The 72,089-nt window shown below is 34.2% G+C and overlaps 1 protein-coding gene and 1 long non-coding RNA gene across 3 annotated transcripts; one reads left to right on the top strand and one right to left on the bottom strand.

The window, feature by feature from the left end:
* Nucleotides 1-45,520: 45,520 nt before the first annotated feature.
* LOC120210943 (probable pectin methyltransferase QUA2) lies at nucleotides 45,521-50,657 on the bottom strand. Of its 2 annotated transcripts, none has more exons than XM_039209585.1 (9): nucleotides 50,492-50,657; nucleotides 49,071-49,818; nucleotides 48,824-48,956; nucleotides 48,296-48,536; nucleotides 47,673-47,898; nucleotides 47,390-47,565; nucleotides 46,957-47,260; nucleotides 46,517-46,655; nucleotides 45,521-46,067 (listed from the first exon to the last, which is right to left on the bottom strand). In XM_039209585.1, the coding sequence occupies exons 2-9, from the start codon at nucleotides 49,775-49,777 to the stop codon at nucleotides 45,909-45,911; spliced, it is 2,085 nt and encodes a 694-aa protein (XP_039065516.1). In that variant the 5' UTR covers nucleotides 49,778-49,818; nucleotides 50,492-50,657; the 3' UTR covers nucleotides 45,521-45,908. The 2 variants fall into 2 exon arrangements, with proteins under 2 accessions (XP_039065516.1, XP_039065517.1); XM_039209586.1 differs by having other exon boundaries at nucleotides 49,071-49,786.
* Nucleotides 49,740-70,465, top strand: LOC120210944. Its single transcript, XR_005524543.1, has 4 exons — nucleotides 49,740-49,855; nucleotides 51,644-51,650; nucleotides 62,354-62,360; nucleotides 70,453-70,465. It is a non-coding gene; the product is annotated as an uncharacterized LOC120210944 (long non-coding RNA).
* The last annotated feature ends 1,624 nt before the right edge of the window (nucleotides 70,466-72,089 follow it).

The raw sequence follows: 72,089 nt of genomic DNA, 5'->3' as shown, positions 1-72,089 counted from the left end.
TATCATATTTTGTGCTCTTGGACCAGATGAATATGGAAGAGTTTCACCTTGTACAACCGCCAAAGAAATATGGGATAAACTACAAGTCACTCATGAAGGCACCGACGAGGTAAAAGAATATAAAATTAGTCTTCTAACACATAGGTATGAAAATTTCAGGATGAAACAAAATGAAGATATCAAAGCTATGACGGATAGATTCTCAATGATTGTCAATGATCTCAAGTCATATGGAGAGATCATTCCAAATGAAAAGCTTGTGAGGAAGTTAGTTTACTCACTTCCAAAATTGTGGCAATCCAAGAAGACGGCAATCATCGAGGCTAAGAACCTAAAGTCCTTAACTCTTGAAGAGCTAATTGGTTCCCTCCTCACTCACGAAATGATGCTTGAAGATAAGGTGGACCTCGATAAGATTGACGATACACCAAAGGAGAAGAAGAAAAACATTGGAGTTGCTCTCAAATCCACAAAAAATGAGAGTGATTCAGATGAAGATGACGATGATGAGGAAATGGCATTGTTTGCCAAACGGTTCATAAAAATGATGAGACCTTACCGAGAAAGAAAATTCAAACGAAATGAATGCCTCACAAATGAACCAAAAGATAAGGACCCTATCATTTGCTATGAATGCAAAAAGCCAGGGCATGTCAAATATGATTGCCCACAATTAAAGAGAAAGGGTCAATCAAAGAATAATCACAAGGCTCGTGTGGCTATATGGAGCGATGAAGAAGGTTCCGATGAAGAGGAACAAGAAGTAGCAAACTTGTGCTTGATGGCATTCAGGGAAGATTCTAAGGTAACCTCTAACTCATTTGAATTCGATGATTTATCTTATGACGAGTTATTAGAGGAATATAATGGGTTGGCTTCGGATTATGAGAAATTATTTTTAAAATATAAAAATGATGTTTCAAAATTGAAAAATGAAAATAAGCTCATATCCAAAACGAAAAATGATTTTGAAAGTAAAATTAGTGATTTTCAAATCAAACTAAAAGAGTTTGAAAAGAAAATTTTAGATTTTCAAAATTTACTTTCAAAGGTCAATGATGATCATCAAAAGAAAATTGATGATCTTAAAACTTCTTTTGATAGAGTTGGTATAAAACGTTTTGAAAAATGAGAAAATTCAAAAACCAACTTTGTTAGAAAAAGTTTTAAAAACTACAATCATAGAGGTTCCCGAAGAACCTCTAATGGAAACATCATTAGAAGTATATGGGTAAGGATATCCTACACAAATGGATACCTAAGGGGACTAGGATTTTGGAAACTAATGAATATGGACCCAAAATAATTTGGGTACCAAAAATCAAAAATTAATCTATGTTTGTAGAAAAAGGAGCATTGCTACAAGGCACGGGAAACAAATTCAAACTCATGGTACCTTGATAGTGGATGCTCAAGACACATGACCGAAGACTAAATCCGATTCATAGAGCTTAATGCCAAAAATGGAGGAGAAGTGAATTTTGGTGATAATTCAAAAGGTCACATTGAAGGTATAGGTACAATAGGTAATACCTTTTCTATACAAATTAAAAAAAAATTATATGTGAATGAGTTAAAGCATAATCTTTTGAGTATTAGTAAATTATGTGATAAGGAATTCAATGTCATGTTTGAAACTAATGGTTGTAAAGTCATTGACATTGCATCTAATCGGATTATGATTGTTGGTCATAGAATAGGAAACATTTACATGGTGCATTTAGATTCTATTGATATGACTAATTTATGCCTAGTTGCTAAGGATGAGCATGATAGTTGGTTATGGCATAGGAGACTAGGATATGCTAGTATGAGCGTTTTGCAATGGCTAATTCAAGGTGATTTAGTTCGAGTGTTGCCTAAAATAAAATTTGATAATGATAAAATCTGTGATGCTTGTGCTAAAGGAAAATAGAAGCGAGTTTCTTTTAAATCCATTAACGATGTATCAACTAGTAGAGTATTACATTGATCCACTTAGATCTTTTTGGGCCATCTAGAACTACTAGCTTGGGTGGAAAACAATATGCATTTGTCTTGGTAGATGACTATTCTAGATATACTTGGGTTCTATTCTTAAGTACTAAAGATGAAGCGTTAGAAAAATTCATCACGTTTTCAAAAGTAATCCAAAACGAAAAAGGTTACTCTATAACTAGTGTTAGGAGTGATCATGGAACTGAATTTGAAAATCTTGGATTTACTGAATTTTTTAATTCAAATGGTATTAACCATAACTTTTCAGCACCTAGAACCCCTCAACAAAATGGAGTTATTGAGAGGAAAAATCGAACTTTGGAAGAAATGGCTAAAACCATGATTTGTGAAAATAATTTGCCAAAATATTTTTTAGCGGAAGCCACAAATACCGCTTGTTATGTTATTAATCGAGTAATGATTAGGCCTATTTTAAAGAAAACTCCATATAAACTTTTTAAAAATAAAAAGCCTAACATTAGCTATTTTCATCCTTTTGGATGTAAATGTTTTGTTTTAAACAACGGTAAAGACAATCTTGGCAAATTTGATGCTAAAAGTGATGAAGGAATTTTTCTGGGTTATTCCTTAAATTCTAAAGCCTATCGAGTATTTAATAAAAGAACTTTGGTTGTAGAAGAGTCTATACATGTTGTTTTCGATAATAATCTCTTTCCGAGGAAGGATTCATGTTTGAATGATGATGTAGGTGTTATAAATACAAATGACGTTAGACATAACGTTGGATAACCATCATCAAAGGAAGAAATGAAAGATAAGGAAACTCATGACCCTCTCGAGAATCCAACCATTGAAGAAAAGGAAGTATCTTACCCAAGAGAGTACAACTATGTCAAGGATGGTGAAATTATAGTGATCCATCCAAAGGGGTAACAACTCGATCTTCTCTTAGAAATATTTGTAATTATGTTGCATTTATCTTATTCATAGAGCCTAATAATATTAAAGAAGCATTAAAAGATCAATATTGGATTATGGCTATGTAAGAAGAGTTAAATCAATTTGAGATAAGTAAAGTTTGGACATTAGTTGAAAGGGCTAGTAATAAATCTACTGTAGGTACTAGATGGGAATTTAGAAATAAGCTTGATGAGAGTGGTAATATAGTGAGAAACAAGGCTAGACTTGTTGCTCAAGGGTATACTCAAGAAGAAGGCATAGACTATGATGAAACATACGCTCCCGTAGCTAGAATGGAAGCAATTAGAATGTTATTAGCATTTGCATGCTTTCATGAATTTAAATTATATCAAATGGATGTTAAAAGTGCATTTTTAAATGGTTTTATAAAAGAAGTGTATGTGGAACAACCTCCAGTTTTGAAGATTCAAAATTTCCAGATCATTTTCTTAAATTGACAAAAGATCTTTACGGTTTAAAACAAGCTCCTAGAGCTTGGCATAAAAGATTGTCAAACTTTTTAATTGAAAAAGGTTTTTCAAAAGGGAAGGTTGACACTACATTGTTTTTAAAGCATAAAGTTAAAGGTTTATTAGTAGTTCAAATTTATGTTGATGATATAATATTTGGTTCTACTAATGATGTTCTTTGCCAAGAATTTTCTAAGTTAATGCAAAGTGAATTCGAGATGAGTATGATGGGGGAGCTCTCATTTTTCTTGGGACTCCAAATCAAGCAAAGAAAAGATGGCATCTTCATCAATCAAGCTAAGTACGTCAAAGACATGCTCAAGAAGTTTAGACTGGAAAATGGGAAACCGCATGACACTCCAATGAGCTCATCAACAAAGCTTGACATAGATGAAGGAGGTAAATGTGTAGATGTTAAATTATATAGGTCAATGATTGGTTCTTTGCTTAATCTAACTGCAAGTAGACTGGACATTATGTTTAGTGTTTGCTTATGTGCTAGATTTCAATCATGCCCTAAGGAATCACATTTACTAGCTGTTAAGAGAATCTTTAGATACCTTAAGGAAACTCCTAATTTAGGACTTTGGTATCCTAGAGACTCTAGTTTTAGCTTACATGCCTTCTCTGATGCGGATTATGGAGGATGTAAATTAGATAGGAAAAGCACCTCTGGTACTTGCCAATTCCTTGGAAATATGTTGATTTATTGGTTTTCAAAGAAACAAAATTGTGTTGCATTATCTACCACTGAAGTGGAATACATTTCAGTCGGTAGTTGTTGTGCACATGTTTTATGGATGAAACAACAACTTTTTGATTATAGAATTGAAGTAGGTACCATTCCTATCAAGTGTGACAATACTAGTGTTATTTGTCTCACTAAAAATCTCATTCAACACTCTAGAACTAAGCATATTGAAATAAGACATCACTTTATTAGAGACCATGTCGCTAAGGAAGATGTAGTTCTAGAATTTGTTGATACTTTGCATCAATTAGCAGATATCTTTACAAAACCTTTAGACAAGGAAAGATTTTGGACACTTAGGAGAAAATTAGGTTTAACTTACCTATCTTCACTTAGTGTTTAAAATAATTTTAACAATTTTAAGAATAAATGAAAAATGCTTATAATAGTAATTTTTTATTGTATTCATTGCTATTAGTTAGGAAGAGTTTATGTTCTTTGGTGAAAATTAATTTTATGTTCAAATGTTGTTTAAGGATTAATTTGATTGATTGAACATGATTAATTTTCAATATATGAGTTACCAATACCGCTAGAGCTAATTAATATAGCATTTTTGAGTGTTTAAAATGGATTTTTTTCATTTTTGTGCTTCATGCATCGATGCATCCATCGGGTTTTGGGTTTAAAAGGCTTATTTTCTTATTTGTTTCAAACCCTAAAACTAAACCCTCTCTAGTTGTACACCTCTTTTCCTCTCTAAATCCTCAATTTTCTCAAAATCAACGAAAATTTATCGGAATCTTCGAGCTTTTCATCTCTATATCCTGCTACTATTGTTAAATCGTGCAACACAACATCTCATTCTCTTCAATCCGAAATTTTTCAAGGTATTTTTCTAAAAACTTCTAGTTTATCATATTTTGATCTTGGGACTAGTTCTAGGATGAACATTATATCGAACATTGATTGTTTGATTATTTCAAACTAGATTTTACAACCAATTTCATCAAAAACTCATAAATTTTCAAAGAATTTTTGAATTTTCGAAATTAAAAAAATTCAAAAATCTAAATTTGATGTTTTTTATTTAAATTATGTTGTTTTCATGAAAAACTATACATATTATAATTTTCAAACATTGTTTTCTAAATAGTTTTTCAACACTATGCCCATTAGGATTCGATTTAGAGAACCTTGAATTATTACGGACACAATTGAGTTTTGGGATTGATTAAATTGTATACATGTGTTTCAATTTGCAGGTTATATTACTTTTTCTGATTCATAAACCATGTCTAATCATAAACGCCCTAGAACTTCATCGAGTCTTTTTGTTCAAACCAACCTCCTAATCTTGTTCCTCCTCCACCTACATCTCTTATAGGATCCTGTTTTAATATGCCTGAACGTCGTATAGACGACTTGTACTCTAGGCACATAAATTCTTTCCAATCCTATAGAATCTGGGAAGAGCGTATTCCTTCTCTTCAAGCCATGGTAGATATTGACTTCGAATACCTTCTGATTATTAAAACTTGGATGTTTGATAAAATGTTTCATCTCAAACCTATCGTCTATCATCAGTTAGTCCGCATTTTCTACTTCAATGCGGTATGCATTCAAAACAATACTCAATGTGGAACTATAACTATTAGATCCTACCTTTTAGGCCAATATATTACTATTGACCTCGAGACTATAGCTTTCCATTTTGAGTTAGATGACGAAGGTATATTTAATGATAATGAAACTGTGGAGTATCCCTATGTTCCAAACGCTAGTGTTAGTACTCTACGTTCTCATCACGATCGTTTTCTTTATTTGATGATCTCTTGGTGGTTTAGACCATCCGAAGGTAGATACTCCACTCTTCGTGCTAGGGATTTATGGTGGATGCACTGTCTCAAGAATAAAAACAAAATAAATCTACCCCACATTATTTTTAGTCAACTAGTGGATATCATAAACATTGTTCCTTCAAAACATGTAGAAACATTAGTTTATGGATGTCTTCTTAGTAACCTTTTTATCAAACTCGGTCTTAATGTCTCTCTTGACAATCCTATTCCTCTCCAAAACCCAATCAATCTCATTTCATTTAAGAAAGTCGATTGTAAACAAGACGAAGTAACCGATCTTTGGGTCTTTTAACCCGGTAAGCAAACTCAAGGAGCGAGTTCTTCACGAGCTGCTCCTAGATCTTCTCGTGCTCCTCCTCCTCCTCCGGCACCGACTGCTGATGATGATCCAGAATTTCAATAGCTCATGCATGATAACGACGATCACGTACCAGACGATGAGCCTGCACCAGAACCAGCACGGCAAGAAGATCAAACGCCACCATATTTTCGATCTTTCTTAGAGTCGTTTGATCTGAGGTTTGCCTTCATGGAGTCTCAGATTACTAAGTTTCAGCGGGAGATGCGTGAACGTATGGACGCTCCTTCTCTTGAAGTTTGAGCTCATTATCCTCCTCCTCCCGACCCTCCGATGGATTAGACCTTTTTCCATGCTTTCTTGGTTTTCTAAAAATTGAATTGATTTTGATGTTTCTGGAGTGTTTTTTTTGGTTTGTTAAATGTTTGAATTTGTTAAGATTTGGATGATTGGATGTTTGAACTTAATATATATATATATATATATATATATTTGGTTTGGTTGAATTTTCTTATTTTTGCATCATTAGACATATATGACCAATTATGCCATTTCACATTTGATTATGAATATTGTTTATGAAAGCTAATGGTTAATCTCTCTTTTGATCTTTGATCATAGCAGCTTAAGCTATATATATATATATTTAATCAATTGGCTATGTTTTTCAAAACCTTGTTTAAATCAATTTTTAAGTCTTTTTGACTTAACAAAAAGGGGGAGAAGTGTTAAGTGTTAAAATGTTTTAAAGGGGAGAAGTGTTAAAGTAGTAAGGGGGAGTAATTTTAAACTTAATTTTTCAAAATTTATTTTCAAAGAAAATCTTAAAATTACACACATGTTTTGTTATATCAAAAAGGGGGAGATTGTTGAAAACATTTTGATGTTTCGATATAACAAATTAAGTTAAATGAATTTTAAGATTTTACAAATGATTTTATAAGTATATTCGACTCAATTATTCGAATATCAAATCAATTACTCCATGTCTTTTCAAGATCAAATTCAAACCTTACTAAATGTGTAAAATTGTGTTTTATACTTAATATATTTTTGAAACAATTTTCACAAAGTATTTTGAATCAAAATCAAGCCTAAAATCAATTTTTCAAAGTGATGCACCGATGCACCAATCCATGCATCGGTGCACCATGGAATAAATTGAACATCGAATGCATTTCATGCACCAATGCACATACTATAAATTGATGCACTTAGAGTTTTATGAAAACATCGGATGCATTTGATGCATCGATGCACCAGCCATGCATCGATGCAATCAGGCTATTTTGAAACATCAAATGCATTTTATGCATCGATGCACTCTTAGTGCACCGATTCACTAAGGGTCCAACGGTCAAAATATTTGAATTTTACACTTGATGCACCGATGCACCTAGTGTATGCATCGATGCACTGACGCTCCCAACTGATTTTATTAATTATTTTCACACTTACTATATTGACTCCACTAACCATCCCCAACATTCAGAATCATTTGAAGGAGTATTTAAACAAGTTTTGAAGCCATTGATCATCAACAATCAAGAAGAAATCATAGAGAAACAAGAGAGAAAGCATCAAACATCAAGTTTGAGCAATTCAAGCCAAATTTCCTTTCAATATTCATTTTGCTTTCAAGAACACAATTTGTGCTCATTTATAATTATCTTTGAGTGTTCTTATCTTGTTCTAGAATTGTGCAAACATATTGCCTTGTGAAGTTTTCCTTGTAAGTTTGCAAATTTGTGTATATCTCTTTGAAAAAGAGTGTGCTCAAGAATTGGGGTATAATTCTTGAGGGAGTTGTAAGGTTACACTTTGTCCTCAAAAGAAATAACAAATTAGTGAATTAGTTGGAAAATCCTTAGTGCGGATAGATAAGGTAGTGGATGTAGACTTTGGTTGAGAAAGTCGAACCACTCTAAATCGATGTGCAATTACTTTCAATTTTCTGCAAAAGCTTCCACCAACTGTTTAATTGCCAATTCACTTCTTCTTGGTCGATTCTGTCGATCGATTAACTCAACAATACTCAATTCAATAAATTAACATTTAAAAACTTGAAATTTCATCCTAAACTTTCTTAGACTTTTTGAATTCAAACTCCCAGCCACATAAACTTGCAATTTGATCCCAACTTAATATTTAAACTCCAAAAATCAGCATGCTAATAAAAATTTTCCAGCATTGTAATTTTCTTAACGAAACTATATCATCACTATTAAAAACTCACAATTAAGTCCCAACTATTGAGACTATTCGAATTATATCATCATATTTATCCAAATTTGCAGTTTAATCCTTAATCCTTAATCTAATTCAAAATTCTAGCATTTCAATATTAAAATTCAACATTGAACACACTATTTAATACATTCATACAATAATGTCCTCAAAATTCTCAAAACTTGTAAAATAGCCCTTTTATTTCAAGCTTCCAAATTGATCCAAATTAATCTCCAAAGCATGTAGAACACATTTAATAGCAATCCTAGACCATAGGAAATTTTTCAATATTTTCCCCTAATTTTCCCTTTATGGTCGAATGCTCAAAGTAATCTAGGGCTTGATTTCCATTCAATTTCAAACATGAATTAAACTTCCTTACATCAAATTCATGTTATTTCAATCATCACAACATCAAATTAAATCAAAATCCATCTAATTTCCATAAACCCTAATTTGGCCAAACCTAACATAAGGCTTTACACATGATTTTAATCATTACGCATGCTTTAGAATTAATCTCCAACATCAAAAACAAAATTTCATCAAATCCTCAAAATTAATAAACCCTACATAAACCCTAATTTACAATCTCCACATATAAGCATGTTCACCATGTAATATATATACCAAATGATATCAATCATGTAGTTTTAAAAATCAAAACAAAAATCTTACCTTAGTGGATATGAAGCTCATGTCCTAAGGGTTTGAAGATAAGCAAAATCCTAAAAATAGTCATTAATGAAACTTGATAATTAGCAAATGTCATTGCAACATGTTCCATTAAAATATTCCATAGTCAAAAATGAATCAACATGGCTTTGACTTTCTACTTTGGCCACGTACTTGAAAATTGCATTTTAGTCACTAAAATATCATTGTTCGGCCAAAGATAAGAAATACAATTCAATTTCACTAATCCATGCTAAATTTAATTGATATAAATTATAAAAAATAACATTTCCAACCCTTATCTAGAATTCTTTAAGTTTTCATAAAACTTTGGTTCGATTCGATTATCCAATTTTTATACCAAAACTTTATTGTTTTATAGCTTTTAATACAAATCACGCACCAAAGTCTGATTCCCATGAAAATTCTTGTTTTAGGCCAAAATATTCATTTATGGGCAAAAATATATAACTTTTAAAAATTACACTTTTGGTCCTTGAACTTTTACAAAGTATATACTTTAACAAAAAAACTTTCAAAAATTACATTTTAGTCACTAACCAAAATTTTAGGGTATTAAATTTACAATATTTTTTATTCTGGTTACGGCACTAGTCGTCCCTAGATCCATTCATTCCAATATTTGTCATGACTTAGTTCGGGAGAGAGATATCCCAGTGAATGATCTTGAGGTAGGGGTTCGAGTGTCCAGACCTCTAGGATTAGATGTTATTGTGAACAAGGTCCATTGCAAATGCCTAGTTAAGATTCAAGGTGAGAACTTTTCGACCTACCTTATGGAGCTGCCACTTAGAGCATTTGATTTTGTTGGGTATAGATTGGTTGTCGAAGCACGATAGAAGTTTGAGATGTAAACTTCAACGGTTTAAACTTATGAAAGAGGATGGGAGTAAGAACGTGATGTTTGGCAAGAACCCCAAGGGTTCAAGGATTGTGTCAGCCATTAAGGTGCAAAAGATATTGGAACAAGGATGTGAAGCCTTTTTGTCTTACGTAGTCGATACAAGAGTTACAATTCTGATGTTAGAGGATATCCAAACTAATCAGAGACTTCCCATATATGTTTTCGGATGAGATGCCAGGATTATCACCAAACTGAGAGTTAGAGTTCAGTATAGAGGTAATGTCAGGGTCTACTCTAGAGTCCATTGCTCCCTACCGCATGGCACCGACGGAATTAAAATAGTTAAAACCTAAAATCTAATAGTTGTTGGAAAAGGGTTTTATCTGGTAAAGTATTTCTCCTTTGGGAGAGTTGATTCTCTTTGTTAAAAAAAAGACAGGTCGATGAGGTTTTGCATCGATTACTATCAGTTAAATAAGTTGACAATCAAGAACTGTTATCCCCTTAATAAGATCGATGACCATTTAACTAACTTGAGGAAGTTTGTGTTTTCTTCAAAATTGATTTGAGATCTGGATATTACCAATTGAAGGTTAAGGAAGCAGATATATAAAAGAAGTCATTCAGGATAAGATACAATCACTATGAGTTCCTTATAATGTATTTTGGACTCACTAATGCTTTGAAGGCATTCGTGGACCTTATGAATCGAGTATTACACCCGTACTTAGATCAGTTTGTGGTGGTGGTCATAGATGACATTCCGGTATACTCACGGTCAGAGGAAGAGCATGATCGATTGTTAGAGTATACCCAAAGACCAATCATATGATCGATTGTCAGATGACCGTTCTGTGTTTAAGTATGAGGTAGAGTTCCTCTGACTGGGACTGTAACAGCCTCAATACTGGGTTAGTGACTAAATTATAAAACTTCAGAATGTGGTGATTAAAATAGAATGATTGAATAGTGTTGTAATTTGGTATAGGGTTAAATTGTAAGTAAGATGGAATTTAGGGATATAATGGTCATTTGTAATGGAAAATAATTAAGATTTCTTATATTTATTTTAGCTACACGTGGAAGAATGAAGAAAACATAAGCTTCTAGAATTCTCTTCTTGTTTTCTTTCCTCCCAACGTGAAAACTCATAGCGAAGGTGAGATTTCTTATAAGTTGTTTGTTAGTTGAAATTTAAGTTTGGTCTTGCTCCTTAGATGATAATTAAGCTTAAGGAAAGCTTAGGTTGTTGTAAACAACAAGATGAAGGGTGTAGCAAGAATTAAAGATTATGAGTTCTTGAAGGGAATTTTGAAATAGAGTTCATATTTGAAATTGGAGGTTAAATTTGACTTGTCATTGACTTAATCAAGGAATATGAAGTGTTAGAAGTGTATTTAGAACATATTGAAATTTGGGTATGATTCTTGAATTATATATGAATGATATGATTTTGAGGTTAAAGATGATTTTCATGGATATAAGTTGGTTTAAGTAATGATGGTTGGGTTTAATGACATAATAAGGGTTTAAAATAGAGGAATTGAGTGAATAATTGATGATTTTCGGGCTTAAAATATAATTTCTGGGTTGTGTTCATCGATGCACATTCAATGTGTACCGATGCACTCTTAAATAATGAACATCGAATGCCATTAATGCATCGATGCATAAGGAGTGCATCGATGCATAAGGAGTGTATCGATGCACCCGTTTAAAATACAAACATCGAATGGGATTTATGCACCGATGCATATGTAGTGCATCGATGAATCTGTCAAGGGATGCATCGATACATGTTGTAGTGCATCGATGCATACTATCATTAAAAGTTGTTAATAGCTTTCTTTTTAGCCTAAGGAGTGATAGTTTAGAATATATTAATTAATATACTAATTAGTATCAATGTATTACTATGTAGATATAGAACATAATTTCATTTCGGAACAAACAAAGGATTAGGATCAAGTCGAAACAAGCAAGGCCAAGGTGAGTGCATTTTATAGTTAAAGTGTATAGTATGTTGGCATGTAAGTATCGTGTATAGTATGTTGGCATGTAATTAAAGTGTCAGTTATGAATGCTCTGATCGATTTTGGTTGTTTTGGTCAATCCGTGTAAATAAATCACTTTTATTTTAATGAAAGTTTTAAATTTCCATGTTTTCTTTAAGTGTCAAAGTTTGAAAAGTCAATGTGACACCTCATACTCGTATTCGGGTCGGATACGGGTTGGGGGTGTTATAGGGACGGTACACACCAAAGCTATTATCATCAGAATACTATTGTTGTAAAAGGTTCAGAGAGGGCTTCCGCCTTGAACTTCTGACCCATCTCGCCGCCGATCCACCTAGATTTTTTACCGAGTTAGTCTTCCAAGAAAATTTAAAGAGAGTTTTAGGGAGGAAGATACAATTGTGAGTGTTACTCCTGAACAGGTTTGGGTAGTGGCAGAGTCATTTGAACCACCTCCTTCATTTAAGAGGGCAAGAGACTCTCAAAGATCTTGGAAGGCCCCATAATTTCAGTCTAGTCGATCTGCATAGCATGCTAGCAAGAGAGGTAGTAGATATGAATATCGCAGGATACCATTGACTATCGCATTAGTAGCAAGTATTAGAGGGTCGTCGAGGGCACCTTCTCAGCGTAGTTGTTCCAGCTGTGGAAGGGGCATCTGGGAATTTTCCAATAAGTGTCCAGAGGTTATTACCATTGTCGTTCCCTAGTACACTTCATCAAAATTTATCCTGAGGCACGGGATGTAACCCCAACACTGACTCAGATTACAACTCCGTCAGTTTAGAGGGGTAGAAGGCCTTAGAGATGAGGTAGTTTAGGATCCGGTCAGGATAGTGGGGGTGCAGCTCGATCTGGGGCCAGTGTCGATTAAAGTTGCCTCCCGTCAATATGTAGTTCAAGATCAGAAGGATTGTGATGCCTCCAACATAATCTCAAGTACCTTTATTGTAACACCCATAACCCGTATATGTCTTGAAATACGAGTTAAAGATGTTACATCAACTTTTCAGACATTCGTTAAACATAAATGCTAAAAACTTTGTTTTATTTTAAAAAACTCCTATTTCAACATTAAAACTCTTTCACCTATCGCATAAAATCATAAAATAATATTTAGTCATCGAAAACAAATCCAATTTCAGGCAGCAATTAGGCATATAACTAAAAAATAACATGGTTCTAGTTTACTATTACAATCCATTTAAATCAAATCCGAAAGAAAACTAATAACATAAATATACATGCAACTAATAGCCAAAAGTAACATCAAAGATCACTTAATAATACTGATAATATAGATGATCTTCAAAAAGATGCTCAGAGGCTCCTTACTTCACATCATTATCTCTATCAGAACCCACGTATAAAAATCTTCACGCGCTAAGTATAACTTAGTGAGGCATTTAAACTCATGGTGAGATAAAACAGTTAAAATATCATAACTACATTAAAACATATAAAAGTAATTCAATTAAAATTTGAAGATTTTCAAACCAAATATTCAAGTCAATTTCTTCATCATAAACCTAAAATCAACTTTATTTCATGATTTTATAAAAATCATGATAAATAATATTAGATAAAATAATCATATCATATTTCCTATTAATTTAACATATTTCATAACTTTCATATTTCATTTTCATAACGCAATGCATATTTAAGAGAATACACGGTACGTGACTAGAACATAAGGTACACACTAGGCACTTCACAGTGTTAATCATAAATAATCATAAGATGCACTCCAAGTGAAAATCATAACATATGCACCAACGGTGCTATTCATAATGTACACTAATGTGCCATAACCTGAATTTTCTCAACTTAATGACATGTCAAAAGTACTTACAACTCTCAATGCAACATACATTGGACTTTCATATCATATCATGTTCATTTTCTAATCAATGTTTTTAAATCAGGATCATTTAACTTATCATCATAAAAATCATAATTTGGGTAGTTCATACCCGAAAACATTCATAAAACATTTATATAAATAGTATAGAAACATTCCATAATTACCATAAAATCATACTTTAAAATAATATGAGGTTGAATTATAACAAGTCTTCCTCGATTAAAATAATTAAATAACTAAATTGCACTCACCTTTGCCTCACTACCAAACCATTATATAATACTTCTTACTCACATGCTATCTCCTTTCCTTCCAAATCATTTGGATCGCTAGATTTATTGTGGTCTGACAACATCATATAATAACATAAAATATTCAAAATATATGTTAGTATCGTACTAACATAATCTAAACTTAATAATATAAAAGTCTATACAAATAAAATCGATACTTAATTGATACAAAACTAAATCATATTTCCATCATAATTTCAACCTTCCTAAAATACTCGTTCGATTCTATAAATATATTTATTTTCATTATCCTCCTTTCAACTTTTGCCAATTTCACAATCAAGCCGCTAATTATGAATTCTTTTTAGAATTCATATCAACCTTTCCACTTAGTTTATAATTGCCCCTTTACCATTACGATCATTTCACATTAATTACCAGAATTTCCAGCACTTTAATAACATACTCAATTCAATAAATTAACATTCAAAAACTTGGAATTTCATCCTAGACTTTCTTAGACTTTTTGAATTCAAACTCCCACCTATATAAACTTGTAATTTGATCCCAACTTAATATTTAAACTCCAAAAATCAGCATGCTAATAAAAATTTTCCAGCATTGTAATTTTCTTAACGAAACTATACCATCACTATTAAAAACTCACAATTAAGTCCCAACTATTGAGACTATTCAAATTCTATCACCATATTTATCCAAATTTACAGTTTAATCCTTAATCATTAATCTAACTCAAAATTCTAGCATTTCAATATTAAAATTCAACATTGAACACCCAAATTAATACATTTATACAATAATGTCCTCACAATTCTCAAAACTTGTAAAATAACCCTTTTATTTCAAGCTTCCAAATTAATCTCCAAAGCATGTAGAACGCACTTAATAACAATCCTAGACGATAGGAAATTTTTCAATATTTTTCCCTAATTTTTCCTTTATGGTCGAATGATCAAAGTAATCTAGGGCTTGATTTCCATTCAATTTCAAACATGAATTCAACTTCCTATCATCAAATTCATGTTATTTCAATCAAATTAAATCAAAATCCATCCAATTTCCATAAACCCTAATTTGTCCAAACCTAACATAAGGCTTTACACATGATTTTAATCATCACGCATGCTTTAGAATTAATCTCCAACATCAAAAACATAATTTCATCAAATCCTCAAAATCAATAAACCCTACATAAACCCTAATTTCCAATCTCCTCATATAAACATGTTCACCATGTAATATATATACCAAATGATATCAATCATGTAGTTTTAAAAATCAAAACAAAAATCTTATCTTAGTGGATATGAAGCTCATGTCCTAAGGGTTTGAAGATGAGCAAAATCCCAAAATTAGTCATTAATGAAACTTGATAATTACCAAATGTCTTTGCAATATGTTCCATTAAAATATTCGATAGTCAAAAATGAATCATCATGGATTTGACTTTCTACTTTGGCCATGTACTTGAAAATTGCATTTTAGTCACTAAAATATCATTGTTCGGCCAAATATAAGAAATTAAATTCAATTCCATAATCCATGCTAAATTTAATTGATCTAAATTATAAAAAATAACATTTCCAACCCTTATCTAGCATCCTTTAAGATTTCATAAAATTTTGGTTCGATTCGATTACCAATTTTTATACCAAGACTTTATCGTTTTATAGCTTTTAATACAAATCACGTACCAAAGTCTAATTCCCATGAAAATTCTTGTTTTAGGCCAAACTATTCATTTATGGGCTAAAAAATATAATTTTCAAAATTACACTTTTGGTCCTTAAACTTTTACAAAGTATATATTTTAGCAACAAATCTTTCAAAAATTACAATTTAGTCATTAACCAAAATTTTAGGGTATTCCATTTATATTATTTTTTATTCTGGTTATCGCACTAGTCGTCCCAAATCCATTCATTCCAATATTTGTTATGACTTAGTTCGGGAGAGAGATATCCCAGTGAATGTTCTTGAGGTAGGGGTTCGAGTGTCCAGTCATCTACGATTTGATGTTATTGTGGACAAAGTCCATCGCAAATGCCTAGTCGAGATTCAAGGTGAGAAATTTTCGATCGATCTTATGGAGCTGCCACTTAGAGAATTTGATTTTATTGGGTATAGATTGGTTTTCGGAGCACAATAGAAGTTTGAGATGTAAACTTTGACGGTTTAAACTTAGGAAAGAGGATGGGAGTAAGATTGTGATGTTTGGCGAGAAGCCCAAGGGTTCAAGGATTGTGTCAGCCATTAAGGTGCAAAAGTTGTTGGAGAAAGGAAGTGAAGCCTTTTTGGCTTACGTAGTCGATACAAGAGTTGTAATTCTGATGTTAGAGGACATCTAAACCATCAGAGACTTCCCATATGTGTTTTCAGATGAGCTACCAGGATTATTTCCAAACTGAGAGTTAGATTTCAGTATAGAGGTAATGACAGGGTCTACTCTAGTGTCGATTTCTCCCTACCGCATGGCACCGACGGAATTAAAAGAGTTAAAAGCTCAAATTTGAGTTGTTGGAAATGGGTTTTATCTGGTAAAGTATTTCTCCTTGGGGAGAACTGATTCTCTTTATTAAGAAGAAAGACAGGTCGATGAGGTTTTGCATCGATTACTATCAGTTAAATAAGTTGACGATCAAAAACAGTTATCCCCTTCATAGGATCGATGACCTTTTAACTAACTTAAGGAAGTTTTTGTTTTCTCCAAGATTGATTTGAGATCTGGACACTACCAATTAAAGGTTAAGGAAACAGATATAAAAGAAGTCATTCAGGACAAGATACAGTCACTATGAGTTCCTTATAATGTCTTTTGGACTCACCAATGCTTTGAAGGCATTCATGGACCTTATGAACCGAGTATTACACCCGTAATTGGATCAGTTTGTGGTGGTGTTCATAGATGACATTCTGGTGTACTCACGATCAGAGGAAGAGCATGATCGATTGTTAGAGTATACCCAAAGACCAATCATATGATGATTGTAATGATGCATTTTATTTACCGTGTTTATCAAATAAAGGCATTACCATTATTTAATTTTATTGTATTTATGTGCATCGAATAATCTAAAAGATAATAATGTCTATATAATAATGTGATTATTATTAAAAGATCCTTAGTCAAGTATTATTATGGGCATGGGCATTAATAATACGCTTAATAATAACATTGTATTGATTGATGAAAAATAGTTGTCATTGACATAGAGATGTCAAAATTAATCCATGAATATTGTCAGGAACAATATATTGGAATGACCCGCATTAAGCATATGTCTTGGATTATTATGTGATGGTCACAATATTGTTCATAGTGATAACTATATTTATAATCCTTAGACTTGAGATCATTACACTCTCAACATATTTAGTTGTCTGTTTTGATAAAGAAAGTGTGCTCTATAATTGGTTGCACTATAAAGACTTACATTGAACATGTCACGATTTATGTAGTGGGGTGTGAATGATCGAAATATGATTAGTCCTTCCAATATAATAATAAATATATCACATGCCACTTCATTGAGTGAGACTAGAAATGGATGGCCATGCTCAAATAAGTTGATATGAGATATCACAAAATTTTCATTTATTATAGTCTACTCTAGATATCAAGAAATGATAGATAAGCTACACAAGTGTGATTGTTCCAAGACTTGCGTCTATTTTAGATATAAAGGACTAAAGGATATAATACATTAAAAGAGTTAGTCACGGACATGTTATGTCAATTCATGACTTCCCGTAAGTTAGGTAACAATGAATAAATTGTGTATTTAATATATATATATATATGTGTGTGTGTGTGTGTGAGTGAGTAATTTTATTTGTACAAGAATACTAAATTTAATATTATAACTAAAGTAATAATACTCCCAATTAAATTCAAAATTTTTCAAAAACCCTAATAGACAGGGCGACCCATATATAAGGGATATATTGGTCTAGCAATCATTTTATGTCTTTTGAAAAATCTTGAAATTCCTAGAAACCTTTTAGAAAATGTTTATCTCTTAACAGATATTCAACCGGGTGAACTAAGTAGAGACCTAGATGAATTTTCGTGGAGGCTAGGATTCAAACTGTTCATGATTTCCATTAGTTGGTGATGTATTTGCTGATTTTTATGGTACCCAATGTAAGTGATCGCATCTCTTCCTCCCTGTTTCATATTTAACATATTTGGATCGCTGGTGAGACCGTCACGTTTTAGTTTTCACTACGCCATAAATGCACTAACGATCCCAATAGTGGTATCAGAACCATTTGTATGATCTAAATTCGGGTTAAATTCTAGGTTGATGCAATATGTATGAGATGCATGTTTTAGTTTATCATTTTCGGTTAATACGTATGATATTATTGTTTGATTTGATAACTGTTATGATTAATACGTTAATCTGTTAAATTTACAATCATTGATTATGAAAAGTTAATCATATATTGGTTTGCTACAAGAGTTTATGATATCGATATGTTAATTGTTAACTTGTTGATCAGTGGGTATGCGATAACATATCGTGTTCAACAGAGGAACAACGATTGTTCCAATATAAAAAAAACATGATTTTGTTGATAAATGTTATCAAATCGTGAGGTTTCTCATAGAAATTAACATTATGGTATCAATACTTCAGAGGCAATATCGATACTGAAATGTCAGTATATATACCAAGGTACTTTGTTGGGTTTTATTATCCAAGAGATCTTAAGAGGAAAATGAGATTTCCCAAAAGCTTTAATTTATCTCAAATAAGACTTCGAGTAATAACAATAATATTGCTTAACTACATTAGACACGAGATCAATTAGGGTAACATAAAACTAGCCTTGTTTGAACACTCGAGAAACAACCAGAACACCAGGGTTACTTTAGTAAATAATACTAGTTTCAAGTAATAAAATCAATTTGAATATCCTTAGGTAGTGTATTAGGCACTATAAACTAACTAACTAGGGTCGATACCCGACACTCGTGAGAGGTGGGTTAGTTAAGGGTGTTGTGTCTGATGTAGAGATTTCGGGCCTCATCCTCAGTAAACTAGAAGGATGTGTGAGCTTTGAGATAAAGAACCCTCAATCGCACCATGATATCTACCCTAAAGTAGAGAGTGCAATATACAAGTATACCCACTATTGAATTATACTAGATAGATTGAGCATTTAATGAACTCATTTAGTATGGTTTAGTTATTAGTGTGGCACTAGGCTAGTGAGCTCAGAATTTGGAATTTGTTTCCTTGCGTAGATTAGTAGGTAGAGCCTTCGAGGAGCCTTTTGAGCAGCTAGGATCCAGACCGAGTTCAAAGCTGAGTACATCTCGAGTTATTGCTTTAGAGGGCATGTATATTTATGAACCCCTTTTTATATTCTTGTCATAACTTTAATTGAAACGTTTCTCTATATAGTTTGATATACTTATTTAGGGATCTGCCCAATGTAAAATTTATTTATACTCTATAGATTAATTTCTTTATATGAAATGATTTTTAAATGGTCATTTTAATAAATAAATTTAGAAAATTTTAGGTTAGCTGATGTGAGCATGCCTACACATGAATCGGAGACATTTCCAAAAGGACTTATCACTCATTCAATAGCTAAACAATTCATGGAAGTTCTCTCACTCAAATGTCTTAATGCCTTTGACTCCTTTGAAAAGTTACCACCTAAGGAAGACAAGTTATATAACATAGCATGTTAAAGCCCACATTCTTATACTTAGGTTTAAGTTTGGATATTACATTTACCTTTATTCTCAGCTTAAACACAATGTTTATGACATTTCATAGTTCATGCATAGCTTATGTTAAGATTATGATAGGTCATGCTTTCATACCTAGGTTATTTTAGCTCAAACTCATGATTAGCATAAGTGGCAACATGTATTTGATTCATTTCTAGCTTTCACATTATTCATTTGGTTGTATTATTGTTTCTTGTAGGTAGACACATTCGTGAGGAATTAAATGGCAACCTGGTGGAGCTTAAAGACAAGTGTGACAACTCAAATATTGCTTGGAAGGTGAATGCATAACTTACTCAACTTAAAAGAGCTTAATAGAGATGAAAGGCTAACTAAAAAAGCTAGGAAGGGGATGAAGAATAGCGGAGGACTTGGTAACTGAGCTGAGAACTAAAGGCAGCTAGAGAGTAGCTGAGATGGTAGCTAAGTAGCTGGAGTGTCTAACTCGCCTAGCTACCTACATGACACCTACCTAAGTCAGCTAAGCACCTCATGAGCACCATGGCTAAACATTACAACCTTTCCTAGGCGTGGAGCGCATGATACATCAAGCATTGTCATGGAAAGTACATGAAACAAAGGGGAGTTCTTATGCATGAAAACACAAGGCTATTCCATGGACCATCAATTTATGTTCCAACTTCAAAGGATGCACACCGTTTAGCCAGGAGCTTGCAACCCCTCAAAATCACACCAACTTGAAGAGCCACAAGTATTATTCAGCTAAACACAATGTCCCTCTATCATAGCCGAACCAACACATCTATTTGTTCCTTTTTGTAATTAATAATTTGTGACTTTAGGAAGAGAAACAAGGTTGGCTGAAACATCATGTAACCATTTGGCAATGCCCTTCAATTCCTATAAATACTTAGGATATTTGCTTTGTAAGACATCAATTTTTTATGCAATACAATTTCTTTGTGAGTTTTAAGTCCTTTATCTTAGTCCTTGGTGACTCTATCGAATTATCAAGTATCCTTATTTGTGGCTTTAAACCCCTTTTATTCCATTGATACTTGTGGTTCCTAGATCTCATATCTAGTAGGTCTAAGTCCTTATTTATCACCCCTTATTGAAAGCATATAAAGTATAGGTCTACACTCTTTAGTATAGGTTCTTCTTTGATTATTTTCTTCGAGATACTATCACTATAACTCTATCACCATCTACCCATTTTTTCATAAACCATACCCCATGCCCATATCACTACAACCAACCTTCACTTTGTTCAAATCATCCATCTATTCTTCCTTGCATCAAACTATGTAGGTTATTTACTTCCTTCCTAGATCCACAATCAAGAATGTACAATGCCCCTACATCAATTTGCCTCATAGCTAATACATCATTAGCCACTCCGGTTGTTCTGTGTGGCATTCTAATCGGTTGATTGTATGTCATACTAGTTTAGAGTGCTACATTTACTGAGCTATCCCACCAGGTAAATGTGGATGAGAGAGTTCTGAGTCGGAAAGCTAGGCAGATGAATGAGGCAGTTGGGCAAGCTATGAGAGCCACTGAGCTAGCGAGATCAACTCAAACTTTGGCCAAGAGTTTTACTGAAAATCAAGGTTTATGAAGACCCCTATTAATACAATCAAGGTGAGCTGGTAAGAGTTCAGATCATGGGGGTAGGTCTGAGTCTCATACGAGACCCCTGATGCTAGTTTCTTGGGCAAGTACCAGCGATTCGACCAGAGTCTTCACTCATCCAATTTGTGCTCAGTGTGGGAGGAGACATCTAGGGTCGTACCAGCTAGGATTAAGGGGTTGCTTCAGTTATGGTTCCTTAGATCACTTCATCAAAAATTGCCCAATGATTCAAGGACCAACTTCAACAATGACTCAGAGGTCAGCGCCATTAGTGTAGAGAGGCTGATAAACAGTGAAAGGTGGTAGTACTGTATCTGGGTAGTAGAGTAAAGGGTCAACCAGATCAACATCTAGCACAGAGTCAATGGTAGCCTCTAAATAGTATACAGTGAGGGCTCAAGAGGAGTACGATACAGTATAGATGATACCATGTACCTTTATAGTGTTTTTCATTCCAGTTACCGTGTGGATAGATCCTGGTTCCACTTATTCATACATCTACTCTAACCTAGTTCAAGAAATAGAAATCCTAATAGAAGACTTAGAGATAGGTGTTTGAGTATTAAGTCCTCTAGGTCTAGATGTCCTAGTGGACAAGATCCACCAGCGATACCCAGTAGAAATCCAAGGATAGATCTTCCTAGCAGACTTAATGAAGTTGCCATTTTGAGAGTTTGACTTAATATTGGGTATGGATTGGTTATCCGAGTACAATTCCCATTTGAATTACAAGGCCACACAACTTAAGCTCATGGAGAATGATGGTACCAAACTAATGATGACTAGTAGGAAGTCGGTCCAGTCAAAGATCGCGTCAGCTATAAAAGCCCATCAAATAATCAACCAGGGATATGAGGCCTTCATGGCTCATATGGTCGATACCTGATTCTCAGTCTCAACACTTGTGAATATCTAAACAGTACAAGATTATCCCGATATGTTCTCGAAAAGGTTTTCAGATTTACCACCAGACCGAGAACTGGAGTTAGGCATTGAAGTAATCTCTAGTTCAGCCCCGATGTCCATTGTTCCCTACTGCATGGCACAAAAAAAATTGAAGGAGTTAAAAGCTCAGATCCAAGATTTACTATAGTAGGGTTTCAATCGATCGAGCTTATTTTTGTGGGGAGCATCGATCTTGTTTGTTAAGAAGAATGATTTGTCGATGAGACTATGCATCGACTACAGGTAGTTAAACAAGCGAACAATTAAGAACTGTTACCTGCCCTCAAGAATATATGGTCTTTTCAACCAGTTAAGGGGAGTATGTATGTTCTCTAAAATTGACTTGCAGTCAGGCTACTATTAGTTGAAAGTCAAGGATGTTGACATAGCAAAGATAGCCTTCAGGACAAGATACGTTCATTATGAGTTCTTAGTAATGCCATTTGGACTCACCAACACCCCTGTGGCATTCATGGACTTGATGAACCAAATCTTTCACTCGTACTTAGAACAATTTATGGTGGTGTTCATTGATGATATCCTATTATACTTTCCATCAGAGGAAAAGCACAGCCAGCACCTTCGTGTAGTGCTTGAGACCCTTTGAAAGTGTTAGTTGTTCACCAAATTTGCGATGTGTGAATTTTGGATGTTGAAGGTTTCATTTTTAGGTCATTTTGTGTCAGTATATGACATCCAAGCCGACCCATAGAAGATTCAGGCCATAGTAGAGTGGGAAACACCTAAGAACATATCAAAGGAACGTAATTTCCTAGGTCTAGTCGGGTATTATCGTCGGTTCATTCAGGGATTCTTGATGATAGCTGCCTCACTGACTAAATTGATACAGAAAGGAGTTTCACTCATATGGAATGAGAAATGATAGAAAATCTTTAAATAGTTTAAGACTATCTTAACTCAGGCCCTGATGTTGACTCAGCCAGAGTCGGATAAGGATTTCACAGTTTTTAATGACGTTTCGTAGAATGGTCTTGGATTCATTTTGATGTAATAAGGAAAGGTAGTAGCATATGCATCCCATCAGCTTAAACCTCACTAGTGTAATTACCCCACCCATGACCTAGAGGTAGCAGCAGTGGTGTTTGCCATGAAGATTTGGCAACACTATCTCTTTGACGAGAAATATCACATATTCACTAATCACAAGAGCCTCAAGTACCTACTCACTCAGAAGGATTTGAACCTCAGACCACAAAAGTGGGTTGACTTGCTTAATAACTATGACTATGCGATAGATTACAACTTAAGTAAAGAAAATGTAGATGTAGATGCCTTGAGTAGGAAATCGATAATAGAGTTGTGAACCCTCTTACCATGGTTGAATTTGATCTGTGAAGGCGGATTACTATCTGAGTTCTTAGTCGAGCTTGAGCTAGTGGACGAGACCAAGAGATTGTAGAGTTTAGATTATCAGTTAAAGGCTTAGGTTAAGCAAGTTTGCCAAGGTGAAGCACTAAGCTTCGAGTTACATGATAGGGATGTGTTGTATTTTAGGGGTTAATTATGTGTACACATAAATGCTCAGTTACTAAATAAGATTCTTCATGAGGCATATTGCATCCCACTCTTAGTTCACCTAGACAATAATAAGATGTATCAAGAACTTCGACAGTTGTACTGGTCACTGGACATGAAAAGGGAAGTGTCTGAGGTTTTTGCTAGATGCTTAGTATGTCAGCAGGTTAAAGCAAAACACCAAGTTCCCCCATGGTTAATTTAGCCTATTCAGATACCTCAGTGTAAATATAATAGCATGACCACAGACTTTGAGACTGAGTTACCGATTACCAGAAAGAGACATGACGCGGTTTGGGTTATAGTATACCGCTTAACCAAATTAGCTCATTTTCTCCCAGTTTGGATGGACTATACCTATAGAGATTAGCTCAGATGTACATTTTTACACGGAGTACTGATTTCCATCATATCAAATAAAAAACCTCGATTTACTTCTCACTTTTGGAAATCCCTTCACGAATTTTTAGGCACCAAGCTACATTTCAGCACCGCTTTCTATCCTCAAAAAGATAGTCAGTCAGGACATATAATTCAAATCTTAGAGGACATGCTCAGGTGCACGTCATAGAACTTGAGGGTAGTTGGGAGAACCATCTGACACTAGTGGAGTTTGCATACAATAATAGTTTTTAGTTGAGCATTCAGATGGCCTCGTATGGGGCCTTGTATGGGCACAAGTGTAGAACTCCACTATGTTGGATAGAACTCAGTGAGGGTAAGATAGTGGGTCTCGATTTGATCAGAGAGACTAAGGAGAAAGTTTAGTTAATCTAGAGTCGACTTAGAGAGGCCTTTGATGGGTAGAGATCTTACACACACTTGAAGCGTAAGAATATTGAGTACACAATGGGAGAAAATGAGTTTGATAACTCCGTAAAAATAATATATTTAGGACATTTTCACTTAAGTTATTGGCTATCATAAAGCACATATAGGTTCATATAGATGCATTTATGACCATATAATTGCAATTAGTGGTTTATGTTTGTCGTGATATATTATTTTGTAGATGGTGTTATTTTACGGGGAAGGTTGTGTTATGTTGATGATGTGCAGGTTAATGAAGCAAAGGGTGAGCATAGAGAATTGTCGATGCATTCCCAGATGGTAAGCAAAGGTGAATTTCCAAGGCAATTTGGGATAACTCTTGTGCATAGAAAAAGAAAAAATGAAGAATATATTTCATCGGAGCTGTCAGATGTTCAACACTCACGTATTTTCTACTGCTAACCACCTTGGAGGGGACCAGTGCCACCTTTGTACCCTTATTCACGTGAGGAGAATGTACCTTAGGGTACTATGGGAATTTTTGCACAAATACCTAGGACATTCCCTAATATAAAAAGAAAAGTTGGCCACACAATCAAATAAAGGATTCTTTAGAGAGAAATAGTGAGCTAAACAGGAGGCAGCTGAAAGTTCTTGACCTTCTTTCACCTTTCATCTTTTCAAAGGGTTTCTCTATAACCAAGCTCAAGGGAGTGGCGATCTAGATGTCCGAGAGGAGCTAGCACGCTAAAATGGCATTCGTGGTGGTCCAATAAGCAACTGGCAAGGCGCGTTGGGAGTTTTCTCCACCCCCGATGCTTTTATTTTCATTCGAATATTTGGGTTGTATGGTTTAGATTACTCTTTTGGATATTTCAAACCCCACCATAAACTAAACCTTATTTGGTGTGGGTTTTATGGATGATTAAGTATTTGCTTTAATGAATGATTTGATTTTTTACGTTTATTTGTTTGTTTTTCTCATTGTGCTTAGTAGCTTAGGATTTTAAGATCTATAAGAGTAGCCTTTCCTTATGTAGAACACTTAGTGTTCAAGAGAAACTAAGTGAAAGATCCTTAGTGTACGAGAGAAACTAAGGGAGAATAAACATGAGCAATGGGTTTTAGTTTCTAATTAATACTTAATCAACCTTAGAGATAAGGATAAGATTTTAACAACTAAAAGGAGTGGTGCTTATTTGATAGGTTTGATGTTACTGTTCACGCCAAGAGGTATTACCGTGGTATTTTTATTGTCAGGTCCCATGACCAGAGATTGCGTAGGGTTACTCTTATTAAACTCTATTAAGAAAATAGACAATAGAAGCTTGAATCATTCTGAAAGGCAAGACTTAGGATTCCTTACTAACTCCACCATTTATTCCCATGGTAGCTTGTTGTGTGAGGATTATTAAGTCTACTTACTTATTTCTAAATTCATAACTCATTTTGCATTGACAATTTCAATTGTTAACTTTTCAAACACATTTCCACTTGCCACAACATTTCCATCTGCTACATTGTCACATTGCCATCACAATTCACAATCACATTTCCACGATACCTACTGCACACATTTCATTTTGCCACAACATTCTTATTTTTGCATACCACCACACTAACTATACTTAGATAATTTAGTATTTGTTCTTTAACTTGACTTACAATTTCCTCCAATCCTCATTAGAATGATACTCACTCTTTATTACTTGTGTGATTGAGTATACTTGCACATAATTTGCGTCCAATTTATGGTACTTACAACACGCAATAAGTTTTTGGCGCCGTTGAATGGGATTGACAATTGAAAGTTTTACAGTTTTGTTATAGCATTTTTATTTTACTTCTTTATTTTTAGTATAATTTACTTGTTATTTTTTTTTTGTTTTTCTTTTTTAGGGTTTTCCATTACATGACAAAAAGGACTATTGAGGAACCTATGTATCCTCTAGTACCTGGTATAGAACAATTATTCCATAGAAGACAATGTTCTCAATGTGCTAATAGAGTTATGTATGGCGTTTAGAACCATGGAGTTCTACAAGTGCAAGAACCAGCATATCCAAATACTATGAAAAATTGGAATACTGGAATCGTACCCTGACCTAGAGCTATTCGAGATCACTTAGCTCCTATTTTGGATGATCTCAACCCAGGGATTGTAGCTTCCAATATCTAGGTAGCCCACATTGGGCTCAAACTAGTCATGTTCAACATGTTGAACTCAATAGGACAATTTGGTGTCATGCCTCGTGAAGATGCAAGGAAACACATTTGTTCCTTCTTGGAAGTTTGTGACTCATTTAGGCAAGAAGAAGTGTATGAAAATGTGTTAAAGCTGAAATTATTTTCATATTCTTTACATGATCGAGTAAGGGGTTGGTTGAGTGGAATTTCGTCCGGTTCGATGGAATCATGGGTTGATCTATTCAAAAGTTTTTTTTATGGTATAATCCACCCAGTATGAACACTCAACTCAAAAATGACATAGCATCTTTCCATCAAGCTGATGGCGAATCAATGTACAAGTCTTGGGACCACTATAAGGGATTGTTTTGAAACTGTACTAATCATGTATTTCAATATTGGACTCAAGTTATGATATTTTACAATGGAGTCAATGCACCCACTAGGATGATGCTAAATGCCTCGAAAAATGGCACTTTGCTAGACAAATCACATGAAGAGTCTTTTGTCATCCTTGATAGGATTACAAACAATGACTACTAGTTTCCCTCTTCAAGTCTTGGAACAGTGAGAAAGGAACCAGGGACATTTGAGCTAGTTGCTAAGGATTTCGTTTCCAACCAACCCTCTACAATCACAAATACATTGAAGAACATACAATGTTCTAATGAGGTGAAAGAATTAAAGATTTCCAACTCAGCATGTTTCTTATGCTGACGCAATCGCCATGAGAGTGAATGCCCTGAAAATCAATAATCCATCAACTATGTGGGCAATTTCAACTAAAGTAACAACAACCACCCCTACTCCAACACGTACAACCTAGGATGGCGTCAGGATCTTAATTTCTTGTGGGGAAATCAAGGAGCCACTAATATTAATCACTCCAGTTGAAAGAAGCCCAAGGTTTTCAAACGAATATGCCTTGGAAAAATTCTAACAATGGGGCAGCGTCTTCATCGAATACAAGTTCTTTGGAGGCTATTATGCAAGAATTTATAACAAGTACAAGGACAATGTTGCAAGAGTATTCTATAACTATCAAGAATCATGGAACATTTTTTAAAGTTATAGCACATCTCTAAGAGATTTGGAGGGTCAAGTTGGTCAAATTACCGAAGCATTACAAGAACACCAGCCAGGTCACCTACCAAGTGGCACTGAAGTCACTAAACCTCATGGAAATGAGTAATGTAGTGCACTCACTCTAAGGAGTGGCACCCAAATCAACCAAAAAGACGTGTTTGGGGGAAGGAAGCCAGAAAATTACACTCTATGAATGTACAAGCAGAACAGAAATTGTCAAAAGAGGTACTCGTGAAGAAGGACAAGGTTAAGGGTACAACTAGTGAGTATACAAAGGGAGCAGACAAATGCCACAAAAAAAGTAGTTTCCACACAAATAGTAGAAGAATTCAGTCCCACCACCCTTCTCTCAAAGGCTGAAAAAAACAATGATGATATTCATTTCAAGAAGTTTTTAGACATTATTGACCAACTTTATATCAATGTCCCACTCATGGAGGCCATTGATCAGGTACCCACTTATGTCAAATTTCTCAAGGAAATCATCACCAAGAAGAGAAAATTTGAGAAGTATGAGACAATTGCAAAGGTAAAAGAATTCTACTCCGCATTGGGTAACATATCGCCAAAGCAAAAAGACCCTGGTAGCTTCATAATTCCATGTTCTATATGAGACAACTATATTGGGAAGCCACTATGTGTCCTTGGATTAAGTGTGAATCTAATGCACAAGTCAATATTTTTAAAGCTTCGAATGGGAAACACGAGACCTACCTCCGTCATTTTCAATTAGTCGATCGATCCCATGTTCATCCTGAGGGAAGGATCGAAGATGTCATAGTGAAGGTGGATAAATTTTTGTTCCCAACCAACTTTCTTATACTTGATTGCGAGGTTGATGTCAATGCACCCATAATTTTGGGAAGACCTTTTAAAGCATAGAGTCACATCCTTATTGATTGTGAGAAGGGTAAACTCACTATACGGGTAGCCAATAAAAGTGTGATCGTGAATGTTTTTTGTTCTCTCAAGTATATAGATGATTTTGAAGAATGCCAGAGCATTTTGGAAAAAGAATCAATGATAGAGGGGTAAGCAGAACTTTACTACAGCAATTTCATACACCTGGACAATTATGAGAAGCTTACTGACAAGGAAACTATAGAGAAGGCTGAGGAATTTCAATTGGAGGTACATCAATCTAGCTTACTTTCAGCTATATCAGGTACGTGCTTTGAACCAATTGATTTCGATGAATTCATTCCTCCCAAGCCCTGACTACAGCATGCACCTACTTTAGAGCTAAAAACTTTACCATTGCATTTTAAATATGCTTATTTAGGTAAGGATGACACTTTGTCGGTGCTTATCTCCTCTACTCTTAGGCCTGACCAGGAACGTAGTTTGCTAACTATTTTGTCACAACATAAGAAAGCATTAGGTTAGACTACGAAAGACTTGAAGAGGATAAGTCCTACCATGTGCATGCACAAAATTTTGCTGGAAAAATGTCATGGCAATTCATAGAGCCACAAATAATGCAAAACCCTGCCATGAAGAATGTAATAATGAAGAAGATTATCAAGTGGCTTAATGTTGGAATTATTTACCAAATATCTAACAGTTCATGGGTGAGCTCGGTGTAATGAATCCCAAAGAAAGGAGGCACGACCATGCTAAACAATGTAGACAATGAGCTCCTATCTACTCGCACTATCATTGGATGGAGGATTTGTATGGACTACCGCAAGCTCAACAAGGCTACCAAGAAGGACATTTTCCTCTACCTTTCATCGATCAGATGCTTGATTGATAGGCGAGGAAGGCATACTATTGCTTTCTATATAGATATTCAGGGTACAACCAAATTGCCATAGCACTAGAGGACCAGGAGAATACAACATTCACATGCCCCTATGGCACTTATGCTTTTAAGAGGATGCTCTTTGGCCTATGCAATGCTCTGACAACTTTTCAATGTTGTATACAAGCCATTTTCTCTATCATTTTAATACCCCAAAATTTTGGTTAGTGACTAAAATATAGATATTGAAAGTTTGGTAGCTAAAGTAGAAATTAGGAAAAGTTTAAGGACCTAGGTGGTAATTTTCCCAAAAAGGAAAAAAATAATTTTTATTCCATAAATGGATAGTTTACTCTTGAGAGTGAGGTTTTACTGAAATCATATTATTGATCAGGAAATTGTGTTAGAAACTTGAAAATGTTAAAGTCCGGTAAAAATTCAGTAAATCAGATTGAATTCAAATTTTGGGAAAATTTGAATGATGATAAATTAAGCTTAAAAATATTATTTCCACATTTTAAAATGATGGAAAATAATATAAACCATTTAATTTTAGGATTTAATTCCATGTTAAATTTGGTACGTTGGATTAAAGTGGTAAGATTATAATTTTTGAGAAATTGTAATGGCAAAATGGTAAATTAGGAAATTCTTTGTTCATCTTTGACTTTTAAATGATTATAAGGTTGAGGTGTTTTTGTTTTATGGTAAATATGAAGTTTCATTAAGGGTAAATTAGTAAAGATATTTTAATTTTAATGGTAAATTAGTAATTTAGCATTTAATGAATTTTTAATTCATTATTTAATAAAGAAAGATGAAGAATTTTCAAGAGAATTTATTCATCTTCTCAAGATTTTCCGTGAGCCTTGACAAGGTAAGAAAAAAAATTCTTTTGATTTTTCAAGCCAAATTATTAGGAATTTGGATCATGCCGTGAAATAGAAAATTGTTCTATTCGAAAAACGCTATCATTTGGTACCATTATTGTTTGCTAATTTGGTTTGTGGCCAAAGATTCCAAATTATAGAGTTTATGTTCACATTAGAGTTTATGGAATTGGTGAAGGATTTTTGATATTATTGAGGTTGTAGATTCATTTCCAAGCTTGTTTGATGATTAAAACATGTTCAATCCTCCTAGAAATGCTTCTTTAAGTTTCGACCAAACCCTAAAGTTAGGGGAACTTTGTGTTTTGATGAAATTTAATTAGGGATTTGATTGTAGAGATGTTGTGAGGTTGGATGGAGGTTGATTTCATGCTTGAAACGAATCAAAATTGAGCAAAATATGAAAAACTAGTCTATAAACTTTAGAACATTTAGACCATGGCTTGTATGGATGAGAAAAAATTATGGAAAATTATGTAAGGTCTTGAAATGATACAGGAAGTATTGTACAAGTCTTAGAAATTTTTGGGGACCATTTTGTAATTTTTGAAAAGTTAAGGGACCTAATCATTAATTATGGAAAAGTTGTGGATTGGTGTGTTATTATTCACTAGTTGGTTTAATATGCTGGAAATTAATGTTTGAGTGTTGGAATTGAAATTATGATTTGAAATTTGATTATTTTGGAAAGCTTGTAAAAGTTGAGGTTTAAATCACTAATATGGAAAGGTTGGAGCTTAAGAGAAAATGTTATGTGAATTTGGGATAAAAAGGAACTTGAGTGGTCAATTAGAAGTATTAAGGTCAACATTTATGTTGTGACATGGAAATTGTATCGAATAAGCATCGAAAATATTGTTAAGAATTTATTTTCCAAAGTATGCCTATGTTAGTAAGATTCTAACATTTTTGTTTGAATTTGTATATGTTTGGTAAATATGTTCATCTAGAGATTGAGTGCTTAAAATCAATATCAAATATTATTAAAGCTAAGGAGAAGTTTATGGATGAAATGGGAAATTCCATGGAATGTTGCAAGCTAAGGACACCAGGTGAGTGCAAATTTTAATTTATACTTTTGTTATCGAACAAACATTGGCTTGTGATGAGCCAGTGATAGAGTTGCTATGGTAAGGAGTGACTCTTAAAATGTTATGCTATTTGCAATGCATGCATATATGTGCATTTGGTGAGCTAATAGAATTAATGAACAAGTTGAAATTCCAAATTGGTGAAATATGCTTAGAATTTATGTTCTGGACAGTAATTTTAGAAAATCACCATAAATTCTAAAAAAATATTAGAGAATAAATTTTATATAGTTATATTCTAATATCAGTTTATTTTTATTTAGAACAAACAGAAATTGATTTCAACATGTATACAAAAATATATGAATTTTTAACAGAGAATAGGTCAGAAAATGGGGCAGCAGATTCTGCTTAAAACAGATTTTGTCGGTCAACTTTGAAAATTCACCATAAATTGTACAAATTGAACTAGAATGAGTGCCTTAAATGGATAGATTCATATTTCAGTATAGTTTCCATTGGTATAAACGGAATAATTTTTAAATGTTTATATTAATACAGAATAATATTTCTTTAAAGGTAGTGCAAACTGCCAAGATATGAAATTATGACAAATTTTTTGGATTTAACCAAATTAGAAGCAAAGGATCAAGATAAAGCTTAGTGAGGATTATATTTTAACTTGTATATAATGTCAAAATGAGTATAATGCATGCATAAAATTATACATGGATGTTCTATACATAATCGGGTATGACTTGTGATGAGTCTACCTTAATTATGTTGGCATGATATTTATATCATTCATCATATATTTGACATATTCTAAATATGTAAAAGGTTTAATATAGAATGCATTGATCTTTGTTTATTACATATGATGTTATCAGGAATACATATGATGTTTATCATAAATGTTATTTTGGGTATGAACTGCCCAAAGGTTAAATGGAATTAATATACATTTCCATGGATGGAATAAAAAATAGACTATATGCCCAAGTAAGTCATTGAGGGATAGGGTATAGTTGGCATTCCATAGAGTATACCTGTTGCAGGTTTCTATTAGCACTTGTGTGTAAGGACACTAAGTTCAGCTGTTGGGTATGACCTTATGTGTCATATCCGGATTGGCACTAGAGTGTAAACCTAGTGTAGGTGGTGACTACGACCCTACATATCATATCTGGATTAGCACTAGAGCGTAAGCTTAGTGCAGGTTTAGTGCTACGGTACATATATTTTACTCGAATACCCAGGGTCCTCAGGGTTTAAATTGGGTTATGGTTTATTGGTTAATAAATGGTAAACATGCAAATAAGATTACCAGTTTGTGGAATGAATGGCATGTATATTGGTAAGAAACTTGACATCTTGTTATATCATGTTAATATATGGTAACATGGTTGGAATACAGGTAAGTGATCATATTGCATTGAATATGGTTATTCATTTAAATTTATGCATTGCATTGCTTTAAATATTCATATGATTGCCTTACTAAGTGAATACTTAGTGTGTGATAATTTTCACGCGTAGGGAAAAAAAGAAGAAAAATAGTAAGGAGTTGAGCATGGCATCAATCACCAAGGGAATATTTACAGGTATCAATGATGACATCCTACTATGTTCTAAAAGTTCTAGCTGGCATGTATATAAGAATGAAATGTCTACAATTTCTTAATATAGCTAGTATTAATTATAATTAATAGTATGAATAAATATTATGATATTAAACTATGCTATAAAATTATTTGGGTTTTAAATCAAACGTGTTAGACAATCCTATTCATTTTATGAAATATAACAAGATTGTCTATCACTGCTTGAAACTGGTTTTGAATTGGTAAAAAATTATTATATTACGATTTTTCTCTGGATAATTGTTTTATAATAATTTTTCAAGTTATGAAACAAAATTTTACTCACTTTAATTAAAGATATGTTTTGAGTTTTGATGTGACATTTGTAACTCATATTGGTTTGCGTATACGGGTTATGGGTGTTACATACATGGTTGAGGATTTCTTGGAAATATTCATGGATGATTTCCCTGTCTCTGGAGACAGCTTTGAAAAATGTCTTGGCAATCAGGTGAAGGTTCTCAAGCGCTGCGAAGAGGCTGACCTTGTGTTGAATTGGGAAAAATGTCACTTCATGGACACTAAATGCATTGTGCTAGGCCACAAGATTTCACACAAGGGTACTGAGTTGGATAAAGCTAAAATTGAGGTGATAGAGAAATTACCTCGACCAATCTCTATCAAGGGAATTAGGAGTTTTCTTGGACACACTGGTTTCTATAGGAGGTTCATTAAGGACTTCTCCAAAATCTCCAATCCCTTGTGTACCTTGCTGCACCAAAATCAGTCTTTTGTGTTCGATAAATTTTGCCATGGCACATTCACAGAGCTGAAGCAAAGCCTTATCTCAGTGTTTATTGTTGTTCCCCCCTATTGGACATCGTCATTCAAGCTAATGTGCGATGTGAGCAATTATGTTCATGGTTGCAGTACTAAGCCAACGTCAAGGTAAAATCCTTCATGTTATTTATTATGCTAGTTGTACTTTGAATGATGCGCAACTTAACTATACAACCACTGAGAAAGAATTACTTGACGTGGTATTTGCATTTGATAAGTTTAGTGCATACTTCATAGGCACCAAAGTTATCTTTAATATTGATCACTCATATATCAAATACATAGTGAATAAGAAGGATGCCAATCCTAGACTTATTAGATGGATACTACTATTGCAAGAATTTGATTTAGATGTTGCAGATAGGAAAGGTACTGAGAACCAAGTTGATGATCATCTTTCTAGACTAAAAACAATTCAAAATGTCATGACAACTTGAAAATCAAAGAATAATTCTTTGATGAGCAAATTTTATATGCCACAGCAATTTCATGGTACGCTGACATCGTTAAATTTCTTATTAGTGGCATTTTTCCTTATCACATGGACAACCAAGAAAAGAGGAAATTCATGCACGATGCAAGATTTTATTTTTGTGACGAGCCATACTTGTTCAAGCAGTGTGCCAGCCATATGATCCTAAGGTGTGTCCTCGAAGAGGAACAAAAAGAAATCTTAAGTCATTGTCAGACGGCCCCGTGTGGAGGCCACTTTGGTGGTACAAGGACTACTATAAAAGTCCTTCAACCAGGCTTCTATTGGCCTACCATCTTCAAGGATGCCCATGAATTTTATAAGTCTTGTGATAGATGCCAATGCACAGGGAACATCTCCAAGCGACATGAAATGTCATTCCAAAATATCTTGGAGATAGAAAATTTTTGATGTATAGAGCATAGACTTTATGGGACCCTTCCCATCATCATTTGGAGGCGTATATATCTTGCTGGAAGTGGACTATGTGTCCAACTGGGTTGAAGCAATTGCGACACCAAGGAATGATTCAAAGATTGTGCTTAAGTTCCTGCATAAGTACATCTTCATGAGATTTGGCGCACCTAGATCTATCATCAGTGAAAAAGGCATCCATTTCGATAACAAGTTAATTGCCAAGGAAATACAAATATATGAGGTGCGACACAAAATTGCCATGATATATCACCCACAAAACAATGGGCAAGATGAAGTCTTCAATCGTGAGATTAAGCAGATTATAGAAAATGTAGTAAACCCTAGACGAAAGGACTGATCGCTAAAGCTTGATGAAGAACTATCGACTACCGTACAACATTTAAGACTATTAGAAATGTCCCCGCTCAAATTGGTGTATGAAAAAATGTGCCATCTCCCGGTTGAGTTGGAGCACAAAGCCTATTGTGCTATTAAAAAAACTTAATTTTGATGCCCAATTAGCTGGTGAACAATGATTATTGGAGCTCAATGAGATGAAGAAAGTTCAGGCATAGGCTTATGAAAATGCCAAGTTATACAAGGAGAAGACCAAGAAGTGGCATGATCAAATTCTCTTGCCACGACATTTTCATATTGGTCAGCTAGTCCTTCTTTACAACTCAAGGTTGAGGTCATTTTCCTTTAAACTTAAATCAAGATGGTGTAGACCTTTCGAAGTGCACCAAGTCTACCATCATATAGTTGTAGACATCAAGAACATGGACGATGGGACTATCTTCAAAGTTAATGGTCAGCGATTGAAAGTGTACAATGGAACCCCACCCTTGCATGGCAAGTCATCACTCTATTTTCAAGATGCCTAAGTTGTTTTTTTTAAGCTTTTTGAAAATGCCATGGCATTTTGGATTTACTCCTGTTCGTAAATAACATGTTTTCTTTATTTTATTTTTAGTACTTTTCTTATTTTAATTATTTTCTTTGTTTTCTTTTAGGTGAATATTTTATTCCACCCATACAAGTGACAGCTGAAAGAATCAAGCACAGAAGAAGGATAAACCCTACTTTTAATATTTTGGGCGGTAAAAAGATAATAGGGAGAGGGAGAAGTACTTTTAATTTTAAAAAATAATTTTGTATTTTTTCTCTTCCACCTTTTCAGAAATTCATCATTGCTCTATTCCCCCAAAAAAACCCTCCACATGTTTTCTCTTAATTAAACCTTATCCTACCATTTTTTTATTTATTTCCACTTTTACTATCTCTCTCTTCCGTTTGTTATCTTTTCAACTTCATCTTCACCTCTCTTTCTTTCGCAGCCCGAAAACCCCATAGTCACAAAGATCCAAGCTTTTCCTTTTCTTCTTTGTTATCTCAAGCAGCTATGGTGATTTCTCGTCCACCTGGTTCCACCCCTCCTTTCCTCCAGCAGTTCAAGGATGGCGTGGCAAAAGAGCATTTTCAAAGCATCAAGAATCGAAGGCTTTTCTTTGAGAAAGGGTTTATCTTCTCTTGTGACAACAATGATGACCTTGGATTGGGTGTGATAGACGTTGTCCACCATCACAAATGGGAAAAGTTTACACAGCATCCCAGCAACATCAATGCCTCTATTGTTCGAGAGTTTACGCCAACATCTCTAACCTGGAGAAAAGATCGGTTTATGTGCTACGTAAAAATGTCCACTTTTCATTTACTACCATTAACTGTTACTTTAAATTGTAGGTTGTTGTTGATCGTCATACCAAGTTTGTGGAGGAGGCCAATTATGAGACCTATATGAGAGTTATGGAGGACTAGTTTTTTGCTAACTCTAAATAGAATGGAACACAAGCTACCCGACGCTCAATGAATTGAGAAAGGCTTCAACCAATGGTGAAATTATGGAACCATTTCATGAAGCACAAATTGATGCCAACTGCCCATAACACCATGGTCTCCTTGGACCGGATGATGCTACTTCATGTGATACATTCGAGTCTTTTTATTGATGTGAACAAGATTGTTGTTGAGCAAGCACATGCGTGCTTGAAGTGACCGGTAAGTGCCTTAGTTTTTCCAAATCTCATCACGGCACTCTGTCGTAAGAAGAAAGTCATGGTGAATGAACTTGATGAAGTCCTATCGGGCTTGAAAGGAATCACTACAGAAAAGCTACCAGCATTATTAGGGCTCGACAAGGACAAGCCTGAGGCAATTCCAGAGACTGGTCCAAGGTCAAATGTCGCAGAAAAACTAGTTGTTGTCGAGGAATCATTAATACAGCATAGGGAATAGCTTGAGGCTTTATCAAGTAATCTCTGCACATTCTTTCCTTATGTAAAGCAAAGAGACCTAGTAATACAGACATACTTTAAGGAGATACTCCCCAGTTAGCCCATGATTTACCTGCGTTCCCAAAGTTCATCTTGCCAGAACATGAAAATGCTTCGTCATTTCTAGATGACACATCGGTCAAGCTACAAGATGATACCCAGGCCAATGTGGAACCCGATAAAGGGGAGCCAGAATAAGACCCCCCAAATACAAACCCAAACCTAAAAAGAACATCCCCTACCAGCACTTACTATAGCTGAGGAGCCCCCATAGAGAGATGTTTAAACCTCCAAAAATACCACAACAATCCACGTACGTAGGGCCAAACGACACCTGAAGAGATCCATTGGGCATGCAGAAAGCCCAATCGCCAAGGAACCTAAAAGCAGTCGAGCCCCACTAGTTGAGCATGCATCAGACTCAGAGCCGAGCCCACCCCCCATTGAAGAGACGTACCAGCCTCCACGGCACCACCATCACCTTAGATAAGTCAAGATTTCATTGCATATAGAATATTTTTAACTTAGTTTATTTTATGCATTGAGGAAAATGAATCCCTAAAATTTAGGGGAAGTAGTCCTCTTAGTAGGCCATTTGCATGATAGAATTAGCATAACTGAATTGACGTGGCATTAGTAAGAATTACGATAACTTGTTTGAATAAGTTGATGATGCCCGATGATGATGAATTCTTATGGCTATTATGAACTAAATGTAAATGAATTTAGAGTTGGACAGGATTTTCTTTAGGACTTGGTTGTGTTTTTTTTTAATTGTTACAAGATTGTATGTTTTCTATGCTTAGCAATTTTAGAATTGTTTTTGAAAAGAAAGTTTGAATGCCTTAGTATGTATTAATGAAAATGAACTTAATTTCTTAAATTAAACTCCCTTATATATTTTGAATTACGGTTAATTATGAATAAATGCTTCGGCATTAATGTAGATGGATATTTCTCTTTGTTATGGCATTGCTTGGATATTGCATTTTAATAAATGGAAGCCATGGACATATGAGTGAATGAAAGTAGTTATTGGATGACTCTACTTGACTAGCTCGGGGATGGAAGGTATGCTCCTATTCATCCAGAGTGTAGGATGGTAGTTGTGATAGGTTGATTCCCCTCGTAGCAGTGTAACAAAATTAGTTAAGTTAAATGGAAATTGGAGTAATAAACTTATGCTTAAATTTAAAAACATGCTATGAAAGAGTAGTATACTTTCTTTAGAATTTTTCTAACTTGACTAAGCATAGATTGGATACATTCACACAGACTATTAGGATTTATGAAGCTCAATTTGACAACCGAAAAAGTTTGCCAAGAGGGGGTGAATTGGCTTTTTTGAGAATTTTAGGGAATAAGAAGAATTAAAGGGATAGAAAATTATTGCACAAGGATTTATAGTGGTTCGACTTTCTCAACCAAAATCTACAACCACTACCTAAGCTCCTCGCTTAAGATTTTCCAACAAATCATTTGTTCTTTCTTTTTCAAGGACAAAGAGATAACCTTAACAACTCCTTAGCTTTTAACATGCTTATCTAGAGCCAAAACCCATTTACAAGGATAAAAGAAGTAAACAATAAAACCTCTACGAGCTAGGGTTTTTACAATTAAAGCTCACAAAAACACAACATTTACAAGAGAAATGAAATAAAGAGTGAAAAGCTCTTCTCTTGTGTTTTATTGTTGGGATAGGTGTTCTAACTCTTCTTCAAGTGTCTTGAACTAGTATTTATATGTTGGAATGTGTTTGTGATCATATCTAGCCTTTGGGAGTGATTTGGAGCTGTTAGGGATGTTTTCTCTATAAAATAAAACTGCCCATGATAAAGGGTATCGGTACTCCTATAGGGAGAATCGGTACTACCTTTGTAATATTTAAATAAAACTAGTCGTTTCTAGCTGTTGGGTCTAACAGTGTCGATAATATCCTTTATTCTATCGAAAGTACAATGTAAAGTAGTATCAGTGCCCATTTTGGTATCGGTACCTATTTTGCATTCTGGAATTTGTACAAGCTAGTAGTCTCGGTACTACCTTGAGAGTATCGATATTTGTTTTACCTACGTTAATGGTACCACGTGAACAATATCAGTATTGTTTATATATTATTGGTACTTTGTATGTGAAAAACTTGTTTTTGCTCAAATTCTAGTTTATTGGACTTTGAATTATTTTTGAAAACTTTGAATAAATTTAATTAAGTCCAAAAACATTTTGCCTTAATTTGTTATATCAAAATATTATAAAACATGATTCAACACAAACACCCTCACAAAAGACCTTGTCTTAGGGTAATATTCTTGAAATTTCCACTTGTCTAACTTGTTGATATCAATACATTTTTTAGGGCTGAAACTCTTTCCCATGTAACTGTCCTGAAATTGAACTTTGCCATGACATTTTTCTTTTGGTAACTGCTATCATTGCTTCAAGACAATCAATAGGTTAAATTTGGGGGTGTGATAACTCTGTAAAACGGCTATATTTAGGTCATTTTCACTTAAGTTATTGGCTATATTAAAGCACATATAGGTTCATATAGATGCATTTATGAGCATATAATTACTTTTGGTGGTTTATGTTTGTCGTCACATATTATTTTGTAAATGGTGTTGTTTTAACGAGGAAGGTTGTGTTATATTGATAATGTGCAGGCTAACGAAGCAAAGGATAAGCATGGAGAATTGTCTTTGCATTCCCAAATGGTGAGAAAAGGTGAATTTCCAAGGCAATTTTGGATGACTCGTGTGAGTTGAAAAAGACAAAAATGAAGAAGATATTTTTATGGGAGCTGCAAGCTGTCCATCTCTCATGTGTTTTTTGCTGCTAACCACCTTGGAGGGGACCACTGCCACCTTTGTACCCTTATCACGTGAGGGGATCTACCTTAGGGTACTATGGGAATTTTTACACTAACACCTAGATATTCCCCTAGTGTAAATAGAAAAGGTTGCCACACAATCAAAGAGAGGATTCTTTAGAGGAAAATAGTGAGTTAAGAAAGAGGCGGCGAAAAGTTCTCAATTTTCTTTGCCCTTTCATCTTTTCAAATGGTTCCTTCATACCCAAGCTCAAGGGAGTAACAAGCTAGACGTCTCAAAGGAGCTAGCACGCTAAGGTGTTTCGTTCGTGGTGGTCTAAGGAGCAGCAATCGATAGTGCGCATTGGGAGTTTCCTCCACCCCTATGCTTTCATTTTTATTTGAATATTGGGGTTGTATGGTTTGTATTATTCTTTTGAATATTTCAAACCCCACCACAAATGAAAACTTATTTGGTGTAGGTTTTTATGGATGATTAAGTGTTTGCTTTAATGAATAATTTGAGTTTTATGTTTATCTATTTGTTTTGTTCATTGTGTTTAGTAACTTAAGATTGTAAGAGCTATGAGAGTAGCTTTTTCTTAGCTAGAACACTTAGCGTTCGAGAGAAACTAAGGGAAGATTAACTTGAGAAATGGGTTTTGGCTCCTAACTAAGACCTAATCCACCTTAGAGATAAGGATATGACTTTAACGACTAAAAGGAATAGTGCTTATTTGATAGGTTTGTTGTTACTATTTACACCGAGAGGTATTTCCGTGGCAAATTTATCTGTCAGGTCCCATGACTAAAGATAGCGTAGGGGCAGGCTTAGTAAACTCTATCGAGCAAATAGACCATAGAAGCTTGAATCATTCTGAGAGGCAAGGCTTAGGATTCCTTAGTAACCCTACCATTCATTCCCATAGTAGCTTGTTCTGTAAGGATTATAAAGTCTAATTACTTATTTTTGAATTCTCAACTCGTTTTGCATTGACATTTTCAGTTGTTCCCTCTTCGAAAATATTTCTACTTGTCACAACATTTACATATGCTACATTTCCACATTGTCATCATAATCCACCATCACATTTCCGCAATACCTTCTGTACACATTTCATTTTGCCACAACATTCTCATTTAAGCATACCACCACACTAACTATGCTTAGGTAATTTAGTATTCGTGCTTTAACTTGACTTGCAATTTCCTCCAATCCTCGTAGGAGCAATACTCACTCACTCTTTATTACTTGTGCGATTGTGTATACTTGCACATAATTTGCATCCAATTTATAGTACTCACAGCACACAACAATGTTCCTCAAGATTTTCCCATGTAAGAAAGTATTTCACTTTGGGTGTAAAATAAAGTTAACTCTCGCTTTATAGGGCCTTACGAGGTGCTAGAGAGAGTTGGGCCAGTAGCATACCGGTTAGCCTTACCCTTAGAGTTGAATCTCATTCACAATGTGTTCCGCGTATCCATGCTCAGAAGATATTGTTCTGATCCTTAATATGTTCTAGAGCATATCGAGGTTAGCTCGACATAACCTATGAGGAAGATCAATCAAGATTTTGGCAAGAGATGTAATGGATCTAAGAAACAAAAGGATTCCTATAATAAAATTGTTGTGGAGGAACCATGGCATTGAGGAGGCAACTGTGGAAACTGAGGAGGATATACAGCTTCAGTACTCTCACCTCTTCTTTTCAGGTAAATTTCGAGGATAAAATTTCTTTCTAAGAGGAGAGACTTGTAACGCACCAAATCTTGGGTTGAGAGTTCGGGCTAACCTGAGAGGGTCTTGGATAAACCCCGTAGATTATAGGAAGTCTTGGATCAATATTGAGTGGAATTGGGCTTGGATTTAGCCCAATTTTTTATAAATAGGGTATTTTTTAGATTTGACCAAAATTTGAAGGTCCAAAGAAGTAATTTACCCATTGTTTGAAACAAAAGTTGAATTCCTTTAATTCCTTTAATTGTGCCTATATCACCTATTGAACCCACTTTTATCCCCAACCTTTTTCATTTTCTTCACCTATAGACTCCATCTCTTCTCTTTATTTTCTTCTCAATCCAAGGATAGAAAAAGTGGAAACCTTAGTCTTCTAGATATAGCAAGGGAATATTATGGTATGAATCACAAAACCCTTTTTCCAAGCTTCCTTTCAAACCCATTTTTGTAAGTTCTGGCCATCAAAAAAGGTTTAGTGGGGGTTTTAGAAACCCATAAGCAAACTAGCTCGTTTATGAAAGTTTTAAGCCTCAATAAATGTTCTACACTCTCTCTTAAGCTTCACAGCAATGTTAGCTTGATTTTTATCTAATGAGAGAAGTTGGAGAAAGCTCCAAGACTAAGAGAAATGAGAAGCTAACACTTGGTTAAGTATTTGAGAGTTCTCATCAGCTTAGGACTTAAGGTAACTAACTTCTAACTCAACTCTACCACATTTAGATAGTAGGTGTGTTTTGGTAGGTTGCATGGGTTATGAAGCATGTCCATGGTAGGTTTTTTCAACATGTTAAAATACCTATTATGATCCCTTTTATAATACATAAAACTTTAATAATAGTTGGGAACCTTAGTAGGGTCTTTAGGGAGGAAAGTTAGTCTTTTTTGTGCCTAAAATAGGGTATTTTTGGGCTCAAGTATCGATACTGGAAGAACAATACCGATATTGTTCGCCAGATAGTTCAAACAAGGGAGTTTTAGGCTAGAAGTATTGATACTCCTTTATTGGGCATCGATAGGAGTATTGATACTAGGGTTGGGTATCAATACTTTTAGTAGGAGTATCGATATCGAGTTTACTTAGCAAATTCCAGTAGCCAATTTTGGTATCCATATTCATGGGAGTATCGATACTCCTAGTAGGGGTATTGATACTGAGGTATTTTTTTTCAAAACATCGAATCTTAATTTAGTATCGGTACTCGTAACAATATCGTTACCCAAGTGCAGAAGTATCGATACTCAGTTCATGAGTATTGATACTACCCTTCCTTCCCATTTCATAATAATCAATCACTATTGATACCCATGTATTGATACCTAGAGGACGATACCGATACTAAGTGGCTTAGTATCGGTACCTACGAACAATTTTGGATAAGAAATCTATTTGGTTAAGGGTTAGATTTGGGGGCCCAAAAATATCAGACTACCATGGAATAAAACTACAAGTGAAAACAATCATTAAATACAATACAATTAGAAACAATAACAACCAAGATGAAATAAAACTAGCCTTGTTTGATACTCAGAAAACAACCAGGACAGCCGAGTTTCTTTAGTAGTATACGATCCTCTTAGTTGGATATCCCAGTTAGTGTCAACGCACTTTAGTTGCCGACTGGGAGCATATGTCCCAATACTTGACAGAGCAAGTTGGTTGGGTGTACGTTTTCGATGCAGTTTCGGATCTCACCCCAAATACCCGAGGGTATTTTAAGAATGCTAGAGGAGTATGTGCTCCGAGATGCAGAACCCTCAACCACACCATGATGCCTACTTCAGTAGTTCATAATAGCATTTTCTCATGTCATCATACCTATGCCACTAGCATGCTCATTTAGTGAATGCATGTAGTACAATATAGTTATTAGTGTGGCTCTAAGCTCGTAAGCTCGACGTTCGGAATGTGTTTCCATGTGCAGGTTCTTAGGAGACCATCAGTGGAGCGTTATCATCACCAGATATTTCAGATCAGTCGAGGCTGCCAGAGTACCTCTTGAGTTATTTTTAGAGGACATGTACAACTTATAGACCCTTTTGCATTCACTCATAACTCTATTTTGTTAAACTTGATACTGTTATTATTTTGGATACTTTAGGAGCTCCTTCATATTTGTAAACTTGATTATTACGTTTTATTTTATATCTTTATGGATGATTTTAAAATGGTTCTTTACATTTATTAAAAAGATGAGTGATGCCTTAATCCTTTGATCTTCTGGTCGAACTAGATTAGTGAAGCTACCATTCTTATTGCTTAGAGAAAGGCTCACCATGTTGGTTGTTCACTTGACCACCGTGATAATGTCATATGGAGTCCACCCCCAACAGACTGGATGAAGATTAATACTGATGGAACCAATAACCCGTCTATGGGTCTTGCTATTTGTGGTGGGATTATTCGTGACTCTCAAGGTCAATAGGTCATGGGGTTTTCTAAATCTCCTTGGGGTTTTCTAAATCTCCTAGGGCCTATTCGATTTTGGATACGAAACTATGGGGTATTTATGAGTCTAAATCTGGCTTGGGAGATAGGTGTGCGTCGTGCTATGGTGGAAACTAATTGTAAGGAGGCGTTTTTCTCTCCTCCGATGGGGTGTGAAAATAGAGGGAATCTCTCATGTGTTTGGCCATATGGGATGCTCTTTCGACAATGGTGCATTCAGTTCTCGCATGTCGCTCCTGAAGAAAATAGTGTTGCGATTGCGATCGCAAAAGCTTCCTAGAATCGCCCATTTCGGATAACTCACTATGTCCAACCCCTAGCTGCAGTTGATTCTATTCTGCATGAAGACAGGCCTATAACTCTGGCACGTTAGTTTGATTTCTCCTAATTCCCTTTGTATCAAAAAAATAGATGAAAATAATGAATATCAAGAGTGACGATCAACACCAAAATTATGCTGTGAACAGACAACAAAACTAAAGAAAAAGAGACTAACGGTGCTTGAGAGAAAACTAGAGTGAAACCCCTAAGAAAAAGTTGGACTCATATGCATGTTTTACTAGTTTAACAAGAAAACAGATAACAATTTAATAAATTATCATAGCATGATTGATGGTACCAAAAATGCAATTTTACATCATAACTCGTGATAGAGGGGAATTGAATGCGATATTGGTGTTAATAGTCGAGGGTTATTCATCAACCAACAAAAGAATACTACACATAATATCATTTACTTTTCGAGATTCCATCATATTTTTAATTATAATTACTCAACGCTCAAATTCAATTGCAAGATGACACTGCATTGACATGGTAGGTGCAAGAGAAGACCCCAACATCAAACACAAGGCACCAAAACTGAATCACATGCATTCATTTATGTAATTTCCATTTCTGTAATTTTAATGATACGAAAAGAAATTTTCATTTCTATAATTTTAATGATACGAGATGAGTGGTTTCTATGATTAAAGTGAATGTTATTCTCCTTTAAAATCTTGGATTTGAACGTTATTAATGACAAATAGATTTTGAATAAATATTATTTTATAATTACCTCATGCTATTAAAAAAAAGATATGCTACGTGCTTTTCATATAAACACGCCTACGTTGCGTTGCATACATCACTGCATTAAAAATAACAAAAAATAAATTCTAACCAATATAAATGGTATCTTAGAGTCATAAAATGATGAAAAAATATTCATCATAAATTGCACTAAAGGACTTATTTGTTTTTTTTTAATCTATACTGCACAGCTAGTAGCACTTATTCTTTAAATCATCTTTCACATCTTAATCATGTGTTTGTATATTCATAATGAGACATAAAACGTTAAAATTTTAAACCTGACCCTAAAGTTTCTCACTTGCAATGCTGCCTCGATCGAGTAATTACAAGGTCCTATGCTTGCCTTACGGCTCCACAGGAGTTTTTGTCACCGTTTGTCTCATCAATATTCCTTCTCTATCTTCATTCTGTTCAACAAAACATATAGTATATCCCCTTCTATGGCGGAGCTTTATGATGACTAGTTAACATGCACATTATGAGCCTGAATTCGAAGACGTGAACTTGGGTTTTATCGAGAAATTGCTCTCAACTTGCTTGCCTCTTAAAGAAAGGTTTCTGACAGATGAGAATTCTCTCATCGCTGTTACTTTCGATTTCTACAACTCTGGCGTCCCACTTCAACCGTGTTGTTAGAGCCCTGGCTGATCCAATGAGAGGAGCAGTGTCACGGATTATCACCCAACCCTGCACCAACCATCAAAATGCATCAATATAATCGGTACCATTCGAAAGGTCCAGTCATCTGATAGAATGGGTTTAGGATGGCACAACATCAAGCATTTATGTTTATGAAAAAAGAACAGATAATATTAGCATAGTTCTCATTGGCATATATGTAGGAAATATACTCAAAGTAGTTTGCCTACTATCACCGACTCATGTTTCTAAGTGATAAAGACGAAATATGCGACAGCAGGACACTGTCTCTAAAACACGACTTTTTAATTGTGTTTTTCAGCATTTGCAATGGAAGAAAAGTGTTTTGGCGTGTAATAACACATTCAGCATTAGATTTATTATATACACCTACTGTAATTATTATATCATTTCAGGGATAGAAAAACAGTAGAAGGTAACCATAATAGGAGCTAAACGTGGCCAGTTTTGAGTAATTGATAGATTGGTTCTAGTACCTCGGGACGAAGCACCCGATCTATCTCAGTGAATAGATCAAGCATAGTGCATCTTCGATGTTGACTGGTCTCAAGGGATAGAAGTCCTTCTGCATGAACCATATCATAAGTTCTAGGATATGTTGGAAATGCTTCACACCTGAAAGTGATACAGATGGATTATTAGACAAATAAAACCACAAAAAGGGAAAGGCATTTGTTGTTCATAAAAGCTTTAATGTAAAGCATATCACATCTTCAAAAGAGTGATTAATCAACTGTGAAACGAAAGCAACACAATGTCCTAAATTCATTGAAGTTTTCAGTGAAAACAACCAAACCATATCAGAAAAGTAATTTTTTAAGTTGCTGAAATCATATGATACATAGGAATTACTACAACGAAATATTACGACGACACAGCAAAATGATAAAAATGTTTAGACCGAGAAGAGAATCACCAATCATGTAGTACACCAACATAGCCCCTGTCGAGAATGAGGGGAAGGTAATTGGGTCCACTTGTTGGGACTACGTTCATAACCCAAGCAGACTTCCCTGCTTCCAGTAAAGCAGCATTTAAACCACCATAGCGAGCATTCATGTCTAGCACATTCCTGAGCATGTTATAAGGTGGAGAAGGATCCTCATCACCAGGCCTCTTTGGATGATCCGAGAATATTAGAGGTGACAGAAGAGACCAAATATTACGAACAGCTGTTTTATAGTTTGCAGTATCCTCATTGAGTTCTTCTGAGTTTAATCCTGCCAAAATATCAAAAAAAGATCAGCAAACAGATAAATCAAAGTGGGAGACAGAAATTTCTTTTATATCATTGCCTACTTGATGGAATTGTTACTTCTAACAAAAGTATGCAAAGAACATCAAATTACCATATAGTGCTAGTTCATTCTTATTCAAGTTAGATCTAGAAGGCCAAGTTGGCCTCTCCTCAATAGGAAGCCAACGGTGGCTACGTGTGCCACCTATACAGTTCTGTAGAGGTCGATAATATGGAGATTCAATATCTTGCCCTTTGTTACAGATAGGAGGACCAGAAACAGGCTTCCTGGACATAAATGATTAACCTATTAGGATTCCCAATATTTTATACGGTCAAAATAAATTGATTTTTTTAAAAAAAAAATTGAATGAAAATCAAGAAAACTGCCTTACCGGGAATTATGACAATTCTTTTTACTGGTCTTTTTCCACAAAACAGTTTCATCTTGTTGAGACATCAATTCCCAACAGAGATTTTCTGCAAAATCACGAACAAAGTTCCACCTTTTCTGCTTGTCTTTGTTACGAACAAAACTCTGAACATTGGTAAGAGGTGAAGTCCACACAAAGTATCCACCAGGCTTTAGAACTCTATCAACTTCAATCAAGAAAATACCATCTGTAGCACACATTTAGCACAAAAGTTTATTTAATAAAAGCTCAAATATAATACTCTTGGCATAAGTCAAATATAGAAGTCAAAATATGGTCACAAGTCAAAATTAGCAAATATAAGAGTTGGTAAAGGCGTAGCCAATTTGTAGAACTTACAACAAAAAGCAGTAGCCAAAACAAATCTTTGGCTAGGAGTTGTATACAGAACCATTAACAATTCTATGTTTTGTCTGATACCACAAAAATACTAAATATTTGAGACCTATGTTTTTGTTCCAGTGGAAAATGCTTCTATTAAAATAAGAAATTGTAACATTCCAGGGTATGGGGAGGAAGATGAAACCATGGGGGAAAGAAGCAGCAAATTCTATATGAGCAAGGGTTACACTGTTAACTGATACCTTTTTTATCCCAGTCAATACCACAGCGCGCACAATGCAGCATATCAAATGAAAGAGATGGATACGGTAGCTGTTTCGAACTGAAAGAACCAATCATTGCAGGAAGGCCCCTTTCTAGTGTGAGTTGGACTTGACTGCCCGACAACTCGTAGTTTGCAATGCACATGGTTAAGAGCTGCTTGGAAAAGAGGTGTGCTCCAAAACTACCATAACCACATCCTATATCCAAGATAGTTCTGACCTGCAACAATAACCTTAAATTCAGACAACGCAGGGAGACTATAAACACAAACTTCTATTTTTAAAGCAAAAGAAACTAACAGAATGATGGCACTCCAAAGGAGGCAATTAAAGGATATAACCTTACTAGATTAACCTGTCAGGTAAGAAATAAATAATGACTTAAAAATATCCCATCTGTGAATTTAAACAGATATGACCTTACTAGATTAAAGTAGACAAATTGAAAAAAAAATCCATGAACAATGGAACAGTAAAATTATGGGACTAAGGAAAATTCCAGCTTACCCCAGCTTGTACGAAATTAGATTCATTTCTCAATCCAATCATTTCAGCAATCTGATGGGAATAGTCTTCAACACCATCAAACATAAGCGATGCTGATCGGAATGAAATCTGCTCCTCCTCTAGCATCATCATTCTGCAATTGCATAAATCAAGGAGTTTAATAAATATTTTTGGAAGAAATAAAATGAATTTGGAAATAAAGGCAGTTAGATGAGAAAGTTGACTAACAAAAGAAACTTCCACTCACCTCTTGGTTAAACTGCCAGAGGTAAAGACCTCTTGACCAGTAATTTTGACATTTGCAACCCAAATTACATCTCTCCCAGTTGGCCACCTTAGAGGAATTTTATAGTTCACAGGTGGAAGAACTAAGCAACTTTGCCTTGAGCTTTGTCCACATAGTCGATCATTCTCATTACCATCAGAATAACCCAAAGCAAGATTCTCCGAAACATTAAAGCAAGGAATGTGATTCTCAGACTCCTCAGGGCAGAATTCTATTTCTTTCATCCTTGAAGGACCAAGAGAAAGCACGCCTATATCCCACAAATCAGAAACAAGTTGCTCTTGCAGTCTTCTGTAACCATGGAATATATGACCTCTAGATAATGTTGAAATGGAAAGTGTCCACCAAAATGATCCAGTAAGGGCAAGAATCACAACCACAACTAAACTGAACTTCAAAAATAGCACGGTTAACTTATGCCAGCCTCTTGGAGACCCAATACTGAAGGGATCAGTTGTAAAACCATTCTCAGTGGTACCATATTTAGATGGGGAATTATCCGGAAAAAATAACCGAAAAGGAAACCTGAGTGATGAATAGCTCGGATCAGAAGGACGATTTCTATCCATATCTTCCTTCGCTTTATCTTTCACTTGAGAGTCCCAGAAATCATTGTTGTTGCCCGAGTTACGTATTCCAGATACACCTCGATGCAGAGGTCGGGACATTGTTATAACCTGAAATCCCCAAGGGTTGGCAAGATGGGGAAAAATATATGAACACACAAGAAACAACTCAGTGAAATAGTTAAATTTTATATACTCTACTCAAATCCGCTCTCTGAAACAAGCTAAACCCGTAATATTCCTCTAAAAAAACGTTAAATCTTAATAAAGACAGCCATGAAATGGCTTAGCTAACGCAAAGAAACTCTGCACTGAAATAAGATCAAATGGCATGATTTCTCAATCTGAAGATACTAGATTAATAAACCCTGCTGAATGTGAACCTACTGGAAAAGCAAATTGTAAGCAGAGAAAGGAAGATGATGCAAAATTGGATTTTTTTTTTCAAGGAACGATATAAGACTGAAACAGCTAAAGGAAAAAATTGAAAAGGGAAATTTAAAGATTCGAAGAAAATAAAGGAAAGTAAAGTAGAAACATTTCCCTACAACACACTTTGAGTGAATTCCGCCACCTGAGAATAATGAAGGGCCAGCTCATTTTCATTCAAAAATCACTTATTTCCCATTAAAATTCACTTCTCTTTGCTACCCAATACGAAAGTTTAATGGCAACCCAGATTTAAACGAGGAAAACCCATTTCGGATCAATCATTTGAAAATCAAAAACGATATCGAATCTAATGAAACCAAAAACAGTTAAAAAACAAACGCGAAGGGGAACAAAAATAATACTAAAACAAAATGAAAAGAGTACCTTGGTTGTAGGAGTAGAGGTGCAGATGGAAGATAGCGCAAAGGCAGGCTTAAAACAAGCCAGATTTCATCAAAATATGATCTAAAGAAGAAATTTCCTTTTGTTTGAACTAAGAGAAACTCTTCTTTCATTTGTTTGTTGCCTTTTGCTTATATGGCGACCTCTCTCTCTCGGATGGCGTAAGAGAGTAGGCGATTTTTGTATCGACCCGAACACGACAGAGCTCGTGAAAAGTTGGGCGGGGGAAACCACTAATCAAATGAAATGGTAATCAAAATACATGCGAAAGCTGTTAATAAATGATGAACAAGTTGCTTTTAAAAAAATCCAAATCAAATCTCCTCCAAGCTTTTATCTTCATACACTGTTTCTCTACTAATAAACGCGCTAAAGATCCACCAATGAAGTTCTTGTCCAACTGTATCTTTCAATTATTTTATTTGATTAATGAAATCTCAAATCACAACTATTTTATTTAAGGGATAACTGAAGAGAGTGTTTAATAAATTATGTATGAATTGTATGAATTAATTTATTTAAGTGGTTAAAAGAAATATTGATGTTTATAGAGGTTATGAGTTCGAGCACCAACGGTTGTAGGATGATTAAACGTTCATTGTCAATAGTTGAAAGTATTTAGAACATATATTACTTTGAAATAATATTAGTTTAATAAAAAAATAATAATAATAAATTATGTATGACTTATTTTTATAATTATTGTTTATATTTATTTATTAAATTAAATAAATGAGTAGGAATAAAAATTTTATGTTTATTTAATAAACGAATTAACATAAATATAAATATGTTGGTTCATTTAAATTAAATTTATTTATTAACTCGTTTAGAAACTTATTTACTCGTTCATTGAAATAAAATCACATCTTGGATCAAAAATAAAAAAGACTTACGACCAAATATTTTGCAGCAAAATTACTTGTTTTAATAAACTTTATCTTCAATTAAGAGTGAATATTCGATTGAGTCAAGTCAAAAAATTTCGAGTCATTCACGTTGATAGGTCTTATTTGATAATTCAAACTTTATTTGAATATTTTTAGTCGAGTTTAGAAAATTTGAGTTGAGTTTAGTCTTGTTATAAAATAAAACTTGAATAACTCGATTTTTTGTTAATAATTAGTGAAGCAGTTTTTAAGTCGAGTTTCTAACTTTGTATATCACATATAAAAAAATATGAAAAAATATATGACCTATGATTAAATTACATAATATAAATTAAAAAACTTCACTTTTTTAAGATCATTGGAGGAGGAGAAATTAAATGTGAAATTAACAATACTAAACAATAAGATATTCACTAAAAAAATAAAATATTAATCTCAACATTTGATTATCTTCCTTCAACCATCCTAATTTCCGTGTAAAACTATTTATTGTTTAAAATTATGTGTAATAATTTAATAAAATTTCATTGCCACTTTCTTTATTCATTGACGGTTAAATTATGTATGGCTCTACATCAGTAATATAAAAAACTTTTGTTTTTACTATATAGAACATCGTCACACTAGATAAAGTGACCGGCGAATAAATATACAAAAAAGAAAAAATATTCTCTTAAAAATTTAACATTATTATATATTTTTAAATTTTTTATTTGTTTTTATTAAACTTTTATTTTTATTATTTTAAAACTTATAAATTTTTTTTCAATAAAATTAAAAAATTTATTATCTTAATATAAAATTCTATATTTATCCATATATAAATGCATGAAATTTGAAAATAATAATAATAAATCATGCGACTTTGAGCATCAGGAATCGAACTCACATGCAAGTATGCAACCATAGTTGATATTGAGGAAAAAGAACACAATATTCTATACTTCTAAAAAAATAATACTAAACTGGGGCCCAGTTAGCCGCGTTCCTCTGTCGGTGCCATCGAAACAATGACGTGTCGATTATGTAGGCGCAGACTAAGTTTACATACTACAGCGCAATGCAGAGGATCATAGCTGCAGTTCAATTGGCTTTTTTGGATCACTTGTTTGTTTGGTGGTGTGGTAATGGCGTAAACCCACGGAAATTGAAAATTTCGGAATTGGAGAGAGCTTCACGGGATTCACTTGATCCGTTTTCACCATTAATAAAAGAGAAAAAAAGATAAAGTAAATTCAGTGACTGAAAATACCGTATAATATACGATTTTAATCAAATTTTTTTGGATTTACGAAAATGACCAGCAAATTCGCAACGCAAACTCCAATTTCGCAATACAGTTTCCAAATTCACAACTCGAATTTCTTTTCCGCAACGCGATTTTTCAATTTGCAACGCGATTTTTTTTAACACGATTTTTAAACTAATATTCTTTTTCTTCTGGTTTTCTATGTAGTTTGCTTGATTCCAGCCGGCTCTTTTTTATTTGCAAGAAGAGAAACAAAAAACAGTAGAGCGTAAGGAAGTGGAAGAGAAACAGGTTGAAGAAGGAAAGATAGTGGAGGAGGAAAAGAAAGGCGAAGAACCCCAGCTGTGAAATTCGCAACTCGAATTTGCGATAACCAAAACTGTGTTGCGAAACCAAAGCTGCGTTGTGAAACCAAAGTTGTGTTACGAAACCAAATCTGTGTGGAGGAGGAAAAGAAAGGCGAAGAACCCCAGCTATGAAATTCGCAACTCGAATTTGCGAAACCGAAGCTGTGTTGCGAAACCAAAGCTGTGTGGAGGAGGAAAAGTTGGTTAAATTCGTGTAAACTTATAATTAAGAACATATTTAACATAATTTCATCCCAACCCACGTTGCGAATTGCGAACCCGCGTTGCGAAATAAGATGGGATGGAATAAGATGGCTTTCTCAAATTCTGTAAACGAATTTCGTTAAAACCCAATCCCCACTCCCTCTCTCAAAGAACCCAAATCCCTCTCCATGTTTACCAACACCCAGCAGTCATCCTTTTAGAGCTCTCAACTGTGTGTTGTGAAATTGAAATTCACAACGCGAATTTCAATTATGTGTTGCGAAACTAACAGGAACTCAACATTAAACAATTAACTGTACTGCTCAATACATTAAATTAATTCCAAAATTAAACCAATGCTTGATTTGAGTTTAGCTTAGCATTTTAAGTTGGTAATGTTGACCTTTGCTGCAAGTGAAAATAACAGACTTAGATCCAAAGAAAGATGCAAAGCAATGAGGAGCATTGACTTTGACTTGAAAGCAATGAAGGAGACTTCGGATTTTACTTCCGAATTGAATAAAAAAAATGTAAGCACTCATTATTAGCAACATGAAAAAGAAGAAGAAAGCAAGTTAGAAGAGGAAATAAAAAAAGGGTCATCATCATCAGTACTATCCCCTGTTTCAGCTCCTTCTCATGAATTCTCCTTCATAGTCTCTTTCCGTTCATCTTCTGATTGAGTCTCCGATTGTAAATCCGAAACCTCACCTTCGATCACTACCGATTTATCTTCGGTCGACGACATTTTCTTCCATGGCCATTTGCTTCCCCTCCATCTCTTTCCTCACATCCCTTTCCCCCACGTTTATCAACAAGCTCATTGGACAGCTTCAACATTTATGGGGGAGAGTTTTTCGATGATCCAAGACCTGTAAAACCCATCAGCAAAAGCGAAAGGGTCAACCATAATTGTATGTTGCGAAAGGCAGTAAAGTGTGCGTGTTGCGAAAGATGTGTGCGTGTTGCGAAAGTGAAATTCGCAACGCGAATTTCAATTGTGTGTTGCGAATTTGACTTCTGTGTTGCGAATTTGACTTATGTATTGCGAATTTGACTTCTGTATTGCGATTTACAAATTCGCGTTGCGAATTTCAAAACTGAGTTGCGAAGTTGGAGTTCGCGTTGCGAATTTGTTTGTCATTTTCGTAAATCCAAAAAAAGTTGGTTAAAATCGTATATTATAAGGCATTTTCGGTCACTGAAGTTATTTTCTCTTAATAAAATTAATTAATCCTCATGATTTATTTTTCACACATTTGATTCAATTAGAATTTAATTAAGTCACATGATAAAAATTTGAGAAATGAAACATTGGTTAAAATCCAATAAAATATTTTCCCTTTTTCCTTATTGTCGCAGTCGTCTTTCGGTTGGGCCCGAAATTGGGCTTCGACTTGAATAAATGGGTTAGAGTCGCCACCAACCATTTTAAAACGAATTTAGGTGGGTCGAACACCATTTTAAATGATCTGCGCTTTACCAGAAATGTGTCAGGCTCGGGAGTCGGTTACGGTCAATGAAGAATTAGCACCGTTGAACCGCCCTTTCGGTATCAATTAATTCGTCTGTTGTCTTTAATTTTAAAATTAAAATTAAAATTTAAAACATTCTATTTGAATTAATTACTTTAGATCAGTTGGAAATATCCCTAAAAAAGTCAAAAGTGTTAGAGAGGAAAATAAAATAAATAAATAAATAAATAAAATGAAGATAAAGAACAAAAATAAAAATGAAGATAAAAGAAAATAAATAAATAAAACAAAGGAAATAATAGTAAAAATAATACATACATATATGTATAATAAAATAGATAACTAAAAAAAATAAATAAATAAATAACTATAAAGAAAATGGAAACAAATGAAATAAAAATAAGGAAAATAAAAAACAAAAATAAGATAAGAAAAGAAACAAACAGATAAGTAAATAAATAAAAAATGAAGAATGAAGATAAAAAAAGGAAATAATAATAAAACATATATAATAAATAGGACACTAAAAAGTATTAGTAATAATAGATACAAACTAAAAAGAAAAAAATTAAAAAATATAATGATAAGGGATCAAATTACAAAACAACAAAATTGGAGGTCTAATTTAAGAGAAATTAGGGACAAAAATTGAATCTGGGTCAAAATGGAATTTATAAAAACTGGGTATACCAAAAACATAATTTACCCCTTTAAAAATAAAAAACACGCTGATCTGCCCCCCGGGTCGGGTCGAAGCGCAGGTCGCAGCCGGGTACATTGGTCGTATAAAAGCCAAAAAAATACCCAAAAGCTCATTTCACTCATTCTCACAAAATAGCCTCTCCTCCATCTCTCTCAATTCTCTCAACACACCTCTCCCGATCAGAATTCGACCACCACCCGGTGACCACTCCCCGTCGTGACGCCGTCGCTCCGACTGCCACCGCCGGTGACTGAAAAAAGCCCGAAACCACCAAAACGTTCCCCTTTACCTCATTAACCCAAAACCAACCTCTAAACACTCAAACCACACCCCTATCGAAGTAGATCTAAAAATACTCCTCGGGTCTTTACCTTTTCCGGCAACATTTCGCTTTTCCGATGGTTTCTTCGGTTGATGCTTGTGTACTTTCATTGGCTTCGGTCTTTTCCTTGCTTTATTTTTTTACACTTTTTGTGATTTGTGGTTCGATGGTTTTGTTGTCATTTCGTGGGTTCTTTGTTGGTTTGGTTGTTTTAGTTCTGTCGTTCTCTATTCTGATGATATTTGTGTTGTTTTTCTATGGCTGGCTTATGGTCGTTCTGTGTACCGTTGATGTCCTTGTTGCATAGCCTCACTGGGGCTTTTATAGCCCTGACTTTGGTATTTTCTAGCCCTGAAATAGTTAGGGTAATTCATGATTAACCGGCTAAAACGGGATGGGTCAGTCCCAATTTAGCCGGGGCTTACTGACTCAGTTGTTCATGACCGAATTATTGGCCGGATCTCTCGTCTTTGTGATTCTTCGTGGTTTGACCCTCATGCGACGCAATGCTCTAGTCTTGAAACCCTAATACGTTATTGGGCTGGTTCAGGCCCATTAGCCTATGCTGGACCCGAACATACTTTGGAACTGAACAAAAAGAAAATAAATAAAGTCAACAAAACAAAATGGATAAAAATGAAAATGAAAAAAATAATAATATATTAATTAATAATATAATATAAACTATATAATATATATATTTCAAAAATATTTTTAAACTATATAATATATATATTTCAAAAATATTTTTAAACTATATACTATATTCTTAAAAAGTTTTCAAAACTATATATTATACAATTTTCAAAAATGATTTAAAAATATTATATAAGTTTCAAAAAAATATTTATAAAACTATATATTATATAATTTTTCAAATTTTTTTTAAAACTATATATTATATAAGTTTTTCAAAATACTTTTCAAAACTATATATTATATATTATTTTCAAAATGTTTTGAAAAACTATATATTATATATATATTTTAAAAATGATTTTTTAAAAAAACTATATAACATATAAATGTTTTTAAAACTATATTTTTAAAAATAATTTCAAAAACTATATAATATATAAATTTTCGAAAACCGTTTTCTGAAAATTATATATTATACTTTGTCAAAAACATTTTCAAAAACTATATTACTATATATATATATATATATATATATATATATAAAAAAATAACTTCGAGCGAAAATGAGTGTCTACACTTACAAAACTTGAGCATTTTCAACATGCTTTATTTTCTTCTTTGATTATTTACTTTTCAAGATGCTTTTATTTTTCATCTTTTGATTATCTAAATATAATTTTTTTTAATTGTAAATTAAAATAAGTGTTATTTTTTTAATAACTACTTGTATCTGATCTATTGATCGACTAATCCGGATCGAGTACTGCAGAGACAAAGGTGACCCTCCCAACTCAATTTGCTCCATTCATAATCGTCATGATTTAAACCCTGACTTTGCTTAATGGATCTAGTACCTCGTCTCACTAGATCAGCTAGTTGTTGGTAAATAAGAGTTATTTTTAATAATAATTTATTATTTAGGTAACAAAATTAATTTAGATAGTCAAACATATTAATGGTTTTTAAGTGATTTTCAATTGGCATAATACCAAAATTACCCCCTAATATTTATTATAATGGTCATTTTAGCCCCTATTTATTGAGAACATTTTAATCTCATTGTTTTATTTTAGAGTAAATAAAACTCCTACCGTTTGATCAAATGGACATTTTTTGCTTTTTTTTTTTATCATTTTGACACTTAATATTTTATTTTAGGATAAAAGACCCTATTTTAGAGCGTTAATCATTTGTTAACTAACGATTTTCAAGCATAGAGAGACATTTTTCTTAAAAAATTAAAAAAAATGATTATTTTAATAAATATTGAAAGATAATTTCAACATTAAACCTTTTCAATTTATATCAAACGTTATAATATAACTTTGCGTGAATCACCTCATCACCAATCACATTTTAAAATTCATAACATGAGAAAAATGTAGAAATTGTTTTAAATGTCCCACATCTAATATGGAAGTACTTGAAGCTTTTTCATTCTGATTTCATGACATTCGGATTTTGCCAATTCTAAAGCTGCCATTGTGGGGTTGTTTTACTCTTCTGCCTTCATTTTGTTTAGACACGATTTTCTGCTCATATTCACTCCACTTATTTAATATTTCTTGTAAAATTTCTGATTATTAAAGTACCGAATAAAGTCATATAAAAATATATAGATAACGTTCAATTTTTTGTATTTGTTTTCCTGTAAGTTTTTCTACAATTTGTGCAAGATTAGAATAAGATTAAGGTGAACGAATTAAATTATTTTAGTGATTAAAATGATGGTTGTTATCTTTAAAGCTTTTAGGTTCAAACACAAGAGACCGGAAGAGTGATAAGCTTTTATTGTCAAATTGTTAAAAATCTTTAGAAAAATACTAATTTGTAATCACCTTATATTAATAAAAAAATGTTAAAGTAAGTCCTCAATCCTTAAATTTTCATAAAATTTAAGATTTCCTTCGTATATTGAAAATGTTAAAATAGAATATTGTATAAAATAATAATATAAAGGATAACTTAGAAAACAAATACACAAGAAAAAAATTTTAATTAAAATATAAAAAGTGTTGAGATATTAAATTCATATTAAGTCTTATTTTATCGATTTGCCAAGTTGTTCGTTTTTATATTATCATATTTTTATAGGTTATGAGGTTCATTAATAGCATTTGGCTTCTTTCCAGTATATATATTTTTTCTTTCTCCTCTCTTCTATGTAAGATTAGAATTATATTTAAAAATTAACCAAAAAATCATATTATAAATAACTCAAAATTGTATTATAAATCTTCTTAAACTGTAATTATGCAGTTTTTTTAATATAATTTATATGTATTTGATTTATTAATACTAATTTAGATCAAGTATTGTATTGGCGAAAACAACTCTTCCAATCTAATTTATTTTATTTGTAAACATTATAATTTAAACACCTAACCTAATTAAGAAATCTAATTACAATATCTTAGTAGATCAACTGATTGTTGATAGTAACTATGCAAATTTTATAAGTATTATTATAGAATAATATATATTGATAGGCACAGTAAGGTATAGAAATGTTAAAAGGCTAGTAGATTTATAAAGAAAATTAGAAATACATAAGCGTAATCCTCTGTACTAGGGTTTCAGCCGTCTGTGCTAGGTTTTCGGCCATTTTTTCGTTTGTCTTTTTCTGCTTTTGTGGCAGTATATGAGATTTGCTCAGTTTCTCTAGTTTTTTTTGCTAGTTTTCGTAATTTCTTTTCGTGTTGTTTTTTATGGGGGGATCTGGAAAATGAAATTGAGAATCTGAACCTAGGCGAAGACGAAGATGAAATCCTGGTGCTACAACAACCGAGTTCAGCCTCTCCGATCTCTTTCGTTCATTGTCTGGTAGGACGGTTTCTAACATCGTCAACGGTGAATTTTCAGGCGATGCAGGTCACACTGGCTAACGTGTGGAGGCCAATTGAGGATATCGTAATTACGGATCTATGTCAGGGTCATTTTCTTTTCCAATTATTCCATGATGATGATGTTGATCGGATTGTTACGGATGGTCTGTAGTATTTTAGTTCACATATTCTATTGTAGTATTGGCTTAGATCGAAGGAAAACCCGATGACTATAGAACTCCACTGAGCTAATTTCTGGGAGATTGTGAATGATCTTCCGCTGGTTTCATCTCCGAACAAGTGGCAAAGCAATTTGGGAATTTCATTGGAACTTTTGTTGACTATGATTCCACTGTTGTTTCAATGGGGTATAAGGGTAGTATTCGCGTGAGAGCTAAAATGGATATTCGGAAACAGTTGAAACAGATGAAACTGATTGTGCTGCCCAATGGTACATCTGTGCATGCCTTTTTTCAGTACAAGAAGCTGCATCTATTTTTCTTCTTATGTGGAAAATTGGGGCATGGTGAAAAGTTTTTTCCCCATCGAATCTTGAAGGAGATCCGATCCCTCTGTGTGATATCTCGATTTGAGCCTCAATTATGAAACGCGAGATCCAGACTAGCCCATCGTCACGTGACGAATGCGAAGGTGCTGGGAATATGACCTTAAACAGTGGGGTGGCGAACCCTAGTTCGTCATCTACGTCTTCTTCTACAGTAAGGTGTGATCAGACTAAGGCTTGGGTTGAGAAAGTTTTTCTGGAACGAACGATAACCACAAACAGCATGGGGATATGGATACAATCATGGTGGCTGTTGAAGATAATGATCTATTAGGAAATTTGGATACCACAAAGAGATTGAGGAGGGATCCAACAACTCCACGCTCTCAAGATGAAAATGACGCTGAAACTTTTAAAACATCGACAAGCATGTCTTCTCAGGCCAGCTAGGATCAATGAAGATTTTAAGTTGAAATGTCCGGGGTTTGGGAATGACCCAGATGGTTCGTCATCTCCATTACACGGTTAGAGACGTTAAACTATCTGTAGTTTTTTTCATGGAGACGAAACTACAGAATTTCCGTATGGAGAAGATTCATAAGTCGTTTAGTTTTTTGCATGGTATTGAGGTTGAGGCGCAAGGAATTCGTGGTGGCCTTTTGTTTGGCGTGGCGTTCAACTAGTGATGTGGTTCTTTGTTCTTTGTCTGCTTCTCATATAGATATGGTTTTTAATCTAGATTCTGATGGGCAATCTTGGAGGTTGATTGGGTCTTATGAAGCACCGTAAGAGAGCATGAGAGGGGAGTCGTGGAACTTACTTCGCACCCTCAGTGAGGGTTCTGATATCATATGGTGTGTTTTGGGTGATTTCAATGAGTTAGTTTACTCGTTTGAAAAGGAGGAGGAAGTTTAAGGAGTGAGAGACAAATGACAGCTTTCTGTGATGCTCTTGATGATTGTAACCTAGAGTATGTAGGTTACAATGGTGTTTGGTAAACTTGGGAATATGGAAGGAGTTGTGAAACCAATATCCACGAAAGATTAGATGGAGGGGTAGCAAACGATCTTTGGAAGAACCTCTTTCCGAATTACTCTCTCAAACATCTAAGTCATACTCTTTCTGATCATTGTCCTTTTTTACTAGACACGGTGCACAAAAATGGTGCAGCTCGAAGGTGTAACTTTCATTTTGAAGACTCGTGGCTTATGGAGGAGTCGTGTGAAGATGAGTTCAGAGGTTGCGGTCTGAGTCGGTGGGTCTGGTGCTAGATAAGCTAACTTATGTTAGCATCAGTTTGGACAAGTGGTTCAGAAATATATGTACAGTAAGGCGTCTCACTGCAGCGGAGCTAACGAAGAAGTTATTTGATTTGTTGGGATTACAACTCACAGATGAGACCTTGGGAGAGATTGTTGACACTAGACTTCAAATTAATTTTGAGATTGACAAGGAAGAATTATACTGGGAGCAGCGAGCTCGTGCTAACTGGTTGGCGAATGGCGATAACAAAACTACTTTTTTTCACTGTCATGCTTATTCAAGGAGGAGTCACAACCATATCTCTGCTTTAGAAGCCGATGGCGGTACTGTTCTTGAAACGGATATGGGAATTGAGGAAGAGGCTCGCTTTCTAGTCTCTCTTGACCTCATATTGTAGTCTGATCACTGAACAGATCTTGGGGGTATTAGGATATGCATTTCTCAAGACACAAATAACAATGTAATTCGGCCTTTCACTTTTGAGGAAGTGACCAGTGCAGTCAAGGCTATGTCCCCTTTGAAAGCGGTAGGAGAAGATGGTTTAGGGGAAGTGTTCTACCAAAGATTTTGACATTTGATTGAAAAGGATGTGGCTGAATTTTGTATTGGGCTGATTTAGGAATATTTTGATATGCGAACAGTGAATGCAACGCATATAGTTCTCATCCCTAAAATTACTGCTCCAAAAAAAATTATCCCATTTTCGACCCGTCAGTTTATGCAATGTAATTTATAAGATTCACTACAAGAAAATATACTTTTAATGACATACGCTAATTTATGGCTCGTAAAAAATGTGTCATAAAAAAATGTCATTTTTTAAAATCTGAACGATTTATGACTTACAATAATGTGTGTCATATTTAATAGTCATAATCCAAAAAATTTGCAAAAACACGGAGTACACTTTTAATTGTGTGTCATTTGTAAAAGTCGTCTTTTAATTTCCCCCCATTATTTTCATCCTTTCCCGCTTCTAGTCCTGGCCTCCTCGATAAGCCGTTCACACACGCATGCTTCCCCCCCTTTTTCTCTTTTTCCCTTTTTCTCTTTGCATCAGTCCACTGCTTTATCCATTCACCACAACTTTATCCATTCACCACAACTTTACCCGAAGGAAAACCACATTTGATAAAGAAGCTTGCTGATGTAAAATGTCAAAGGGTAAGAAACTTCTTTTTTTAATCCTTTTCAATTAATCCATCCTTTATTTCTCTGTTTTGCGTGTCACTTGCCATTGATACTTAGTTACTTCTACGGTTTTTGGCTGCACTTTCACGTTTTTTTTCTTCTGCTATTCTTAATAAAGAAGGGTTCATTGAAAGAGGTGAATACTAGGATTTCGGTGTTGAAGGACCAGATATCATGGTAGATCTGCTAAAGGAATTGCTTCCGGTTTTCGTTAGCTGTTTCGGAATGGAGAGTTGAAGTGTTGTTTTATTTTGCACTACAAGAAAATATACATTTAATGACACACGAACGATGACACACGCTAATTTATGACTTGCAAAACATGTGTCATAAAAAAATGTCATATTTTTTAAAATCTGAATGATTTATGACTTACAATAATGTGTGTCATATTTAATAGTCATAATTCAAAAAATTTACAAAAACACGGAGTACACTTTTAATTGTGTGTCATATGTAAAAGTCGTCTTTTAATTCCCCCAATATTTTCATCCTTTCCCGCTTCTTCCCCTTGATAATCAGTTCACTCTGGTCCACAACTCCCGCAAACGATCACTTGCACATCTACTCTCCTTCTCTAACCACCGCCACCACCACCGATTCTGCCATTTTTTCCGAGCCAACTCCTCAGCCTTCGGCTCTAGTGCCTCATCTTCCCAATTCTCTTTGATTAGGCGATTCTCTTCTTCTTTTACTTCATTCTTTTTTGTTTCTAATTTTCATTCTTTTTAGTTGTCTAAGAAGGTGATAAATATGTGGGAATTGCGAAGGTTCGCATCGCAAGGGATTTCTGATGGTGCAGGGATTAGATCTACTGTGTGGAAGGTAGTTTTTTCCCTTTCCCTTTATACTGTTTGCTTGCTGAGAATTTGAAAAATGTGGAAATTCCTTGGAAAATGTGATTCTTTTTTTATTATTACTAAAGACCGTATTGTTTGGTTATTGTGGTAGTTGTTGTTGGAGTATTTATCACCTGAACGTGGGCAGTGGTCGTCAAAATTAGCTAAGAAAAGGTCTTAGTACATGTATTTTAAGGAAGAGCTCTTGATGAATCCTGTAAGTCATTTTCTTTACCTTTTGCTTGATAAAATAGTGTATATGACTCAGTACGCAACTATGACATTCATTATGTGGATGTGCTAGTTGCGAGTAAGTATGATACGATTAGCTGCTTTGCTTAATTCTAATGTAGAATTCCGACATCATCTATAAAGTATTAAGTGGATAAGTAATGAAAGAAACCGATATTAGCAGAGAGCTAGAACATGCAACTACTATTTTGTAAGAGAAAAGTGAGGCTTATCCATCTCTTGTTGGCTGTACATTGTTTTTCTCTCCTAATAATAGAATGACTTCACATGAGTTTATTTATTTTTCGACATTATTGTCCTGAAAAGTAGTGTTATCTTTTTTGGTTGTCGTCTTTCACTTCCTTTTGTTCCTATAAGAGATTTGGGGTTTCTGAATGTTTTTGTGGCTAGTCAGTCAGAAATCATAAGGAGGTTGGAGAAGTTTGTGGCTTGTGACAATGATGAATCAAACTCTGAGAGCAAGGGTCTGCTTTCAAGATCACATATAACTCACAGAGAGCATCCTTTGAGCCTTGGGAAAAGCAGTGTCTAGAACCAATTCTTCCAGGTACCTTCTTAGACTGGTCTGAAAAATAAGTTTTTAGAAGTCGTACATCATTCCATGTGTTTTTAAACTTTAATGTCTGAATGTGTTAAATATAACATTGTAAAAAACTTGGTTATTCTTGTATGAATTGATTAAGTTTTAAAACATGAGCTAGCCTAGTAGTCTTCATGTTAGCTATTCCTGAAGCATTTTGCACTACATGCATCCTTGGAGAATATTATGCCTTGCAGTATCTATCTTTAATTTACCAATAATAATTTCTTTCGTATTGAATCTTTTTATATTTTCTTAGAGATCAGGGTTTAGTATTTATTATGTTGATGTTGTTTGGGAATATAGTAAGAAACACTGCAGCATCTAAGCTTCATATTGATGCAAGCCTTAACCTAAGTTAAAGGAGGGGGGAAATTACACAGTCCATGCAATTCAGCCAAGTCAATTTCCATCAATGCTTAGTTGAGCATACGTGGAGTCTTAGTTCAAAACACTAGAATATATATGAAAACAATGCAAGGGAATTATGATTTTCAGATTTTAATAGAATCTATTAATGGAGTGCTTATAGATATCAAACCTTTATTCTTTATTTTTTATTTTGGGGACGGGGTTATTTGTAGAAGTCAAAAATCATAGAACAGATTGACCGAGATGTGATGCGTACTCATCCAGACATGCACTTTTCTCTGGGGACTCGCAGCTTGCAAAATCTAATCAGGAAACAATCTTCTTCTTTTCTTTTATTATTTCATGTGAATTTAGTGTTTCACCCCTTTGGACTTAAGTTTAGATATGGATTGAATAATTTCCAGACTTACATGCATATTGCTTGTTCAGGATGCAATGAGAAACATATTAATCGTATTTGCCAAGTTAAATCTGGGCATAAGATATCTTCAAGGAATGAATGAAATCTTGGCACCTCTATTTTATGTATTCAAGAATGACCCTGATGCAGAAATGGCGGTAAGATCTCATTATTGTCCCCAACCAGTTCTTTTTTATTAAATCTCTAACATGCGATTGTTTTGATTTTCATGTATTGAATATGAAAAGAGGTTTCCATGATTTTCTTGTTTTTTTTTGCAACTCCATTGCATCAAATCCATCATTTTTCTTGCCCCAAGATACCCAAAAAGTTTAAACAAAAATAGTAACTTTCAAATAGATTACAGCTTTTGAAAAACAGTACGGTAATGTTCATTTATCATTATTGTTATCAACTTGGCGGACATATATATATATCATATGCACCAAATATGGAGTATCTATGCCAACATATAGCCATAAACCAATTACAATTTCAGTAAGATCTATGATCGGGTTGAGTGGGATTTCTTCTAGAAAATTATGGCATAAATAGGCTTCTCAGATATTTGGATTGAGTGTTTAAAGAGGTATATTTGTTCGGAATCCTAGGCGGTTATTCTAAATGGTGTGGCTAGTCGTAATTTTGTCCCTTATCATGGTCTTCGGCAATGTGATTCGCTGAGACCTTATTTATTCTTTTTATGCAGTGAAGGGCATTATGCTTTAATCATATAATTTATCTCTTCGGGTTTGCTGAAGGGATCAGAATCAATCAGTATGCTCAGCAGTCTCCCATATATTTTTTACCGTTGATAGTTTTATCTTTGGCGAAGCTATAACTAGAGTGGAAACTCAAATTAAAGATTTGTTGAATGTTTATGGGGAGTGTTCAGGACAACTGATTAATTTCGACAAATCAGACATTTTTTTTCAGTTCCAATGTTATCAATTAAAACAGGAATGATGTTCGTCGTATCTTGGGGTTGCAAATTTATCGAAACTTGAAAAATATTTGGGGTTACCATCAACGGTGAGACATAACAAAAGGGATGCTTTCACGTATCTACGGGATAAATTCCAAAATCAAATTCGAAGATGGAGTATTCGAGTATTTTCTTAAGGTGGAAATGAAGTGTTCATAAAATCGATTTTTAAGCGATCCCTTTGTATGTCATGAATAGCTTTCTTATGCCAAAGAGTTTATGTAATGAGCTGGAGCAAATTATGGCTCAGTTTTGGTGGCAACGAAGTGAGAAGAATAGGGGCATTCAGTGGTGTCAGTAGAGTTGTAATATATCAAACATCGGGTTAGTGACCATAATAAAAGAATTTAAAATTTGGTGGGTTTAATTGAGTAAATTGAAAAGTGTAAGGAATGATTTAGGAAATTGTGTTTGAGACTAATTATTAAGAATGGAAGAATGAAGGGACAATTTGGTCCTTTTGAAGGAATGAATTTAATATTAATTTAAACTGGGATATTGTTGAAAACATTTTGATATTTCGATATAACAAATTAAGATAAATGAATTTTAAGATTTTCCAAAAAGAATTTCTAAGTATATTCAATATAATTATTCGAATATCAAAATATTACTCCAAATCTTTCAAAAGTCATTTTTAATCCTTACTCAAGTATAAAATTAAGTTTTAATCTTAAAATTATTTCAAAATAATTTTACAAAGTATTTCGAATCTTTTCAAAGCCAAAAATTCCAGAATATCCAGAGGGAACCGATTCTCCCTGAATGGTTTGGCTCCGAGAAAAACAGAATGCTCGAAGGGAACCGATTCCCCCCAAAGAGGGTACCGATTCCCCCATGTTTAACGGTCGAAATATTTGAATTTTACACTTAAGGAATCGAATCCCTATGAGGGGATACCGATTCCCCCTACGCTCCAAGCAGAAATATTAATTGTTTTCACACTTAAACGGCTCCAATAACTTCATTAATGATCCCCAACGTTCAGAAGTGATTCAAGGAGTATTTAAACAAGCTTAGAAGCCTTTGATCAATAACATTTTATCAAGAATCAAGAGAGAATCAAGAGAGAATCAAAGAGAAAACATCAAACCTCAAGTTTGAGCAATTCAATCCATTTTTCATTCAATATTCATCTTTGCTTTCAAGAACACTACTTGTACTCAATTGTATTCATCTTTGAGTGTTTTTTCTTTGTTCTAGAATTGTGCAAACATCTTGTCTTGTGAGGATTTTCTTGTAAGTTTGCAAAATTTGTATTGTTCTCTTTGGGAGAGAGTGTTCTCAAGAATTTGGGGTATAATTCTTGATGGATTTATAAGGTTACTCTTTGTTCTCAAAAGAAAGACAAATTAGTGAATTTGTGGAAAATCCTTAGTGTGGATAGCTAAGGTAGTGGACGTAAACTTTGGTTGAGAAAGTCGAACCACTCTAAATAGTTGAGCAATTACTTTCAATTTTCTGCACAAGCTTCCACCGAAATTTTTATTTGCCAATTCACCCCCCTCTTGGCCATATTCATAGATCGATTAACTCAACAATTGGTATCAGAGTTTGACTCATTTGAAAGTTTAACTACCTCTTGAGTAGATCCGGAAAGAGTTACATCGATAATCAAAGTCATCAATGGACTCCGCTTCAAACGTCGACTCCGGTCTCGATTCGATGCCCGTCAACAAGCCTCCTTTCTTCAAAGGAGCTAACTATTCCTATTGGAAGAATAGGATGATGTATTTCATTCAAGCCAGTGACATGGGAGCATGGAATGTTGTAGAAGACGGATATATCAAACCTCTCACTCATCCAAGATTGTGGAGTGAATGAGAGACAAGAATGTTCCAGCTCAACTCCAAAGCTATCCATATCATATTTTGTGCTCTTGGACCAGATGAATATGGAAGAGTTTCATCTTGTACAACCGCCAAAGAAATTTGCGATAAACTACAAGTCACTCATGAAGGCACCGACGAGGTAAAAGAATCTAAAATTAGTCTTCTAACACATAGCTATAAAAATTTCAGGATGAAACCAAATGAAGATATCAAAGCTATGACGGATAGATTCTCAACTATTGTCAATGGTCTCAAATCATATGGAGAGATCATTCCTAACGAGAAGCTTGTGAGGAAGTTAGTTTACTTACTTCCAAAATCATGGCAATCCAAGAAGATGACAATCATCGAGGCTAAGAACCTAAAGTCCTTAACTCTTGAAGAGCTAATCGGTTCTCTCCTCACTCATTAAATGATGCTTGAAGATGAGGTGGACCTCGATAAGATTAAAGAGACACCAAAGGAGAATGAGAAGAAGAAAAACATTGAATTTGCTCTCAAATCCACAAAATATGAGAGTGATTCGGATGTAGATGACGATGACAAGGAAATGACATTGTTTGCCAAACGGTTCAGAAAAATGACGAGACATTACCGAGGAAGAAAATTCAAACGAAATGAAGGCCTAAAAAATGAACCAAAAGAGAAGGACCCAATCATTTGCTATGAATGCAAAAAACCGGGGCATGTTAAATATGATTGCCCATAATTGAAGAGAAAAGTTCAAGCAAAGAATAAAAACAAGGCTCATGTGGCTATATGGAGCGATGAAGAAGGTTCCGATGAAGAGGAACAAGAAGTAGCAAACTTGTGCTTGATGGCATTCGGGGAAGATTCTAAGGTAACCTCTAACTCATCTGATTTTGATGATTTATCTTATGATGAGCTATTAGAGGAATATAATGGGTTGGCTTCGGATTATGAGAAATTGTTTTTAAAATATAAAAATTATGTTTTAAAATTGAAAAATGAAAATAAACTCATATCCAAAACCAACAACGATCTTGAAAGTAAAATCAAAGATTTGCAAATCAAACTAGAAGAGTTTGAAAAGAAAAATTTGGATTTGAAAAATTTACTTTCAAAGGTCAATGATGATCATCAAAAGAAAATTGATGATCTTAAAACCTCTTTTGATAAAGTTGGAACAAAACGTTTTGAAAATGGAGAAAATTCAAAATCCAACCTTGTTAGAAAATGTTTTAAAAACTATAATCATAGAGGTCCCTGAAGAACCTCTAATGGAAAAATCGTTAGAAGTATATGGGTTCCTAAAGAGCTCATTACTACTAAAGATAAGGATATCCTACACAAATGGATACCTAAGGGGACTAGGATTTTGGAAAGTAATGAATATGGACCCAAAAGAATTTGGGTACCAAAAATTAGAAATTAATCTATGTTTGTAGGAAAACGAGCATTGCTACAAGGCACGAGAAACAAACTCAAATTCATGGTACCTTGATAGTGGATGCTCGAGACACGTGACCGGAGACAAAAGCCGGTTCATAGAGCATAACGCCAAAAATGGAGGAGAAGTGACTTTTGGTGATAATTCAAAAGGTTATATCGAAGGTATAGGTACAATAGGTAATACCTCTTCCATACAAATTAGAAATGTTTTATATGTGAATGGATTAAAGAATAATCTTTTGAGCATTAGTCAATTTTGTGATAAGGGATTCAATGTCATGTTTGAAACTAATGGTTGTAAAGTCATTGACATTGCATCTAATCGGATTATGCTTGTTGGTCATAGAATAGGAAACATTTACATGGTGCATTTAGACTCTATAGATATGACTGATTTATGCCTAGTTGCTAAGGATGAGCATGATAGTTGGTTATGGCATAGGAGACTAGGTCATGCTAGTATGAGTGTTTTGCAATGGTTAATTCAAGGAGATTTGGTTTGAGGACTGCCTAAACTAAAATTTGATAATGATAAAATCTGTGATGCTTGTGCTAAAGGAAAACAAAAGCGAGTTTCTTTTAAATCCATTAATGATGTATCAACTAGTAGAGTATTACAATTGATCCATTTAGATCTTTTTAGGCCATCTAGAACTACTAGCTTGGGTGGAAAACAATATGCATTTGTTTTGGTAAATGACTATTCTAGATATACTTGGGTTCTATTCTTAAGTACTAAAGATGAAGCATTAGAAAAATTCATCACATTTTCAAAATTAATCCAAAACGAAAAAGGTTACTCTATAACTAGTGTTAGGAATGATCATGGAACTGAATTTAAAAATCTTGGATTTACTGAATTTTGTAATTCTAATGATATTAGTCATAATTTTTCAGCACCTAGAACCCTTAACAAAATGGAGTTGTCGAAAGGAAAAATCGAACTTTAGAAGAAATGGCTAGAACCATGCTTTGTGAAAATAATTTGCCAAAATATTTTTGGGCGGAAGCCACAAATACCGCTTGTTATGTTGTAAATCGAGAAATGATTAGGCCAATTTTAAAGAAAACTCCATATGAAATTTTCAAAAATAAAAAGCCTAACATTAGTTATTTTCATCCTTTTGGATGTAAATGTTTTGTTTTAAACAACGGTAAAGAAAACCTTGGCAAATTTGATGCTAAAAATGATGAAGGAATTTTTCTGGGTTATTCCTTAAATTCTAAAGCTTATCGTGTATTTAATAAAAGAACTTTAGTTGTAGAAGAGTCTATACATGTTTTTTTCGATGATAATCCCCTTCTGAGGAAGGATTCTTGTGTGAATGATGATGTAGGTGTTATAAATACAAATGACGTTAGACATGACGTTGGAGAACCATCATCAAAGGAAGAAACGAAAAATGAGGAAACTCATGATCCTCTTGAGAATCCAACCATTGAAGAAAGGGAAGTATCTTATCCAAGAGAGTACAACTATGTCAAGGATGGTGAAATTATAGGTGATCCATCCAAAGGGGTAACAACTCGATCTTCTCTTAGAAATATTTGTAATTATGCTGCATTTATCTCATGCATAGAGCCTAAGAATATTAAAGAAGCATTAAATGATGAACATTGGATTATGGCTATGCAAGAAGAGTTAAATCAATTTGAGAGAAGTAAAATATGGACATTAGTTGAAAGGCCTAGTAATAAATCTATTGTAGGTACTAGATGGCTATTTAGGAATAAGCTTGATGAGAGTGGTAATATAGTGAGAAACAAGGCTAGACTTGTTGCTCAAGGGTATACTCAAGAAGATGGCGTAGACTATGATGAAACATACGCTCCCGTAGCTAGGATGGAAGCAATTAGAATGTTATTAGCATTTGCATGTTTTCATGAATTTAAATTATATCAAATGGATGTTAAAAATTCATTTTTAAATGGTTTTATAAAAGAAGAATTGTATGTGGAACAACCTCCAGGTTTTGAAGATTCAAAATTTCTGGATCATGTTCTTAAATTAACAAAAGCACTTTATAGTTTAAAACAAGCTCCTAGAGCTTGGTATGAAAGATTGTCAAACTTTTTAATTGAAAAAGGTTTTTCAAAAGGGAAGGTTGACACTACATTGTTTTTAAAGCATAAAGGTAAAGATTTATTAGTAGTTCAAATTTATGTTGATGATATAATATTTGGTTCTACTAATGATGTTCATTGCCAAGAATTTTCTAAGCTAATGCAAAGCAAATTCGAAATGAGCATGATGGGGGAGCTCTCATTTTTCTTGGGACTCCAAATCAAGCAAAGAAAAGATGGCATCTTCATCAATCAAGCTAAGTACGTCAAAGATATGCTCAAGAAGTTTGGGCTGGAAAATGGGAAACCTTATGACACTCCAATGAGCTCATCAATAAAGCTTGACTTAGATGAAGGAGGTAAATGTGTGGATATTAAATCATATAGGTCAATGATTGGATCTTTACTTTATCTAACTGCAAGTAGACTAGACATTATGTTTAGTGTTTGCTTATGTGCTAGATTTCAATCATGCCCTAAGGAATCACATTTACTAGCTGTTAAGAGAATCTTTAGATACCTTAAGGACACTCCTAGTTTAGGACTTTGGTATCCTAGAGACTCTAGCTTTAGCTTGCATGCATTTTCTGATGCGGATTATGAAGGATGCAAATTAGATAGGAAAAGCACCTCCGGTACTTGCCAATTCCTTGGAAATATGCTGATTTCTTGGTTTTCAAAGAAACAAAATTGTGTTGCATTATCTACCACTGAAGCCGAATACATTTCAGCTGGTAGTTGTTGTGCATAAGTTTTATGGATGAAATAACAACTTTTTGATTATGGAATTGATGTAGGTACCATTCCTATCAAGTGTGACAATACCAATGCTATTTGTCTCACTAAAAACCCATCCAACACTCTAGAACTAAGCACATTGAAATAAGACATCTCTTCATTAGAGACCATGTCACTAAGGAAGATGTAGTTCTAGATTTTGTTGATACTTTGCATTAATTAGCGGATATCTTTACAAAACCTTTAGACAAGGAACATTTTTGGACACTTAGAAGAGAATTAGGTTTAACTGACCTATCTTCACTTAGTGTTTAAAATAATTTTAGCACTTTTAAGAATAAATGAAAAATGCATATAATAGTATTTTTGATCGCATTCATTACTTTTAGTTAGGGGGAGTTTATGATTCTAGGTGAAAATTAACTTTATGTTCAAATAAATTTTAATGATAAATTTGATTGATTGAACATGATTAATTTTCAATGTATGAGT

This window comes from Hibiscus syriacus, unplaced genomic scaffold (assembly GCF_006381635.1).
Source record: "Hibiscus syriacus cultivar Baekdansim isolate YM2019G1 unplaced genomic scaffold, ASM638163v2 tig00109945_pilon, whole genome shotgun sequence".
Lineage (NCBI taxonomy): Eukaryota > Viridiplantae > Streptophyta > Magnoliopsida > Malvales > Malvaceae > Hibiscus > Hibiscus syriacus.
This window is presented reverse-complemented; position numbering and strand designations above follow the sequence as displayed.

Coding starts and splice junctions, on each gene's coding strand:
- LOC120210943 (XM_039209585.1), bottom strand. CDS start 49,777: ATGTCCCGACCTCTGCATCGAGGTGTATCTGGAATACGTAACTCGGGC. Junction 47,566..47,672: donor AAGAATTGTCATAATTCCCG/GTAAGGCAGTTT, acceptor ATTTATGTCCAG/GAAGCCTGTTTCTGGTCCTC. Junction 47,261..47,389: donor GAATGAACTAGCACTATATG/GTAATTTGATGT, acceptor ATATTTTGGCAG/GATTAAACTCAGAAGAACTC.